This window comes from Epinephelus lanceolatus, chromosome 3 (assembly GCF_041903045.1).
Source record: "Epinephelus lanceolatus isolate andai-2023 chromosome 3, ASM4190304v1, whole genome shotgun sequence".
NCBI classification, from domain to species: Eukaryota; Metazoa; Chordata; class Actinopteri; order Perciformes; family Serranidae; genus Epinephelus; species Epinephelus lanceolatus.
The window spans coordinates 21384907-21456316 of NC_135736.1; the positions used below are offsets into that span (position 1 = coordinate 21384907).

Below are 71410 nucleotides of genomic sequence, written 5' to 3' on the forward strand. Positions count from 1 at the left end.
GCATCCTGTGCCAAGCTGCTGAGGTGAAGGGACCTGCTGATGGTGAGGAACTTCTTACCAGTCATTACCCGTCTAGGAAATGGTAATTCATACAGTTTCCCCACTCGCCAGTAGTCAGCAAATCCAGAGCATTTTACCACACTCATGTAGACGACTAAAGACATGAATGAATACATGTCCTTCAGTGTCAGGTCAGTCCACGGTATGGCGGGGGGTGCATGACTGGAGCAAAACTCATTGGTGTTATTAACGATTGTCTGTAAAATAGAATCAGTGAAGAAGAGTTGGAAGAGCTGCAGGGGTGTGTAGGTGGCTGGAATTGTGAACTGTGGTCCTGGTGACCGGGCGGGTCTGAAGGTGGGCTGCCGGGGTGTGATGTCTGGATCATTCATATCATTCCACCTCCATCCTCCCAACGGGTCAGCAGCCTCACTGCAGGAAACATGTGGGGAAAGGTAATCAATACAATGTGTACTGATGATTCAGTACACATTGTATTGAATGTGTACTGATGATTCAAACTGAAGCTTATTTATGTAGAAATAGAAAAGTAAAACAAATAATAGCACAAAATACTTACTTGTCGGGGAAGTCTTCTCCCTCTACAGTTACATCCACGCTCCAGCTGTCCGATATTTCGTCCTCAGATTCATCCTCGCTTTTAGGCACAATACTTTGGTCAATCATTCCTTGAAGCGTATTTATTATATTATCAAGCCGCCTCGCCATTATTCACCCCAGACGTCCCTAAAAATGTAAAAACGCCACACGTTTTACCTTTAACCCACGGACGCAGACTACACCAGAAGTGGGTATGTTGCTTGCTTGCTTCTTCTTCGTTTAATTCACTGGCGGGGCGGGCTCCTTCTACTTCCGCCTCCGCTTCTTCTTCGTCTGATGTTTAATGGCAGTTGGCAGCTTTTAGGCGCATTACTGCCACCTTCTGGTTGGAGTCCTGACAGGAACGCCTACATTACAGCCTCCTGAGACCTGAACTTTTTTGGTGTGCATTTTAAAATTTTCCTAGCTATCTGAGATTAGTAGGAGCTGAAAAATGTTTAAAAAAAAAAGAATATTGTCAACAATAATAAATAAATAAAGTCACAATATTCTCAAACAAGACAACAGTTAAGTCCCAATGTCCTTCAACGAGCTTCTGTGAAACTTCTGAGAAACTTCTTTTTTTGTCCCCTTGATGGTGCTGTGTGATTATTTTCAGTTCAGAGCAAAAATGAACATAGGAGTATTTTTAGATTAAGTTAATAAATAAAAATATTTTGGTATGTTGAAACCACAAAACTGATTGATATCAGTGGGTTAACTGTGAGAGTTGGGGGGAAAATCGACATAGCATAGTAGCATAGTATAGGATATTTTGAGTGGCAATATTGTACTGATACACAAATGCGAAGTATCAAATTTTGTTATTATTAGAAAAATTATTAATACAGCAAATACAAATTAAATAATTGCGTTTTCAGTCCACTGGTGACATTTTGCCACAAGGAAAAAAGATTGAAGTGAGAAGAACAAACTGTATCTTCTTTGATAAAACAAAGTTTTCCTTTGTGGATATAATTTGCAGTCAAGAAAAGGTAATAAATTTGCTATATATTGTCTTTAGTTTTTAAAGAATCTCTTAGCCAACAGCCATTTATTTAGGCTTTTACGAGTTGTCTCTTCTTTCAGTCTGTGGCTTCTGCTGTTGTTTCTCAAAGCCGCTCCCTTGTCGCTCCACTAATACTGAAACTATCTTCTTCCTCTCTAAAGGGCCACATAACCTCCTGCCCTGCTTACGCTTACCTGTGGCTGCGTCCTTCCTTTCTCCAGCCAGCAGGTGGCAGCCTTCACTGCAGAGGCACAGCACATTGCTTCATTAGTGCTGAAGTATGAAGCTTTTTTTAATAACTCTCCCACTGCGTGTTACATGATAACTTACAAGTTCAGCGTTTGAACAGGATTAAGAACATTTCTGTGTGTTTGCACTTCAGGTTAATGCCTGAGCGAGGTGAAAAGCTGAAAAATGGATCGACTTAGTAAAGATCTGAAGACTGGCTAAGCAGGCTAAAGCCACCAAGTAGGCTACAGAGAAGTGATGAAGCTGGCTCGCCTAGTTCTCAGTGGTCTGCGGGTACCTGAACACATCGTGTTCATTTTAATGACTGGCATTAATACAAGAACACTACACAAACACAACTGCCTGAAAGTGGTTTAGCAGAGGTGGTAAATTTGAAACTTGAGACTATCTTTGACCCAGAGCTTCACCAGCAGCTCTGTTTGTGTGTTGAGTCATTCCTCACACATCCTCTGTGGTGTGTGACTGATATTATGCATCAACATTTCCTGATCACAAACACTCAGAGGGCTTCTTCTGCACAGCAACATCCTTCAAAATAAGCAAATATAATGTGTAACCCAGCTGAGCTGCATCTGTGAAAATATTTTTTTTCTTTAAAGGGGAACTCCAACGTTTTTACACACCACACAGTCATTTTATAGATCTTGTGAAGGACTATGAAGGCATATGTGAAAAAAAGTTGCATAAAGCCTGTTGTGCATGGATGCATTACTCAATGGGCCTTCAAGGCACAGGTCTGAGGCCCAAAGTGTCAGGGGCGCCTGTGGCCTTTACCTGCAAAATATCACTCACTTTATCATGTAGCAGCCAGGAGGAGACTGAAACTGATCTCAAAGAGGTGCAGAAGAACTGCAAAGAGACACAAAATTACTACAAAAAGGGGCAAAACAACCACAAAAAGACACATAGTTATCTCAAAGGGACATAAATAACCTCAAAGCGACATAAGATGGCTACAAAGAGACACCAAACAACCACAAGGACACACAAAATTACCACAAAAAAAATACTTAACAGCTACAAAGAGATGCAAAAAAGACCAACCAAAAAAAGACAAAACCACAACCAAATGTGTGTCTGTGTGCTCCTATGTGGGAGAAATGGTGGGGCCTTTTGCTTACTGATGCCTAGGGGTCCAATGTCTCTTGTTTTTGTGGCTCCAGAGGGAGCTGTGAGACTCTGACAAACTGACGTCACTGTGATGTCACCTCAGTCAGTGTTGGCTGGGTGAAGACTACAAGTTTGAAAATGAAAAACAATCTGGGGCTGTGTGATCAGAGAGAAGTGAGTTTAAGAGATCTGTGTAGCCCGCTCCTCCTCCTCCTCTTCTCTGCTTGAAGCTAGCATCTTAAGGCTACATTAGCTGCTACCAGCATAGCAAACAGGGACCTCTGAAATGAACTTGTTGGTGGCTGAGTTGCATTGTGGGTAATGTAGTTGCCAGGTTGTGACAACAAAAAAGAATGCATGGAATGAAAAAGACAAGGTTTCTGGTTCTACTGCATAGCATCTGCATAGATTTTGATCCTTTTAATGTGAGTGTTACAGAAGTGCAATGCGTAATTGCAGAAGTCGTTTTTTTTGTCAATAAATTCAAGGATTTAAACATTAGGTTTTTATTTCTGGCAGGCTTTGTGAAAGCATTTGCAAATAAGACAAGGAAGATCCATAATTTTGGTAATGGGTTAGCTTGTATGAAAAAAATGTTAATTGACTTCATATTCTGTGGGGAAAAAAAACAAATTGTGTTAATGGTTTGGTCCACAACAGACTGACGTTGTGCTAATTGTGTTTTGAGTTTTGAAAACGTGACTACAGATTGGATAAAAGGATGTCAGCCATTGTAAAAAAAAACTGCAATATGAACATCCTTCATTGTAACACAAAATAAGGTAAAGCTTAATAGGTGTAAGGATCCAAAGTCAAATCGCACTACAAAAAAAAATCCAGCCTTTCAGTCTGCAGACTCCACTCTGAGTTAACAAATCAAAGATCAACATGCTGTTTTTTCTGAGCCTTATCTTTGCTTAGCTCTTGTTTTGCCTACCTCAACAGCACCACCTGCACTGTAATATTTTAAGATCATTTTTTACTCCAAGAGGAACTGATAGTGTCTCTCAGTCTTTTTTTTTACAGCTTACTTGCAATTTTCATTTCTGCAATTGTATTTGTCAAAGTCCACCTCAGCAGATGAAATCATTTTTGCTGTAATAATCAAAAGCAACTCAGTCATCCTTGCAGGACTGTTACAATTGCACGTCTCCCTTTTTATTTCTGCCCATGACATGACTAAGCTAAGTTCTAAAATAGCACATGTATAATGATAGTAATGACTAAAGCCTCAGAAATCCTACAGTGACTCATTCAGCACAGTAACTCTGCAGATAGTCAGAGATGGAATATGGAAAGAGGAAGTAGATTCTGATTGTTCTTTACAGAGGTTACTGTCTGTTCTATCGCTGTGTGGTTTGATTGCATTACTTCACTGACCCGTGATCATCTGTTCTCCTCTGACATGCAGCAGGGGCCCGTTGCAGCTGAGATGATGGTGTGGTTGGGGCCTGCAGAGATCAGCCATTGATTCCAGAAACTTCTGCTGCTTTCAGAGTCAATTTAAAGACTGGACAACGTGTCTAATCATAGATTGATGCGAACGTGATGAAGACAAGCTGCTGTTTAAGACATGTATGTCGACAGTTACATACAACCACCTGCTGATTCTGCCAAAGCTAACTGGGACACATTTAACATGATCTGCACCCCACTGATAATCAGTTAAACAATACTTATTATAACTATTTTAATAAAAGAGATAAAGACAGATTTTTCCTATATGATCTGTTTGTGTTCATCAGTACTGTTAGAATTTACAGGACCAGGTGACACATGCAGCAAGGATGGGAAGTACCACGGTATTTTTATGCAAATGTTGTTGTGCTTTCTCCTGCAAATCATTTTAACGGACTACAACAGACAGATGTGTTGGGTATTCACCAGAAAAACCTTTTCAAGAAGGCACAAATACCAGATATGTCAGTCACACTTACAGAGGGACTCACAAAATCCAAGTAGAAGCAGATGTATTTGAAAAGTCTTAAATCATTTTGCTAAGTAATAGCTATTTTTAATCACAACACACACACACATACACACACACACACCTAAAACATTATGGACATAATTTCCACATCTTGTAACTTGTTTACATTAATTTGATGTTCTCAACTTTAAATAGTTCATCCATCCATTTTCATCTGCTTATCTGGGGCTGAGTTGTGAAGGCAGCAGGCCAAGCAAAGCACCCCAGGTGTTCCTCTCCCCAGCAACACTTTCCAGCTCCTCCTGATGGACCCTGAGGCTTTCCCAGGCCAGATGAGATATGTAATCCCTCCAGCATGTTCTGAGTCTGCCCAGGGGCCTCCTACCAGTGGGACGTGCCCGGAACACCTCTAACGGGAGGCGTCCAGGAGGCATCCTGATCAGATGCCTGAACCACCTCAGCTGACCGTTTTCGACACGAATGAGCAGCGGCTCTACTCTGAGCTCCCTCCGGATGTCATAGCTCCTCACCCTATCTCTAAGGCTGAGCCCAGCCACCCCACTGAGGAAACTCATTTCGGCCGCTTGTGTCTGCGATCTCATTCTTTCGGTCACTACCCAGAGTTTGTGACCATAGGTGAGGGTTGGGACGTAGATGGACCAGTAAATTGAAAGCTTTGCTTTCTGGCTCAGCTCCCTCTTCACCACGACAGTCTGGTGCATCGCCTACATCACTGCAGAAGCCGCACCAAACCACCGATCCATCTCACGCTTCATTCTACCCTCACTCATGAACAAGACCCTGAGATACTTGAACTCCCTCGCTTGAGGCAGTAAGTCTCTCCCAACCTCGAGGGGGCAATCCACCGTTTTGTGGCAGAGAACCATGGCCTCAGATTTGGAGGTGCTGACTCTCATCCCGACGGCTTCACACTTGGCTGCAAACTGCCCCAGAGCATGCTGGAGGTCAGGGTGTGATGAAGCCAACAGAACCACATCATCAGTGATTCAATCATTATTTTGACTTAAGTGATTGGTTGAGCCAAGTTGCAACAAGACCCTGAATGTATCCAGACTATTATAATGTTTGTGCCTGTGTGCTAAGGCATTAGGTTCATTAGTAATGTGGTTTAAATCTCTGGGAAATACCCTCTATCTCAGTCATATTTCACTCCTGATGCTGTTTTGAAAAGTTTTAATTGTTACCAGTGTGAATATAAGAGGAAAAAGCTGAATACACTTTATTTTCAATCCTCTGCTGTGTCTTTATCCTGACCCACAGAGCTCTCTTCAAACACTGGGCAACTCCAGACCAAAAGGTCTTTGTCATACCAGGCTTGTCTCCTGACATGATGCAGCTCATCACTGAGTTTGCATACACTGACCATCTGTCTGTGACGGAGGGCAATGTGCAGGAGCTGCTGCTTGCAGCCGATCAGCTCAACGTTTTGGACATTGAGCAAACTTGCTGCAACTTCCTGGGAGAGCGGCTCTGCCCAGAGAACTGCATCGGCATCTTTCAGTTCACCTTCATCTGCTTCCACTCTGACCTGCAGTGCAAGACCTACCGCTACATCATTGAACACTTTGAGGTGGTTGTTTTCCTTCGTTGGATCGCCCATGTACGCCCATGTACCTGAAGAGCGAAACAGACACATCGCTGTACTCCTGTCAAAGGTATGATAACTTTCTATCACTACATCTAATTTCAATGTAGACCTCAAATGTTTTTGGAAACATATTTTAGTGTACTCTTTAGCTGTAAAATGAGAAAGTTGGTCTGGCTGGTGGGCGGTGCTTGGTGATCCAGTCAACGGTATCCAACATGGTGACTGGGTCACAAACGTTCTCATTTTACAGCTAAACAGTACACTGAAATATGTTGCCATAGATTACATCTGGACACACACGGCCTCTCTGTCTCGTTTCTGCAACCCCTCGTCCGTCCTCGCCTGCCTAATGCCATCCTGTTGGCCATTGGAGGCTGGAGCAGCAGCAATGTAACCAGTGGCATTGAGGCTTATGATATCCGCGCTGACTACTGGATGTACGTGACAAACAATCACGAGCGTGGCTATCATGGTACTGTCTTCCTCAATGGGGATGTCTACTGTGTTGGTGGCTTTTGAGCAGTGTAAGCAGGTTTAGCCTGAGCTCAAACACCTGGCATGAGGTGGCAGCCATGTACTAACGCCGCTTTGGTGTGAGTATCACTGTGCTGAATGGGTGTATCTATGCCATGGGAGGTTGTGATGAGCATACAAACCTTTACACTGCAGAGTGCTACACGCCCGAGACTAACCAATGGAGTCTTAATGCACCCATGCACAAGCACAGGAGCTGTGCTGGCTGCACAACACTCCACAACAAGGTGGGTGAAGTGAAAGAGATGCTGGGAGTGATAGAAAGTATTATGATATAATGGAACATTTTTTAACATTTGATTTTATATCTCAATTTTACAGACTCAAAGCCTGTAAGGCAATAATGCTTCAAGCTACAGTAGGCAACTTTTTTTTTTTTAGCAAATATGACAAAAAGTTATTTATTTTTATAACTGTCACTATATCCTGACAGCAGTGCATGAGGCAGATAATCTATGTAAAAAAATCACGCTCCGTAGTATTCCTAACGGCATTTGCAAGAGTCATGAAAGCAATCAATTAAAGCTGAGGAGTCTCTAACGCAGCTGTCAATGACTCCATAAACTGTGGTCAAACTAGGCAGTATTGATCAAATATAAAACAGGATTCTGTGACTGAATTGCCTATTTCTCACCTCAAATATTAATATAATTTGTTTGTTGTAATAATTTGAAACATATTTTAGTGTACTGTTTAGCTGTAAAATGAGAAAGTTTGCTCATGCCTGTGGGTGCATGCTTTGTGTTGGTTCGACTGCTTTAAACATGGTAGCGGGTCACTTACTTTCTCATTTTACAGCTAAACAGTACACTAAAATATGTTTCAAATATGTTTCACGAGCAGTGGTTGACATGACTGACAGCTGCTCCCTCTGAAAATGGCATGTCACAAGCTAGACTTCGTAAAGCCTGAAAACAGAGCCAAGCAGAGGGGTAGACGTCTTGTGTTCTTTATGACTACCTGAATTTGATATACTCAAAGTTTATTGAGGGTTTTTGCACAATGATGCCAAAATTAAACTGCCTACCTGTGCTTTATTGCCAAAGTATTAGATAAAAGTCGAGATCAAAAATTAGTTCTTGACTTTTTGCAGTTGCTTTGAAGTGAGTGGAATAATTGGCCAGAGGGTACTGTCAGACAAAAGGTCCTCAGCATCCTATATCTGAAGCTTTTACAATGTTGTGTACCTAGAGGTGTTATGAGATGTGTGTGGCATTACATACTGTAGTTCATTTGTGTGAGGATGGTTTAAAAAAAGCTGCACTTAAACACACCAAAGATTATAGCTAACGGCCAACTCGCATGTACTGTACGTTGTGTGCCTGCATGAGAGGAAATAATTCTCCATAGCACCTCCACACTGTCCAGCCACTGCCAGTAGTCTGTATTCATCATTCAAAAAACGAAACTGGAAGACCTACAGGATAGATTTAAGACACTAGTTAGCCAGTTAGCGCTTAGCAACACAACCTGATGTTGAAAGAACAAAGGATATTTACCATGCATGCATGTAACACAAACAGTTACTGTACAAGCTGAAAAGCTCAAGGGCTAAAAAAATAATCTTACCTGATATAACAAGTCTGTTTTGACCTTGCATCCCCTAGACTTTAGCCATTTGTTTGTCTTTGTCACTCCCGTTTCTCTTTTCATGCACTGAGCTGAACTGCCAATCACAGTGATTTCATTCACTGTCTGGCTCTTCGGTCTTTGTTGCCAATTCAACATGCTGAATCAGCCAAAAAAAGGCAGACAACGGTCAGCTAGTGCCATCGTTGCGGTACACACTGCACAAACTAGAGACAGACCCTCCCTGACAGCATGACACTGACTAACAGCCGACCGTCAAATTGGTGTGTCAGGGCCTTTAAGATGGCCATCCCCAAGCAATAGATCCAATACCCCCAATCCAATTTGGATTTTTGAGGCCAGAAAATATTGATATTTTAAAGTCAAACAATCTGAAAACAACAAAAGTATACATATATATATATGTAACATTCATTTTTAGAATCAACATTTAGTGTTAACACTTATCAATTCATAGGCAATATGGTAACACTGGACGATTAATGTTTCGTCTCAGTTTATTTGTCTGTTGGACAGTTAGATGATTCACTAGATGCTGGATCTCAGCAGTAGTCCACTAATTATCTTGCAGCAGTGTAGAAATATTTCTGTGTTATTTATTACCAGTTGAAGCCAAGAAAAGTGTTAAATCACTAAAGGCCTTCTGGTTCTCCCCAGATTAACATTTGTGGTGGTTTCAATGGGAACGAGTTCCTGCAAACAGCTGAATGTTACAGCCCAGAGACCAACCAGTGGACACTGATCAGCCTCATGAGCTGCCAGCGCAGTGCAGTTGGCGTCATTGCATATGGACCATGTCTTCGCAGTAACACGAATCTCTGCTGATACTTTCATAACACGCAAACTGTTCAAAGATTTGCTCAGTAGCTAGATTCACACACTCAAAGACACTTTGAGGACGGGTGTTCTTTCTTGCAAAGATGTCGACAGACTGGTTGTATCATCATTTCAAACATTTGACCCTTTATTTTACTTTTCCTCCCAAAGGTTGGTGGCTTTGATGGGTCCCCCTGTCTGCGAAGTGCTGAGGCATACAACCCCCAGACCAACACCTGGCATGAAGTGTCGCCCATGTTGCTTCCCAAGAGGGCATTCGGCATTGCAATGCTTGATGAACTGCTCTTTGTTGTTGGGGGATACAATGGCTACTCCGACTCCTATAATGTCCAGTGCTATGACGGAACAACTGATGAGTGGCATGTGGCCTGTGACATGAACTTTGCCCACTCTGATATTATCTGCTGTGTGGTGTTCGGACTCAGCAACATGGCTGACTATGTTGTCCCTCGTGACTTTCTGCCGTGTTTAAATTTGGAAGATGAGAGTTCTGACTCTGCTGAGTCGTTAGACTCTGTCTGACACACCTGAGCAGTGCTCTTTACTAACATCCACCCTGGTGAGACTTTAACAGAAACAATGAAATAAATTTCTTTGTGCATCAAAATGTTGTTACTCCAGAGATTTCAAACTTTTTTCAGTTTGTGTCAGAATTTTTTTTCTATGTGAGAAGGGTGCTGTGTCTACTCTGCAGACACAGTTACCAAACTACATGACTCTGACCCTGACCTTTGAGACCCTGTCCAGCTACTAGATGGTAGAGGGAACGTAGTGCTGGGGGAATGTAGACTACATATACATATATATATATATAAATATTTTATTTAACCTTCCTGACATTGCTGGCAAGGTAAGTCTGTGATAAAGTTGAAGGGGGGCACGAAGGAGGGAAGGGAAAACTGTTCTGACTAGTTCTGTGTTATTATCTTGTTGCTTAAATTTGAAAATAAAAAGAAATTTAAAAAAAAAAGATTCTTGATTTTAAGAATAAAGTCATAATCTTACGAGAATAAAGACGTAATTTTGAGAAAAAAGTCCTAATATTACCAGAATTAAGTCCCTGACAAACTGCTGCAGTGACCTTAATCTGCAACTTTTATTCCTGAAATTTAAGAGTTTAATCACATAATATTATGCCTTTTTCTTGGAAAATTACAATATTCTTGTAATATAATTACTTTTCCTCAAAATGACTTTATTCTCTCAAAATGACTTTATTCTCTAATCTAATTTTTGTCTTCGATGTGGCATTAATCGTAGAAAATTATCTGTAGTTACAGCCCTAATTTTAATCACCTTTATCAGGATCTCCAGACAGTCAGACCTAAGCTGCAGCTTGTTCTATTAGTCCCTGATTTTTTTTAGCTAGCTTTCATCAGCTAAGTCCTAATGAAAAAAGGGAGTAGTTTCTCACCCTCTCTTTTTATAGACAATACAGAAACAAAATGTGTCTGTATGTCTGATATTAGCTGTAACATCATTTCAATATTATGTTATAGTAGTCATTAGGGGAGACGGGGGTTGGTTGTCACAGTGCTTGTTACAGCCACACTAGAGGGCGCTGTGACATTATGTTGATGTCAAATGGTTGGCCTGACATCACTTATCAAAAACTCGAAGGTAATAGATTTGGATCGATGTTTAGCTAGCAAGCTACAGCCATGCAGCAGCTAGCTCAAAATGTTTGTCAAGAGGTCAGTTGGGGTTGGTTGTCACTCGTGTGACAGTTCAGAGAGACAGTCAGTATGGCAAACCAACACATTCTCACTCCGACCTCTTCACATATTGATGTTTGGTCATGGACTTTCCACGTCATGTCTTTCATTTAACATTTACATACAGTCTCTTTCAAAATGACTGTGCACACAGACAACACCTACTGAACACCTATTGCCAGGTACACATTACACGATATCAGCCTGCTTATAGCCCGACGCAATGTTGTACAGTGTTGGCTTGGATCGCGATCGTATGCGATAATCCATCATTTTATCTTGTGTAGTATGTCATAGTACTGTAGATGGCAACCGGTGCCCCATCTGGGATGCCTCATGACGTCCCAACAAAAAGTCTAGCATGTTTGGTTTTCTTTTGCGAATCACGATTGCTCCCGTCACAGCCGTCACTTTGACCAGTAGGAGCACAAAGATTTAAAAAAAATTATGGTGTGAAACAGCAGAGGCACTTCGTCAACCCAGTGAGTACTGCCATTAGCATCAGGCTAGCAAACAATGTTATTTCTTAAAAATGGAGAATATAAAGTAAGAAAATTAAAAAATAGTGGCAGAGCTTTTATTCACCACAACTGCAGAGGCTACTAGCTTCATTTGAAACATTACATTATAAACAGGCCATTATTTATTATTCCCTCTTTATTTTTATATTTTTACTTTTTATCTGGTCCAGTTTGCCTTGATAAAGCTAATGCATTGCAGTGTCATTTCCAACGCAACACTTCCTGTGTCTGTTTCAAATTAAAAGCCCCATATAACTTTGGTTGAGAGAATCCCTTCATTTTCTAAACAGGCTTTTATTGTGAAACATTTGCAGGAGCTTGTTGTGGAGGATTCAGTAGCTTGCATGTTTGCATGCAATACTTCAAATGTAACACAGACGCAATTTTTACGTTACCACAATAACATTTCGGCTGGCACATGAACAGCCACAGTGACTGAAATAATAGTGATAATAATAAAAATAGGACAGGAATAACCCGATGACATCACACAGGTTGTGCAAGACGACCAGGGATGATTGGTGTAGTCTGTCATGTCTGTCGGCCAAGTCACAGCACGATTTTATGACTCCACTATTGTGTTATGTGACTGAAGCCCTTTTTAATAGGAATTGTGCAAATTTACATCAAAGCTCAATCAGTCTTCGTTCAGCATTGGCAGTAAAAAAACAAAATCTGGGAGTGCAGCGAAATGCCGCCTGCCTACTTTTAATTATACAGAATGTGCCTTTTTCGGGGCAATGGGGGGCGTGAGCAAGTAACAAAACGTGTAGCTCAGCGTGTGACACCAGTGGGTTGCACATGCAGCATCATCAACAGCTCCTCCCACAAGTCATCAACAGCCCCACCCATGACAGAAGGGCGCCTTGTTCTTTTTAAACCAAAAAGGTTCTGCCAATATGTTTACCCCTACATGGCGGAAAATTGGGCACTTAGGATCAACTCGCCAATCCGGCTCTGTGTGTCTAAACGCTCGCAGCCTGCCAGCAAAATGTCCCAACATTCGCCGAAAATGTGGCAGTGTAAAATGGGCTATAGTGACTGTTGGAACAGACAAAAATGCTGTGTAGTGTAAATCAGGCATAAAGTTTCATTTAATGTAAGAATGGCTGTTGAAAGAAGTTTTGATGATGAGCAATTCACACAAGAGTAAAAAATGTGACAACCGACCCCAGTCTCCCCTACTGTTTATTGCCCCCTTAAATGGAGCAAAGACCCCTTAAATAAGTACTAGTGGGACAGTTTGCCTCCCTCCTGGACAGCCTTGGTGTAAACACTGAAGACATGCAGAGATTACTGAGTCACTGACTGGCACAGAGAGGCAAAAAACAGAGTGGAGGACTCAAAGAAACAGGGAAGGGCAAAAATGGGAATATAAAAAGAAAGAGAAACATGGGAGGTTCAGTGAGAATATAAATTGGTGCTGTGACATGACTTTCTGTCTTGTGTTGGATGTACCACAACCGTATGACTGGGCGTGAGAGTCACATGCCACTACAGACAGGCGGCGGCAGTTTGACACCTCCGCTTCCCCCAGAAAGACGCACACAAGTCGGCTCCTCAACACCTCCGGACCTGCAGGAGACGGACGGCAATGGCGACCGGTGACAGCCAGGCAACTTTTGACTCATGGCTCAGTGAGTAAACAGGGAATAAACAAGAGTTATGTTGTTGCTGTAGCTCCTTGTGTTTGCTTATTTTAACAACGCTAGCTTACCTACCTCATGATGACATTTAGTGCACCAACTGACGCTGCTTTGTTTGCTAACGTAACACTAACGGTCGCCTCGTGTCGTCATTTGGACTTAATTACCTTAATAACCCGTTATATTTGCGTTTAAATTCTGAATGTGTCGATTTATCATAACTTTTATTAAATAACTTTGGTGTTTTGCACAAAGTTGCAACAGGAAGTTGTTGGTTTGATCGTGCGCGTGCTCGGGGAGCGCTCGAGCAGTTTGTTGTGTGCTGTGCGCGCGCACCGCGATGTTTTTTTTTTATAGTTTCCTCAGTTGCTGGATGAAGTTTTAAGATAATTTGTTTAAGTAAAAATAGCAACAGTGACAAGTCAAAGACCTGCAAATTAAAATATATAGACAAATAAGTATAAACATTTAAAATGTACCTACATTAAAAAAAATGTATTTATGTTTATTTTACGTAGAAAGGGACAGTGCACATTAATTAACATGATCACTTAAGTCACGTAAATGTGACAGATTAAGCCATACAGGCTAATTTTTGACCTGCAGTCCTTGGCTGGCTAATGGTATATGTCTATGTAAGAAAAGATGGCAAGAAGAAAAGAAATGATGGCATGTCCATAGAAGGGCAACTAAGCTCAGAGCAAGCATATATCCATAGACAAAAGCACAAAGCAAGGCACATAAGCAAAAACAGCAAGACATAAACACCATTAATAAAACAATGACATAACCATATGAATTAAAACATTAAGAATGTACAATACAAAAGTGCAACATAAAACACAACATAGACCAAAGAACAAAAGCACACAGCAAAGCGCATAAGCCCCAACATAAAGTAAGAAAACAAAGACATAACCACTGTTTCTGTACAACTATTCTGTTATACTTTAAATACTGGTATTTTAAGTTTCAGTTTGACATCATCCAACATTTTGGTAGGTTTCCCTCAGATGAGTTTAACTTTCATATTCCTTGCATGGATAAAAAAAAACATCATCCTGTTTGCCTTATTTTTACAGATAATGTCAAATGCTTGTTTTCAAGGTGGCTCACCATTACAGATACACGATTATTACTCCAAAACAGCAGCCTTTAATGATAATATCATCATCAGTGCAGCATTAGAATTTTCAGTGAATGTATAACTCCATTCAGCAGATAGTGGAGAAAAGTCTAAAGGTACCCAAAAAAGATTATATTTTAGGATGTTAAAGTGGCACTGAAAGTATACTTCTTTAGAGCTGAGGTGATAAGACGATTAGTCGATTAGTAGGCAGAAAATTAATCAATAACAGTATTAGTAATCAATTAACATTTAAGTCATTAAGTAAGAGAGCAAAACATTTTAGTCTTTGGAAATAGTGAGACAAAACAAGCAATTTGAAAAGGTCTTGGAAATTATGAGAGGGATTTTCCACATTTTATAGAATAAACAATTACACAAAATTGCATACACTTAGCGCTGCAGCTTTAGATTCTTTTAGTAATCAAGTATTCTACCTTTTATTCTGGCGATTAATCAAGTAATCAGATAAGAAATACTGAATTTATTTATTAGCTTTATTTAAGGGTATTAGTAATATATAAAAGAGAACATGATTTCCTTTTTTGAAACACTTTTATTTGCTTTCATTGCAAATCATTTGTCTGCAGCGTGCACTTTAAAAGGTTGCAACAGATAAAAAGATGCATCTGCAGCTTGAAAAAAAAAAGAAGAAAAAAAACGGACTTCTGACGAACATTTCACAAGCTTAGATTTTTCTAACTAACTGGCATATTACATCCTGGGTATTTAAGAGAAAAAACATTTTTTGAAGTTCAAGAAGCATAAAATTATCTTAATCTTCTTGGTTTTTAAAGGAGAGTTTTCTGAAGTGCAAAAAAATAAAAGAAAAATACAAAAAATAATTTGAAATATAATTTTAAAAAAGTATACATCAACCTAAAACAGAGGTATATTAATAAATAATGCCTTTAATTTGTGCAACTTCACGTTCAGAACTAAGGTATCAAGTCTCAGGCACTGCATACAGTACACAGTATTTGATTGTACAGTAATTACTCTCCACATCCTACAAGTATGCCTAATACAACATAGGTATTGTTTCCTTGTCCCTGTGTAGGTCTGTCTTCCATTTTCACCTCTGTATTAAATTGTATCATTTCTTTGCATGTATTTTATTTAACTGTGGCACAGTATGAACATATTCTTTTGATTTTTAACCCTCTCCTCTGGTGTAATTGTTCCAGACCAAGCCACAGACCCAAACAATCAGGAGGACAGATGGGACTGCATTCAAGGCTTCTACCAGCTCGTCAATCAGGAGACTGATGGGTAAACAGAAAACTGTCTTTTTCTTAATTTAACCTAAGTGATGTGCTTGCACACAGTCCTGCATGGCTTTGCAAATCATTCTTTAGGCTCTGAACCTGAGCTGAAGTTTTCAGACGAGGTCAGTTGCTTCCAGAAGTTCCTTTAATGCAATCGTGGTGTTTGTGAAAGAGTTGCTTCACATCCATGTTGCGATCACCTTCTCAGTAACATCATCTTGTAAGAGGAAGGAGGAACTTTGCAGCACCTTTTTCCCTTTTGACCCTTTTCTTATTTTCTAAACTAATGTGTTATAATGTCTGAATGTAGTGGAATGTAAACTAAAAGCAAACACGGATAGAAAAGTAAAAGTTTTCAGGTTTTTATCCTTGTCTGTCAGCTTTACTGAAGCATGGCGATGGGTGGAAGCTATGTGAACAGTGCGTCTTTTGAATGTTGGCACAACATGTTATAAGGTCATGGTGTAATCAGGCATTTTAATGTGATTTAAATCGTAATTTTCTGCTTTCAGTCCACAGGTAGCTGTTCGCCTTCTTGCCCATAAAATTCAGTCACCACAGGAGAAAGAGGCTCTGCAGGCTCTCACTGTAAGCAATCACGTTCTTCATCTCTAAATATGACACACAGCTGATTTTATTTGTTGTACAATAGTAATATTTATCTGTGAAGTTCCCACAAGCATGCTTTTTATTTAAAAAGGAGTTTTTATCCTTTAACTAGTCAGTTGTTCTTCATTAAGTATTTTCTGTCTAGTTTGGTATGTATGTAGACATACAGTGTACATCTGTTTTTTATTTAATGCAATTTATTTGGGGTTTTACTCTGCATTTATCATTTTAACTCTACAGGTACAGACAGATGTCTTTGTTTAACCCTGGGTAGGGCTGTCCTCGTTTAAGAATTTTCCTAGTTGACCAATAGTCGTCATTTAGGGCCATTAGTCGACTAGTCGCCTGCATGTTTATGATATTAATTTAATTGTTAAATTATATATTTTGGGCGGGGCAACACAATGGTTTGAGTTCAAGGTGTGAGAAAGAATAGTATCAGTAACATTGAACAGAGAAACACAAAACTGTGCTAATGAATCTTCATTAATATAGGCCTATATTTTATCTACAAGTGCACGTCACACACTGAGTGAGCCGCCTGTTAATGACGCTGTTGGCAAAGCAGTAATGATTGTGCTAAGTGGCTAATGGGCATGTAGCTACTTACATGTTTCAGACGATACGTCATGTTTGTTGTCGACAAATGATAGGCAAATGTTTGCCTGCAGAGTTTACATATCAGCTTGGGTTCGTCCTTCACCTTCTCAAAATGATCCCACACTTTGGATTTCCTGCCTGACATGTTATTAACTAGCCTGTGTAATAACCGCAGGTACCAGTCCTGTAAATTAACGTGACTTCCGTCTGACTGCTGAGCATGACCACTTCCTGTATCTGTCCTTTCAAATCAAATTCCCACACGGTCCAGTTATATAGGTTTTGATTCATTTTGACAAGGCGCAGTTCCTAATAGAGTTCACTTTTTTTTCCCTGCGACCAATGAAATCTTGCTGACTAATGACTTTTCTGGTCGACTAATGTTTGGTCAATTATTAGGGGACAGCTCTAACCCTGGGAGAGGGCGCTCCTGTGAAGAATATCTGTGACTAACTTTCATCACATGGCCATGACATGACAGTGACACAAGGGATTTAGTCTGTTTTTTGAATCTGCTGTGACAGCACACGCTGCACGAGCTGCAGTCTTTCACTATAAAATGTAATTTAGCAAAGGTCATCAAGGTTCATGTGACTCATGTCATGTGACATTTAAAGGTCATAACCGCAAAACAGACCGTGACAAATCTGTTCTCTCTCCCTTTTCTATTGTGCAAGAGGAGGATACTTTGTTGTTTTCTTTCAGTTTCACTTGTAAAAGCTTCTGTTGGTGATGATTCATTCTGACTTGGTGCTTCCCAGGTTCTCGAGGCATGTATGAACAACTGTGGGAAGAGGTTTCACAAAGAGGCCGCCAAGTTTCGCTTTCTCAATGAGCTTATCAAACTCCTAACACCAAAGGTAACCAGAGAGAGACAGGTCTCCTTAGCTTCCTTTAGGCTCTCTCACTGTAATGTCACTGCTAGGCAACAGCTTGGGTCCATGTTTACTTCCTGTCAGCTGATTCACATACACTGCAAATCATTCCAACGGGAAATACAAAGGGATCCATTGAGAATGTTCTGGTGCATGTACCGACCCCATTTCATTGTTTCATTGCCATCATATTGTCATTACAACAATACTATAGTTAACTTTATAACAATACTTTTTTCTGACATTATGATAACAGGACTTTATTTAACTTTAATATAACAGGGCTTTATTAATTATTACAACAGTACTATAACTTTATTATGTAACAGTAGCTACTTATGTAGCTGTATTGCAACTGTAGTTTATTCAGTAGTTTAGTATTTCAGTAGTTTACAGTATTTCAAGGAGATTCTAAAAATATCAAAATATACAGTACAGGCCAAAAGTTTGGACACACCTTCTCATTCAATGCGTTTTCTTTATTTTCATGACTATTTACATTGTAGATTCTCACTGAAGGCATCAAAACTATGAATGAACACATGTGGAGTTATGTACTTAACAAAAAAAGGTGAAATAACTGAAAACATGTTTTATATTCTAGTTTCTTCAAAATAGCCACCCTTTGCTCTGATTACTGCTTTGCACACTCTTGGCATTCTCTCCATGAGCTTCAAGAGGTAGTCACCTGAAATGGTTTTCCAACAGTCTTGAAGGAGTTCCCAGAGGTGTTTAGCACTTGTTGGCCCCTTTGCCTTCACTCTGCGGTCCAGCTCACCCCAAACCATCTCGATTGGGTTCAGGTCCAGTGACTGTGGAGGCCAGGTCATCTGCCGCAGCACTCCATCACTCTCCTTCTTGGTCAAATAGCCCTTACACAGCCTGGAGGTGTGTTTGGGGTCATTGTCCTGTTGAAAAATAAATGATCGTCCAACTAAACGCAAACCGGATGGGATGGCATGTCGCTGCAGGATGCTGTGGTAGCCATGCTGGTTCAGTGTGCCTTCAATTTTGAATAAATCCCCAACAGTGTCACCAGCAAAACACCCCCACAACATCACACCTCCTCCTCCATGCTTCACAGTGGGAACCAGGCATGTGGAATCCATCCGTTCACCTTTTCTGCGTCTCACAAAGACACGGCGGTTGGAACCAAAGATCTCAAATTTGGACTCATCAGACCAAAGCACAGATTTCCACTGGTCTAATGTCCATTCCTTGTGTTTCTTGGCCCAAACAAATCTCTTCTGCTTGTTGCCTCTCCTTAGCAGTGGTTTCCTAGCAGCTATTTGACCATGAAGGCCTGATTGGCGCAGTCTCCTCTTAACAGTTGTTCTAGAGATGGGTCTGCTGCTAGAACTCTGTGTGGCATTCATCTGGTCTCTGATCTGAGCTGCTGTTAACTTGCGATTTCTGAGGCTGGTGACTCGGATGAACTTATCCTCAGAAGCAGAGGTGACTCTTGGTCTTCCTTTCCTGGGTCGGTCCTCATGTGTGCCAGTTTCATTGTAGCGCTTGATGGTTTTTGCGACTCCACTTGGGGACACATTTAAAGTTTTTGCAATTTTCCGGACTGACTGACCTTCATTTCTTAAAGTAATGATGGCCACTTGTTTTTCTTTAGTTAGCTGATTGGTTCTTGCCATAATATGAATTTTAACAGTTGTCCAATAGGGCTGTTGGCTGTGTATTAACCTGACTTCTGCACAACACAACTGATGGTCCCAACCCCATTGATAAAGCAAGAAATTCCACTAATTAACCCTGATAAGGCACACCTGTGAAGTGGAAACCATTTCAGGTGACTACCTCTTGAAGCTCATGGAGAGAATGCCAAGAGTGTGCAAAGCAGTAATCAGAGCAAAGGGTGGCTATTTTGAAGAAACTAGAATATAAAACATGTTTTCAGTTATTTCACCTTTTTTTTTAAGTACATAACTCCACATGTGTTCATTCATAGTTTTGATGCCTTCAGTGAGAATCTACAATGTAAATAGTCATGAAAATAAAGAAAACGCATTGAATGAGAAGGTGTGTCCAAACTTTTGGCCTGGACTGTATATCGTGTACTGCAATACAACCATTATTTATAGGCCATATCACCCAGCCCTAATTCAGATGAGCTCTTGAATAAAAACAGTTTTGAGAACTATTTTAAAAGCCAATAGGAATATAGAAAACAGGTGTTAAGAAAATGAACAAGGCAGCAACCACAATAGCAAAGCTACAGCTCCAAACACCAATTTTAATCAAAATGATTTGTTAAAGAACCAAAACAAATCCTGCAGGCTATCGATCAAACTAAACAATAGTACGTTTACAAATATTCTAAGATAAACTACATAGATATGTGTCATATAAAAACCTATACAGGGCTTAACCAACTAGATACAAATATAATAGATAGATAATGGAACCAAACAGGTAAACATCGAACAATAGGAACATGCTGTAAACGTCAAAAGATGGATGATTATGCTACAACAGCAAATTACAAGACCTGTTAGGCCTATCAAAAACATATGATTAATGATTTTATTAAAAGAGTTACAATAAATATGAACTAAATACAGGAGAGGGGCCGATATCGTCTAAGAATCTGACAGAGAAAACTAGAATTATCCAAGTAAATAGAATCAATATGACATCAAGTGTGGTAGTATTTGAATTTTACAAATAAACTTAATAGAACGAAACTTAATTTACCTAGTGCACAGTCTGATATGAGAACAAGGAAGTTATTTAAATCTGTTGTAACCTCAGAGCTAAAAGAATAATAGACTAAAAGTTGCTTTCTGAAGAACGACTCTGATGTGACTGACCTGGTTAATCTTTTCTGAGCAGTACTTTGGCGCGTGGACTCCACAGAAGGTCAAAGACAGAGTGACGGAGGTCCTCTACGGCTGGACTCTTTGGCTTAAAGAGGAACCCAAGATTCAGGAGGCCTACAGCATGCTCAAGAAACAAGGTCTGAATGCAACATGCACTCTTAAAAGTCCTACGTAGCCGGAGTAAAACTTTAATAACTCACATTTACAGATATTATGTAAGTATAATGTACTGCAATTGTAATGTGATGCGTAGTATTATTTCCTCTCAAAAATAAAACAACCTCACCCTTCATTTTGTTCTTTCAGGTATTGTGAAGAAAGACCCTAAACTACCAGACACAATCATAATGGCACCTCCAGCACAAAGAACCACAGATTCTGTTTTTGACCAGGAGGACAAGGCCAAGGTGAGTGTGTGTTTGTATTTCATATCTGCTAATGTAACATTAACTTTGATCCTGCTAAAAATGTGTTTCCGTATCATCAGCTGTTAGCCAGACTACTGAAAAGCGGCCGTCCTGAAGACCTAGAGACTGCCAACAGGCTCATTAAAAGCACCATCAAAGAGGTGAGGAGTGCTGCTGGTGGGGATGGTCATCTTTGCATGTGTGCATTTGTAATCGTATGAGCTTGAGATTATTTTTTTTTATGTTTGTGTGTGTGTGTGTGTGTGTGTGTTTGTGTTTCAGGAGCAAGAGAAGGCAGAGAAATTGTCAAAGCGTGAATCTACTCTGCAGGAGGTGGAGAGCAGCACCAAACAGCTCAGAGAGCTGCTGGACCAGCACACGATCACTGGAACCTCGCTACAGCCGAGTGATGACGAGAAGGTACGTTGGACATGATACAGACAGACAGACAATCAACCAGCTGTCCAGGACTGACTACTAAAAGCTAGATGGTTTTTGGGATCCCTGTGGACGTCCTGTGATTGTTGGTCCTCTATCGCCCTCTACTGGCTAATGTGTTTCTCTCAGCGTCCAACTTCTCTGTGACAATATAAAACCAGCAGGTCAAAAGTCGCAATTAGAACCTGCTTTACATTGAAATGTAGTATATGCTGTTATATTTAATCTAAATGTCTTAAAATCTTCCACTGTGTCACATAATTTAGCCTAGATTTGACCTTCAGTAGGTGTCTTTCTATGTACACACATGGATTTCAACTGCAACTGCATATTTACTGGTTGGTGAAGGCATACAACTGTGAGGCGATTCTAGTTTATCTAGATTATTCAACAGTAGACTATTGCTGGTCACACTTAGGGTAAAATCATTTTTAATAGAAATATTACTGAGTAGACAGTCAGGATGGCCGAGCGGTCTAAGGCGCTGCGTTCAGGTCGCAGTCTCCCCTGGAGGCGTGGGTTCGAATCCCACTTCTGACAGTTGCTGTTTTTCACTGGAGGCAGAGCTTGTAAGACGATAGTGGGGAAGTAAAGTGAGCGTTTATGTCACTTCAAACTAGTGATGGGATTTCTCGTTCACTTGTGAGGGCCGGTTCTTTGGCTCTCGTTCACTTTGAAGAGCTGGTTCAAAGATGCAGTTCGTTTATCCTTTTTTTGGGGGGGGGTTATTGCTGTGTGTATGTGTGGAGGGCGGGTGTTAGTGGGTTCAACGAAGAATCGCATTGCTGATTTATCACATCACATGATCTGGATATTGTAACGTGGACCCAGAATAGACCCTGCACATATAAAGTTTGGTGTAGCCATAGCAACGCCCTTTATAAACAACAAGCCTGCAAATACAAGCAAGTGCTGATAGTGGGTTAGCTTCCTACCTTTCATTTCTAACCGAGGGGGGTCATCAACACAACGTGAATTAGGAACTGGCTCGTTCACTCTAAAGAGCCAGTTCACTCGTTCACTTCAAAGAGCTGGTTCAAAGACTCGGCTCGTTCGCGAACGTCACATCACTACTTCAAACCAAAATGTTCCTTGTACTGGAGCAGCAGCCTCCACGGTGCTCCTGATAACCTCCCCATCAGTGCTGTTGTTATATGCCCTCATGTTTAGTGATATGATGCCAGAAACAACATTACAGTCAATGCGGAGGTCTCATAGTGTAATGGTTAGCACTCTGGACTCTGAATCCAGTATGACAGCTGTTTTGTCAGTGAATCTTGTGAGTTGTAATGGAGCCAAACTGTGTGCTGTTACCTTTGTTTAATGTTGCTGTTGTCGGAAAAATCGCTAGTTGCTAGGCTAACTTAGACAATGTAAAATGCAGTAGGCTTAATAATAATAATAATAATAATAATAATAATAAAACATTTTATTTGTAACGCACTATATTTAACGAAAAATCTCAAAGTGCTACAACAGCAAGAAAAGAAAAAATAAGTTAAAACGAGTTAAAAGCAGTTATCAAAGTAACACGAGCAAAAATTACAGATTAAAAGATTTTTTAAAAAGGTATGTTTTAAGGCCCTTTTTAAAACAATCAGTTGACTGTGGAACCCTCAGGTGTTCTGGGAGGGTGTTCCACAGTCGAGGAGCAGAAGGCTCGATCTCCCAGTGCGCGGCTCTTAGTCCTTGGGGGGAGAAGTCTGTGGCTGTTGGTGGAGCGGAGTGAGCGTGCTGAGGTCTGGGGGGTGAGGAGTTCTTTGAGGTACTGGGGGGCGTTGCCATGGATGCACTGGAATTAGCTTGTGCTAATAACGTTAGCATGTTGTATTTGTGGGGTAAATGTGTCTAGATAAAGACAAGTGTTTGTCTGTGAATGCTGCGAGTTACAGTGAAGCTGATTTATGTACTTGTTTTTCAAATTGTCTCTATTAAGCCATGTTTAATGTGTGTTTAGTGTGTGTTTTGAATCAACAAAACTTTATAGCACTTCACAGAAACCTCCGCTGCCCACTAGTGTTGTGGAGATGTAACTGCAGAGTGACTCTCAGACATACCACCTAATTATGAAGAGAAAACTCTTTTTTAACTATAGTTTTAACTAGATGGTGAATTAGACAACAAATAAAATCTAAAACTTGGGAGTGATACACTCGAGTTTAATCTCGTATCTGTCTTCACTCGAGTATGAAGGGGGGGTCGGACGGTAAAAGACTTATGCGAAGGCTGCACTCGTGTATCCTTGCTTCCCTCTCCTCTGAAAGCCTCCTCTCTCCTCGACTCCTCCAAGCCAGGTAATGAATTGAGTCGTCCTTCAAGATGGCTGATGTCAATCAGTTTCTAGGTCGAGTGATCGAGGATAGAGGACGGAGGAGGGATATTGGGATGAACCCTTTGATTCCCTTTTAGTGCAGCTGTTCTCGTTCTCATAAAGAGAACATCACTGCTAAACATAGAGAGAGATTGTGTTTAGTGGGTGCTGTCTGCATCATGAGTACTTTTTCAACATATGTTCACAAAACCAGAGCTCAAAGTTTAAGACATGAAAGTGATGTTTGGTCCCAACAAACCTCCAGATATTTTCTCAGAGGAGGAGGACGTCTTTGTGTGGAGGTATAATGCAACATTTTATCCATTCCCGCTGCAGGCCCTGTTCGAGCGCTGCGATCGGCTGAGGCCCAGCTTGTTCCGCCTGGCCAGTGACACGATGGACGACGACGCAGCTCTGGCACAGATCCTGGCAGCTAACGACGAGCTTACATTTGTAGTAAACACCTACAAAGACCGGGTGGGGAAGACAGAGTGTAACGGTGGAAGAGAGAGAAGCAGGAGTGAGGAAGAAATGGAGGGTCAAAACAACGGTAGGCTTTATTTTGTACACTTTAGCATCCCTGTGGGAAACACCTTGACCTTGTGTTTGGCTCTGCTCTGCTCTGCTTGTGTTTGATCCTGTTTTTACTTGCTCCTCCAGCTCCAAAAAGTCCCAGAGAGATTAAAAGCTACCACCTCATCGACCTGTCAGCACTGGACTCTCCACAGACACAGAGAAAAGCCGATTCACCACTGTTCTTTGAATCCTCTCTCCTGGAAAGTACCTTCCACTCAGTGGCTGAGCAGGACTTAAATGAATTAGGTAGGCCTTCTTTGGTACCTATTTTCTAGTTTGCTCTCTGTGAGAGTGATGAACATGTTTCCTAATGATGCTCTGTCCTGTGATTACAGAGTTTGATAACCTGGTCTCAAAACAGACTCAAGAGACGTCGAGGTCGTATTATGAAGATCTGCTGCAGGTGAGGCTTGGATATGAAGTCAAAGATAAAGGTTTAAAGGTGATTTTATTTGGAAGATTGTTTAACACACACTATTCTCTTGTTAGCTTAATGGAGAGTTTCAGACAAGGAACGCTGAGCAGAATGGAGGGAGAGACTTTGTGTTGAGAGCCCGTGGATGTGGGGGCAGCAGCACTACATCTAATGGGACTAACATCTGGTAAGGATGGAGAAAAGAAAGAAAACACTGTAAACAGTGCTTTGAATGTGGCATATAGGACTGTAACTGACTCCGAACTTAGTCAGTCGAATCAGATTTGGATTTTCAACATAAAGATTCGACTATTTGGTTCTTTTTCTTCATATAGACTACAAAGCAACACTTTGTTGACCAGCTAGTTTTTTGAACAGGGTTTTACAGGATGGTCAGGGTGACAGAGACGTTCACATTATACAGAAACAAGCCAAGTTAACCCCCCTAGGTAATGCACGCTAACTATGCTAAGGACAGATCAGAAATGTGCAACGTTTTTTGCAGATTCTAAATATAAGCCAGGAACTGTATCGTATGAAGCTGCCGTGAGCTGTAAATTCACCACTTCTTAGCAGAAGGCAGAAGATAAGGTTATCACAGAGCCTCATGTCTTCTAGATACCTGCCTCCATCTCACCCAGACTCACTCTGGGTCTGGGTCCACAACTGCTTGGAGATAGTGATAGATAGTGATCATACTCTGGGTGTAAATGCTTACAAATACATTATTTACCATGAAATAAATCGTTAAGATAAATAAATTTGAAAACAGAAGGACTGCCCAAAGAACATTTAAAAGAAAATCAGTCTGTGACGGAGCCACACTGGTAATATCAGCCTGCTGTTGTGTGTTGGTGGATATGCAAAAAGAAATTGCAGCACAGTAAACTGTAACGAAATTGCCAGCTGTTTTCTGTATCTATGACACATTTTTGTTCAGTTTAGTTTAGTTTTTTGTTGATGTTTATTTAAAATTGTTGCATTTTCAAAAGGTTTACTGTTAAAGATTTACTGCTATCTTAAGTTTATTGTTTAACTGTAGAAACTCATATGTATCCTTATCATTTTACTTTTGTTTGTGTTGTGCGCTTATGTAAAAAAAAAAAAAAGAAGCATGTATTTGTTATAGTTTTATTCCTGAAGTTATTTTTAAGTGTTGCTTTCAGCCTTAAAAATCCATCATCAGCGAGGCTCAATGTGTTGTTGCATTATGGGAACACACAAGACATTTTTGCAATATATTCAACAGATTTTGTATAAAACATTTTATTGCGCATTATGACTGTATGGAGATGTTCTCTGGCTTCATTTACTGCTCTTATTATTTCTAAAATTACTGATTTTCTTTGATAAGGTCGCTCCCTCACAATCAGCGCTTCACAGAGTCAGGATCACTGTCCGAAGCACACAAACAGCTCGGTGATGTGTCGGGATCTCCAGTTAAACTAGAGGAGAGCTCGTGTCCCCCGCAACTACTGAAGAACATCTTTGTTCCAGTGGAGACCATCAAATCCAGTATGTTTATGTGGAGAAACAGCTCGTTAACTTTCTGTTTCATAGTACTGTACTACTCTCGCCTACTGGATATCCTGCCTTAATGTCTGTTGTTGTCTAATTTGTGGAAGGTAACCTTGAGCCGATCACTTTATACGATCAGGGCGGCGTCCACGTTTCCCTCCATTTTGCAAAAGATTCTCCGCCGGGTCATCCAGGCATCGCTGTGGTCGTCATCTCCACAGTTAACACATCTGCCCTTGGTGTGAAAGACTTCCTGTTTCAAGCTGCTGTTCCAAAGGTAAAAAACTCTGAAAACATTATCCGAATCTCTTGTCGAAATAATATACATGGGTTTTAAAATAAAGTGTGAGTGAGTGTCACGTCTACCAGACAGTGGTAGAGATTTAACTCATTCTCATGCTGCACTGTCGATGTGTGACTGACCTGTTTTCCATTAATGAGTTAAATATTTAGTTAATAGTCAGTTTATTACCTCTCCTGCAGACCATGTCAGTGAAACTTCAGCCTGCCTCGGGGACACACCTACCTCCTTACAACCCTCTCCTGCCTCCACCTGCCATCTCCCAGGTCATCCTGTTGGCTAACCCTCAGAAAGTGAGTTTGTCGATTTACATTCATCAGTCACATTTCAACTTCACACAGCTATAACTTCCACCTCAAATTGTGGCACATAAAACTGAAGAACTTCAGCACTTGTATATAGGAATTATTACAAGTGCTGAAGTTCTTCAGTGTGTTTTTGTTTATTTATTTGGCATTATTGTGGTGCAGTGTTGTTTTACTGTCATTGATTTAGTGTAGAGTTGTACTGATACCAGTATCGGAAATGCCTCTGATACTGCCTAAAACGCGGTATCGGATATTGGCGAGTACAGCCTATGACCAATCTGATACCACGTAATGCCTCACGTCATTACGCAGGCAAATGAAACGGAAAAGGAGCGGAGTTTAAAAAGCATTCTACTGTAGCCTTTAAAATGTCTTTTTTACCAAATTGTGTGGCTGCACTTTAACCCGTGTCTTGATCTGTGTCAACACTGGATAATAATAATTAATAAAAAGTTTTATGGCATTCATTCTACTATTATGTATTTATTTCTTAATATTTTACATTTTTAGGAGTTGAGACATACAACAATTCATATCCCATCCATTTTTATTTTACGCGCTGGAATCAGATCGGTACTCGGTATTGGCAGATACCTAAGGTTCAGGGATCGGAATCAGTATCTGGAAGGAAAAAGTGGTATCGGTACATCTCTAGTTTAGTGTCAGTGGTGGAAGAAGTACTCAGATCTTTTACTTGTAATTACATATTTCTACAGTGTGGGTCTCATCCTTATATAAAACCTGAATAAGATGCTATAAGTTGACTATTTCGGCATATTTACGTGTTTTACTTCCTGGTCTTTACACATTAATTAATAGAATTTAACTGTAATGTTATGTAGTCGAGAATATTCTTACAGTATGTATGATCTGAAAGATGCAGATTAACAGTTTGTTCTGAATTGGATGTTAAAATACTTTACAAAATAGTGTTAACTGCCAAGTAAATGGACTTTGACCTTTGCATAAATTACTGATACAATGTGCGTCTGACATCCTTCTTTCTTTCCCTCAGCGAAACATGCGTTTACGCTTCAAGTTGACACTGACACACGGGGACCGACAGCTGAATGAGAACGGAGAGATTGACAACTTCCCTGACTGGACGTCTTTGATCGGCCACTAAAAAAACTTCAGAGACTTGGACTAAAAAACAAAAAGCTCTGGACCTGGAATCTAGAATCTGAAAGCTGAGCGAGCAAAGTGAAGAAAAACTGCGACCACGTCTGCAGTCGATCCTCGTGGTAAACAAACACAACAAATATCCAGTCTGTGTTTTCAGAAAAGTTTTATGAATAAAACACCAATAGCAACTGTGATGCATCAATGACAAAATAATATCAGAAAGATTTATTTCACTCTAAAAGGGTGAGTAAGACTCTTATTTCTCACATAAAAATGTTTTGGGTGGGTTCGGTACATCCCTGATTGTACCTGTTCAGGTATTCACTGTTCTGCTGTTTGTGCCGCTGCTGCTGTCGTTAAAGCCCAGTGTGATAATACAGTGTGTTTACTGTGTATGCTGACAAGTAGCTGGTGTCTACGTATGAAAAGTGCTATTTATTTGCTGTTGTGCATTTGTGATGTTCAAAGTTCCCAAACAGCCTTAAGATGTAAAATGCTGTGCTTTTGTTTTGTATTTATTTTAAGAATGGGTTGAGAATGTGTGAGAGACCTTCATAGATTTGTATATGTGGGCGATTTGCTGCACTTGCTTTTTTGCTTTAGGTTGTAAAAGTAAAGACTTAAAGATTTAAAAACCGAAAACAGGAACAGATGAAGAACAGATCTTCGAGTGTTATCAAGTGATAATATTGCTGGTGCTGCAGTTGCAAAGACAACTGAATTGTGTTCTTTCCTCAGAGCATAGCAACTACCAGTTTCCACGCCACTTCCAAACCACTTCGGTTGTTCCACTGTACGTTGTCTCCTCCACTGTGATTAGTCACTCCGAGGGACTTAAATTTCTACTCTTAAGTTACTGGGGATAGCTGCTGATAGCTACTAGGGGAAACAAAGGCACTGTCCTCTTCCTGTTTTCACAATGGCTGATGCATTTTTTTTGTGCCATAAATCGAGCCCTCATTTTCCTGGGACAGAACTGCATAGCGAAGCTGAGGTTTATAGGGAACCAATCTAAACGCAGATGGTGTCATTACCCTACAGCCATTACACTGTGACTTGTCTGTGTTAACTTTATGCTCAAGCAAGTCAAGAAATTTCTCAACCTGACAGCATGTGGCAGTGGCAGCATAAAGAAATGTGCTACAAGTACATGAAACAAGCAAAGAAAGACAAGCTGCGACTTCAGCACAGTATGAATTTGTGTAGGACAGAAAAACCTGATGAATTACATCAACTACACAATAAAGATGTATAAAAATAATGTTAGTTTTAACACTGTGAAGACACCGGCTTCACCTATGCCTTTTAGTGTTTAATCATTAGATTCAGTTTGCCAAATAATTTCCTGTTTGAAGGTTTACATGTCATTATGTACTGGGAGGAAGTGGGGGCTCTTATTGTGAAGAAACAGGAAGTGTTGTTGCGCACAAAGCATGTTTTGAACACGACAATTGCCGATGAAGTAAGTGTTGAAAAACTTCAACAGGTTGTCTTTGTTGATTGTGTTTTTTCACAATAAGAGCCCCTACTTCCTCCCAGTGCACGATGCCAACACTCAAACAGGAAGTTACATGACCACTTGAGTCTAATGCAACCTGTCTGGAAATATTTTAAGCATATTAACATATACATGATGTCTGTTTTGTCAAAGTGGTAAAGCTCATTTCTTTGTCTGCTTGTGTTTTCTAAGTTTCAGTGTCTTGATCTCTCTCAGCCGCTGTAGTTTTCAGACTGTCGTTAACTCTTTCTTACTCACTGTGAAGTTCATATGAACAGTGTTCTCTGATCAGCTGTTTTATAGGGTGAAGCTTTATAACTTGAGCCCAGAGCAACAGATTTACAAAAGTTCAAAACAGGCTGCATAGTCAGTTTGTCAGAATATTTTTGGATGACTTAAGGTCAGTGTGAATGTTTCTTTGAATGCTTGTCTATTGTCTGTCAGTCCAACTGTGTGCTGCTCTGCTGCATGTCATCAATAAATACTGTGTGTAACAGTGTACAACAAAGCTCAAATTCTGTCTCACCAAATCAGGGAAAAAGGTCTTTATGTCAGTATGATCACCCTGAAATCTGATTGTACATCATTATATTATTACAGTTCCATCTGAGGTGACACTGTTACAGTCTGACATGTTGTTTAAGTGCTGAATAAAAGAGAGAAACTCTTCAGACACAACCAAGATTCCTGAGATATTTACTATACATACATATATATATATATATATATATATATATATATATGTAGTTAAAAGTGTCCATCAAAACTTTCCTAAAGCCAACATGAGTTATTTAAATTGCTTGTTTAGCAAATATTCACATGAACTTGGCCTGACTACATAGTCCAACAGCTAATGATGTGTTAATATGTTAGATAAACCTTGTTGCTGATCGCCTGCTCTGACAAGGTAAAGTGAAAGTTAGCTTCTTCTTCTGGCCTCTCCTCTGGTTTCACCATATGTGACACATAAAACCCTGACTGTCTGAATCCGTGATTTTGAGACTTTTAATGGTACCCTGCACTTCCAAGGTGAAATTGCTCAGCCATGGCGTTGACCGCTTACTTTACTCATGATGCATATTAAAAAAACAAAAAAAAAAACACCATATGGACATGTTAAAGTGATACTTTGCTGATTTTCAACCAGCTCTGTGTCACTGCAGTGTGTGCACTGTGTGCAGATGAATGGGGTTTGTCTTCCCCCACGTGCCCACAATGCCAGGCCTGTGCTGTGAGCAAAAATGAGGCATGTCAGCCAGATGACATGGCGTGTTCCACATAATCCAGTGGATTTTGGCTGATGGGTAAGCGGGGAGATCTGTGAGCTGGTACAAGGAGCACCTTAACACCATTTATCTGCACACACTGCCTGCTCTGCGCTGACACAGAGCTGGGAAGTTGGCAAATTTCCCTTTAACAAGGTTAAAAACTCACTGTCATTGGTGGAGGGCCCTCAAACATATTGAGTTTTATATCACAGAAGCCAAAAATACAATTTAAAATTTATAGCTGGAACCTCAGAATTTTTTCTATCATTTAAGAAAACTACTTTAACAATTACTTGATTATCAGGTCTAGTTTTTTTTTTTTTATTGGTTTGTAATTTACTAATCAAGTTTTGGAAGTTTCCTTGAGATGCTATGTATTTTGGTACTAACCAAAGAAAAATAGGAGTTTTCTTGAATTAAGTGCTCCAATATTGATACTTTATACTACTGTACACTCACCTGTAGACATATTTCACATATCTGCATGTCCAATCTCTGGTCCCTAGACTGGGTATGAAATTACGTGTCTTTCTCCAGTAGTGCTGCAACTGATGACTATTTTAAGTATCGATTAATTTATCAATATTTTTAATAAATCCATCCCTGACTGAGTCTATACAACATCCAAACTGACAGTTCTGCTCTGGTTATCAAAGTTGTTGCCAATTAATTTTCTGTCGTTTGATGAATCAACTAATTATTATTATATTATAAATATTATAAATATCAAAACATGTAGAAACTGATTAGAAAATGACAGACCCATAAAATGGAGTTTTAACAAAAGTATTACCTCTCTTGGTGGATGAATCCTGTCCAGTGTTACTCAGGAGAGAAAGACGTGAGACACCTGCAACTCACAACACCGATCCTTCAACTTCATTGATCATATTTATTATATGACATCAGCAGATTAAAATACATGTTTATTATGTACATATATGTAACAGGGGTGTTAGATAAAGTGCCAAATACCATTTTTACAAAAAACAAAGAAAGAAAAAAAGGGATTTGTGGAAGACCATCACACCCGTTACCCTGGTCCCACAGTTCATTGCTTCACGGTCGAGTCAGCCACCTTGTTTGGAGGAAGGCTGAACTGCTCAGTGCTGGTCGTGTATCAGTTTGGCACGATTCACCCGGGATTCAAACTCACAGTCTGGGAGTGGTGAAACTGTCGTGATGGGATGAATACTGGGTGTTTTTTTTTGTTTTGTTTTGTTTTTTTGTTAACATGAACTGACATCGACACGTACAACAGGTCAGCCCCTTGAGCTGGACTGCAGATGTTTCCACCTTTGACAAAACGGTCCAGATACTATTCAGGAATCCAGCATCGTTGCTTTAAGGTTAGCATGTGAGGAGGTTAAACTGTTCCAGAGCCCGAAGGTGTTCTCAGCATCCTGTTCACAAGCGGGAAGTTTTTGTAGTAAATATAAGACAACAGACACTTTCCAGACTTATTTTTTTCTCTTTTCTGACAAACAGAGGAAGTTGACATTCTTTTAACAGTTGTTGGTCAGTGTGTGTGTGTGTGTGTGTATATCGTCCTCATAAACGAGACAGAGATGATGAGTAGTAGTCCATGAGATCGGGAGAACAGGCACACACTTATTTGCATGTACGCATTTCAGTTTTTGTTTTTTTTAAGATTTTCAGGAGCTACAAAAGGTTGATAAAACAGGTTCACCCCTTTTCTTATCCCCCGTTTTATTCCCTACGGCAGTGATGGATGTACAGATACTCAGTGATGAAGACGTGAAGTCGTTCTATCACTATCAGTTGATCAGGACGCTGCAACAATCTGGCTGTTCGGGAAGGCGTATGCTTCGGCAGAGGTTTTGTATTTGTGTCCATTGCTGTCCGTCTGCGAGCTGTGGAGTTTGAGACGTCTGTAGTTGAGTCAGAGCATGTTAACCCTGGAGAGAAGTGCATCTTCGGCTCTTCATCCTCCTCCGTGACAGTCTTACTGCTAACTGCTGAAGCCTCTCTGGCTCCATTTACGTACCTCTGTATCTCTCTGAGACCTTTCCTCGCTGACCCTGTTTATGTTTTTACACCCAACTAACTTTCCTCTTCTTCCTCTACCTCTTCTTCTCCAACTTCATCCTCAACTGGCACCTCCTCCTCTGCCTCTGCTTCTGCCAACTCTCCATTCTCCTCTTCCCCATTGACATCTTCTGTTCCTTCAACCTCCTCTTCAGCTTTGTCCTCCGTTTCTGCCTCCTCTGTCTCGCCCTCCTCTTCCGCTACATTTTCTTCCACCTCTCCTGCCTCCTCTTCTTCTTTCTCTTCCTCCTCTTTTCCCTCTACTTCTGCCTCTTCATTTTCCACTTCCTCTTCCCCCTCACCTCCTCCTTCTCCTTCTAATTCCCCTTCTGTCTCTTCCTTTTCCAAATTTTCCTCGCTTTCTCCTTCCTCCGTCTTCGCCTCCACGTTTTCTGCACCATCATCCGCTTCCTCTTTCTGTTCTCCTTCTTCCTGAGTCTCTCCCTCCTCTTCTTTAGTCTCCTCGTCCTCCGCTGCATCTGTCTGCCCTCCTCCGTCGTCTTCTTCTGCCTGATCCTTTCCATGTTCCTCCACCTCCTCTGTGTTCTCCTCCACCTCCTCTGTGTTCTCCTTCACCTCCTCTTCTTCTTCTACCTCTTTTCCTCCAGTCCCTTCCTCCTCCTCCTCCTCCTCATCCTCACCTTGGACTCCATTGTGTTCACTGTTGTGATTCTCCTCATCTTCTTTCACAGTCTCTCCTTCGCCCTGTGTTCGGTGTGCATCGTCGTCGTCGTCGTCGTCGTCATCGTCGTCGTCGTGGATATCTTTCCGGCCACTCCTCCCACCGTTGTTCCTCAGGTGTATGTGGTTGTGGTTGTTGTGCTCCAGGTCCTCCAGGGTGAGTTCGAACTGGAAGCGGTCATGCTGCAGGTGTCTGTCCGGGGGAGGTGAGGGAGACTGGGGCATGGTGTTCAGGTACCACTCCCTGTTCTCCTCCAGCGTGTCCAACAGCTCCTGGGCGTCTGGATGCACAAGGTCAGCCCACGTCTCCCACAGCGGGTGGACGATGTAGTCGATGAAACCCACCTGGAAAAGAAACAGAGTCAGACCTGAGGCCAAGATGATAGTTTTGGAAAATACACTAATTCACTGTCTTGCTGAGAGTTAGATGAGAAGGTTGATGCGCTTCTCATTGACATGAGAGTGGTATCAATCTTCTGATTTTTGGCAAGAAAGCAAAAAAGCATCTTTTCAAGAACAAACTATTCCTTCAAAGAAAAGAGAAATACAACCAGAAAATGTCACTGTTAAACATCATGGACATCAAAAAGAGGCATATGACTGAAGCCACTGCCAGCTGGATATCATACACACATCCAAAATATCATAACAAAAGATTTAATGACTATCAGTGTTTATCTTAAGTTATTCCAGGCTTCATTACGCTGCCAGATTTATCAAAAGAACCCAAGTTTGTCTCTTCCTGCCACAATGCAACACAAAGTAGAAACATGGACTTTTAGCCATGATAACAGCGTGGCTCTACGGATGGTTTGGCACTTTGTCAGTCAGCCGACCTCTTTGGTCCAGACTGAAATTTCTCAATAACTAGTGGATTTACGGCCATGAAATTTAGTACAGATATTCATGTCCCTCTGAGAGTGAACTGTAATGATTTGGTGATCCTTTAACTTATATTGTGGCGCCAACAATAAGTCAAATATTTATTTGTCCAATATTTTGTTTTATGACTAGTTAAGCTTAAACAAATGATTAAGAACACTTTTTATATATTCATATGTGAAATATGATTAATTTACAGTGATGAGAGAGATGGAGCGTTACCTGACTCTTCTCCACTGAGGCAGTGTGTTTGTCACACATGGCACTGATCTCCATCCCTCTCTCTCGCTCCTTGTCACCCTGTCGGAAGAACTCCTCCATGATCCTCTCTGTCCACTGTCTGTATAACGGCAGCGGCTTGGTGGGGTTGCTCAGGTCTGCGCAGTGCACCATGTTCCTCAGCACCTACACACCGTATGTCATACAGTATAAATATATTCACACAGTACAATAGATGTGTGCAGATTTTACACAAGCCATTCTTTCACTAGTGGTCTGTGTGAGTAGACGAGTTACCTGTATCCTTTCTGTGTAGTGGTCCAGCAGCAGCACACCAGAGCTGGTTACCTTCTTGGTCTCTACCATTGTCTTCAGGTCAGCCAGTAGGGTCATGTGTTTGGACATGTCCGTTGCCAACACCTGCAGACAGAGACAGGAAGACAAAAGTGAAGAGAAGCACAACGATTCAACCTCACCTCTGTCCTCTGTCAAATAAAACCAGACCAAAACCAAAGATAGTGTGGAAAAACAGGCTGTAAGTGATGTGATGATTGTAAGACTGGATCTAGGATGTTAGTTTAAAAGAGGAACTACCAGACAAGGAGCAATTTTTAAAGGTCTCATGTTTAGTGTTTAGTGACATCTAGCGGTGAGGTTACAGATTGTAAACAATTAAAACTTCTCCTGTGTGCAAAGTGTGTAGAAGAACTACTGTGGCTGATGGGAAAATGTGAACGGCTCTATCTAGAGCCAGTGTTTGGTTGTCTGTTCTGGGCTACTGTAGAACAACTTGGCAGACTCTGTGGAAGAGGCCCTGCTCCGTAACATATCACAGCAGTTCTTAGCTTTCAAGTGACTATGAAAATGAATATTATATTCCATTTTTGCCAAAACAGCCCCCTACATTCTACACACTGGACGTTAAGGGTACTGAAACACCAAGGCACCTTAATAGTGAAGAGGGAGCTGAGCCGGAAGGTGAAGCTTTCGATTTACTGGTCCATCTACGTCCCAACTCTCACCTATGGTCATGAGCTCTGGGTAGTGACTGAAATAATGAGGTTGCGGATACAAACGGCCAGAATGAGTTTCCTCCGTGGGGTGGCTGGGCTCAGCCAGAGATAGTATAAGGAGCTCGGACATCCGGAGGGAGCTCAGAGTAGAGCCACTGCTCCTTCGCATCCAAACGGGTCAGTTGAGGTGATTCGGGCATCTGATCAGGATGCCTCCTGGGCGCCTCCTGCTGGATGTGTTTCGAGCATGTCCCACCGGTAGGAGGCCCCGGAACAAACTGGAGGGATTATACATCTCATCAGGGTCCCCCAGGACGAGCTGGAAAGCGTTGCTGGGGAGAGGGATGTCTGGAGCGCTTTGCTTGACCTGCTGCCCCCGTGACCGGCCCCAGATAAGCGGATGAAAATGGATGGATGGATGGATGGACAAGTGCATAACATATGTGCTTGTTGACTATTGGCTGTAGTCTTTGCGCTGTGTTCAGATGCACCTTTTTGAATGAGACACAAGAAATGTGAAGCAACGCAACACCACCTTCGTTGCCACTAGTTCTTTGATGTCAGTTTGGTGTGTCTGGGCCTTAAAACATGAAATAGTATTTTTTATATTGCAGTTTTGGAGGAAATCCAGTTCTTAAATGGACTGAGAATCCAAAAGGCATTTAATTAAAAAGCTGCTAACCAGATTAAATTAAATTAAATAAATTGGATTTTGCTTCAACTTAAATTTACCTAATTGAGATTAAAAAGTTACAGACAAACAGTATAAAAAGATGAAAAATAATATATTGTTATGAACAAGATCAGAGCTAAACAAATTGAACCTGTACCGTCTAAAATAAAAAAACTGCTAGTAACAATCAAAAACAAGAATTCTAGAAAACCTCACATCACAACATAAAGTGGCACCTTGAATACAACATGAGCGCTGTCTCAAACCATAAATAGCAAATAAATAAGACAATTCTGAAACTATAATGATAAATGAGATTCTCAGAATTGGCAGCTAAAAGAAAGGAGCAGCCAACCCTAAGTAACCAAAACAGAAGAAGTTATTTTTCTATAATTTAACTAGTACAGTGTGAGATATGGTAGAAAATCTCCTGACCATATCGATGACAAGCTTGCGAAGGCTCTGGCGCTGTCGCTTGGTGAGGTTCTGGAAGATGTCACAGTTTTCCTGGTGCAGAAGCTTGAAGCCCACAGCGAGGTGGTGGTTCTCCAAAACTGACTCATCATTATACATGAGGGCCAGCTCTGAGTCTGAGCACAGTGGAGAGGGGTGGAGGAGGAAGAGGAGGAGGAGGAGGAGGAGGAGGAGGAGGTGTGGACACAGTTTGTGCAAATATCTTTTATTAGACATATTTGTCTGTGTGTGTGTGTGTGTGGGTGTGGGTGTGTCTGTGCACTTACTGGTGTTGATGAGGAACTGATTGGAAACTCCAGGATGGTCGACATCGTGGATAGCTGCAGCGAACAGAGCAGCGAGGATCTCCAGGTCAGTGAAGACGGCCTGAAAGGGACAAGAAGGTTTCCATCTATTATTTTAAGTTTTTATCCAAAGAAAATCTGTGTATTTGTCTGTTTATTTAGAATGTTAAGAATATGTATGGGTAAAAACATTATTTTAAAAACATAATTTCCAATACAATCACTCTGTAGTTGAAACATGTTTTTGCTTTCTTAGAAGGACTTTCATACAGAATCAGCAGCTCATTAGGATTGAAATTATGGTGGTCAGCTTTTCCTTTTCACTGCAATCCAACAACTTTTGGGTCCATGGTGACATTGAATCCAGGTGAAAATCTGTTTAAACTCATCTCATTCTTTGGAGAAAAAAAATCTCTGAAAATGTTGAGTCTTAAAAAAGGCTTAGGAAAAAAGGTTGAATTGAAGGTTTGTGCATGAACTAAAAGTTCTGTGTTTATGAACAGAGTCATTGAATGTCAGTCAGTTAATTATTACACTTTGACCTTGGAGTCCACCCTGCACTCAAACTCTCTCTGTCACTACAACCTGACATTGGCTGAGGGGACATACAGTAACATAACGTAATGTACAGTTTGATATAATCATTTTTCACAAAGTCAAATGCTGTCGTTACAGTGTCACAAATGAATGACCTCAACCTCAGGTAAAGGAGTTGAGTTTTGACAATATACAATAATGTGTTGTTATAGATATTATAATATAACACATATAATGTATTATATTAATCTTCTGGATTGTTATCATCTCTGTGCATTGCACACATTCTGTGTGCTTTAACCTGTTTCACAGTCAGTGGTTGGTACTTTGCACATTCCTGCACTAAACTGCTCAGTTCTTTCATTTTAAAACAGATATACTGCACATCTTTTTACAGTATTTTTATTATACATTTTTGTATTATATGTTTATGTTTGTTTTCTTTTGCAGCAGTTTTTATTTTTATTTATTATGATTATTATTTTATTATTAATTATTTTTCTTATTTGGCAATAAGTCCCTGAACAGAAGCCACCGGTGATGCACAGATTGACATAGTAAAAATGTTGTGGTGAATTACAACATTACACTTTGTAAACAGATATAAAGGGTCTGAGCATTTATATATGTTGTTTAAATTAACAAATAAAAGTTGTCATGTTATCTTTAACATTTATTGTTGTGCCATTTGTGAGGCTATGGTAAGTCTTTTTAGGTTTGTTTATAAAGGTGTATTGTGCTGCTGCCTTTAATTGTGTTATGAGAATGTCTCCATGACTGACCCGAGCAGAAAAGGAAGCCAAATCTGTCCGCTTCCAAAAACAAACCAACCAGTATGTGTGCATGTGTGTGTGTGTCAGTGTGTGAGTGTCAACATACATCAAGAGCAGGTGTGGACAGGAGGACATGTGTGGACTGGGTGACATCTGCAGCATGGAGGCTGTTGTGGTACGCTACGTTTCCATGGTAATGGTCCTCCAGGGTCATCACATAAGTGACAAAGGTGTCGACCGGGATACGAAACGTCTTCAACAGCTCCCGCTCCTGAGGAGGAAGGACAGGAGCTACAACTTCACACACCAGCAAAACACTTCATCCCCCATAAAGCACACGCTCACACTTCTGTTGTTTACCTGGAAGATGGCGTACATGATGCAGCTGAGAGGTCTGTTGTTGGAGAATTCTGCTACTCTGAATATGTTAAAACTCCACTTATCCAGATCCTCCAGCTCCTGTTCAAACACACACAGACAAACATGATGTGATTTTTTTAAGCCATCAGGGTGCTCAGGCGGTGTCATGACACCATTTACATGTGCAGTAGGATCTAACATAGGGCTAGACAATAAACTTAACTTAAATTACCACCACCATGGATTGCTTACTGAATTTAATTTACCCAAAATTACAGATTGAACTGTGCAACATCAACCAGTGACATCCATCTATAAATAAACCAGCTCGCCAGTAATTACTTCAGAGCTGAAATGATTAGTCAACTATTGAGAGAGTATAAGAATAAAAGATCACTGGTTCCAGCTTCTTGATTTATTTTGTTACAGGTATTTTTTAATATTTTCTGACATTTAATAAACCAAACGACTAATCAATTAATCAAGAAAATAACAACTGTCAGAGAACTCAACAGTGAAAACAGCTTTGCAAAACTGGTGGCATGGCTGTTGACTCTCTTGTACATAGCATTGTTAAATCTGATTTATGTACTGCTAAATGAAGATGCAGGACCAGAGACAGTTTCCATCCTGCTTTGGCCTCTCCAAACATTTGCTGCTACAGACTGTATGGAAGTAGACAACGAGGCGTCAAGCACAAAAAAACCTCTTTCAAATCTTTCTTTCATCTTCATGTGATGTAGACATAAACCAATCTTTCAATACTATGAGACCATCAACCTGAAAGAAAGTGCAGGGCACACACACATACTGTACTATCTCCATACTATTGGAAGGGAAAAATAAGCCAATATTTATATAAAACTATGTACAAGAAAATATTGTAATCTGTGAAAATCCTGAAAGCTGATATTTTATTTTCTTGTGTGCACAAGATAATAAAATATTCTCATTGTTCACAGTCCAAGTCTGAACAGAATTGATTTGTGCAACTTGTTTTGGAGTGAGTCAGAGGAAAGAAAAGACAGACAACAAGACCTTGGCAAGCTCATCCTCGTGGTCCGTGTTGACACCGAAGCGAGGCATGGAAGTGCTGGAGAGGCTGGAGCTGTGAGACAGTTTCCTCACTCCGCTGATGTGACTCATAGGTTTGTCTTTCAGGGTAGGAGATGGAATTTCCACCTCGTTCTGCTTGTCTACAGATTGATGGACAAACACAAACACACAGAGGTGGATTTGCTGGTTTTATTTGGCAAAGGTTATAAATGTGATGTGGACAGGAGTCAGACTCAGCTCCCACTCACCCATGAAGGTGCTGGAGATGTATTCAGACACCTGGTTACCGGAGCGACTCATCTCTGACAGGTGGGACAGCTCTCTGTTCAGCATCCTCTTAAACTGTGGCAGAATGGGAGCAAAGCAGAGAAACGAGTCAATGAGGTGCTGGTTCTCTAAATTTTAAAGTGGAGTGCGGGACTTTTACATATAAATAAACATCTGTTACATTCAAGCCCTCGCCAAACGAGTTGATACAAGGCTGTTTAAGCCTAACACCGCCTGGGAAAGCTCTCTTTGTTTTGAATTATACTGGCATTTTGGTGTGTGGTGAGTTTACTGTACTGGCACATCAGAAGTGACGCATTTTACATCACCGAGCCAGAGCTAAAGGGGACCAGAAGCAGGGAGAGACTATAGCAACAGAGCAGCTGCTTGGAGTATAGAGGAAACTATGGGATGCTATGAGAAAACGTGTCCAAGAACAGTTCCTGCAGTGCTCCAAATAAAAAAGAAACTCAACGTTCATAGGAAAAACTTAAGTCAAGACCTCCAAGCAAATGTCATAAGTTCGAGTTGACAGTGTTTATGTAATTAGTCACACTGCCAGAGGGGGAGACAAAAGTCTGCAGGTTTAAAGATGGCTAAATGGTAATATTCAAAACAGTGCTCTCTGAATTGAATGAATGAATTTGGTGGATGTAAGTAAGTCCCAAGGTTTAAGATTGCAGTAACATGACTGTGACATAGCATCAAAGGTTTTGCATGTCCCTGTTCAACATGCATGCATTAGTTGTTGGCTACAGTACAGTTCAGCATAGAGACCTACACCAATATAAAGCACAGAAAAACGATACCTCAGAGTTTGTTTGTTTACAGTTGAACAACAGAATTTACTATTGTAAATGACAGTAACAAAAAACATAAGATCACAATACATCGTCAGAGACATAAACTATAAATATGCAGCAAAATATTTTAAACTTACATGCTACGTGCTAAAAATACATAAAAATGTGGCATGCAAAAAAATTCTATTTGCAACACACTGTATGCTGATAGTGATATATTAATTAGCCTGCTGATGAGTTGGTTTGAATAGTTGGTCCAGTGATGTTCACATACCTTGTTGGAGGCCATTTCACTGACAGAGCGGTGTGTCTGAATGGTCTCCAGCTGGTCCAAGCACCAGTCCAGCTCCTCCAGTGTGTCCAGGGCGAGTTGCTGGTATTGCTGTTCTGATAGTGACGCCCTGGGACTGACGCACACACCACCCAGAGGAGACCTCCTGAGGACACAATGGTTAGTTTGATCTACCAGATACTGCAGTCAGCCACAACAAGTTAGCAACAGCCTCCTCACCATGTCCATCTTTTTATATTGTTTGTTTTTTAAAGACATTTATAGTTATTTATTACCAATCCCAAGTGTAGTTTTTAAGATTATTGCCACAGAACAGTGTTTTCTATTCTCTTCCTTTCTACTGTCAGTGTCTGTTGATCTGGGTGGCGAGCTGCTGCATACATTTTCCCTTAAAGCTACAGTTGGCTGCTTTTATGAAAATAACTTTTTTGTCATATTTGCTGAAACTGTCGCCATATTCTTAGTACATGAGACAGATAATCTCATGACCCAGCTGCCATGTTCACAAACAGTCACACACATGTATATATGGGCAAATACACATTTCACGCATTCATACGCATTCATACACATAGATTTATACATCAGTCACAGGTGTCTGTAGCCAATCTACGTTGTAATTTGCTCTAACTAAGAATCACTTATGAAACATCCCACAGTTTTAGCGTTTTCACATATGTCAGAAATGGTTGCCATGTCCTGTAAAATTACCTGTAGAGCCACCCAGTGTACACTCTAGTTTCTCCAAGTGTAGAAAACTCATAAGATCACCAGCCCACTGGGCATGTGTGGGAAACGCCTCCTGCTTCCTCTTAGTAGGTATAAGGCGTCTAGCAGTTAAGAAGGCAGAGGCAATAGAATTTGAATAGTGTCTCGGAAGAGGTATGTTCTCTGGAACTACTCTGAAAAATTTCAATCAGTGGTGAGGGGGTAAATCTGACTCCAAGAACCACAGTAAATGTATTCAATATCGATGTCCAATAATTATCAAGATTTGGACAAGTCTGGAAAGTATGAATGAGGGATCCTGTTACTGTTCTGCACCTGCTGCGTAAGGGATCTGTCCCTGTGATAGTTTTGGGTTGGATGGCTTTGACAACCCGTGCTCAAGTAATATACGCCTATTGTACCAGATTTTACAAGCTACCTCACAATGTTACTGTGGTCACAAAATGTGTCTCTGAGATGAGATGAGATGCATCCTTAAACTGACAAGTAGCAGTATTGTAAGGTCTTATATACAGTAGTAAAGGACATTGTTTTACTTTGTTTGTAAAGTGCGAATTACCTCTTTGACCGTTACACACATGACAACATACTATCACAATGTGCATAGGAGGAACACTTCAGGAGAATGAGTAGGTACTGACTTGATTGGCGGTGTGGAGACGTTGGCAAGAATGGTAAAATTGCTCCGTACCGATCGCAGACTCGCCAGTACCTAAATAAATACACATACCACAAGATATATAGAATAATATAAGAGAGATATATCCTAATGTCCTAATGTCCATGTCCTAATGGGAGGTTTAAGACAGGGATGAAGTGTTGAAGCTTCCAATGACAAATGCAAACATTTGTCAACAGGTCAAAATGATGTAAAATTGCTGAGAAACTATTACTGGGACTGGAGGCATTATGAAACATTTAACATAATGTATAGTATAATGATTAATAATTTACAGGAGAATAACATCTATTATGTGAGACTCACTTGGGCAAAAGGTGTGACAATGAAGTCCTCTCCTGTGTGCCTGAGAGAGACAGAGTTACAAGAATGAGAGAAAGCAATATTTCCCCTGAAAACATTTCACATACATGCTCTCTCCCCCTCTCACTCATTCTCTTTGTCTTTCGTCATGAGTCTCACCCTTCACTGGCGAGGGAGGAGTTACGTGAGACCGTCTTGGGCGACATGTCGTAGTCGGAGTCTGAACGGTAGAGGAAGGACTCTCTTCTCTGGCTCTGGAGAAAGGAGGTGTGTAGGGTGAGACTTGGACTCTGTGAACCCAGCGGAGTATGACCTGGTGATACGCCATTTTCTGCTTCATAACTTCAGCACGAGGGAAGGAGAAAAGGTTTGATGGTCAGAGAGGACAGAAATTTAAACATCCTGCAAGTTTCCAGCAAGGTGGAAAAATTTGTGTGTGTACCTGTCAGAGTCTGCTTGTGTGATGGAGATGCGTGGCGGGATGCGGAGGGGAAGAGTTGTTGGACGCGATACACTGCTCAGGACCTCAGGTGAACGAGTGCGGTCTCGAGGGCGGAGCCAGCAGGGTACCTGAGGAGTTAGAAGGAAGGGTTTGTAGATGATACGAGTCACCAGTTGCTTTGCAGGAGTAAAGCACAATTTGTTCACTCAGTCTGTGATATGTTAAAGGCTGGGAAAACAAGGAACTGCCTCAAGGTCCCAGACACGCAGGGGCCCCAGAAAACCCAGATTCACTGTCAGCTGGTCTGATGTAACTTGATTAATCGCAAATTTCTGACGTTTCAATAGAACTTTTAAATAAAACTTTCTGTAAATAAAACAATTTTGCTGACGATTTTAAATGTATGCAGTGAAATATTTGATTTATTTGTATATATTTTTCCTGTCATTTCACACATGCATGGGGTTTCTGTTGATTTAAGTGCAGTAGGAAATTCAAGTCCATTAATTATCACGATTTTATCTGGTTATTTGGGTGCAGCAGAAACAAGCTGTAAACACACTTGAATCACTGACATAATATCCCCTTTAAGTAGATGTGGAAAACTTATTAGCAAATAGTTGGCCATTTATACATCTAGCAGACACGAAGGAACATTGTCATTCAATTGGAGTTGTGTTGTGTCCACCTGGTGAAATCCAATATTTACTCATTTAGCTGTGTTTTGCTGCTCACCAGCTCCTGAAAAAAAGAAATGACCCTTTAGGTGCTCAATGCTCCACTGTGTTTTCCAGATAGCTGCTAACTTTGTCTGCTGTTTTGTCACTGGGCAGCCAGTTAACAATGGAAGTATCAGGGCATTACTATTAGTATATCATAGTATCTATAGTATTTCCCTTAGAACAGCTGCATGCTGCCTCTAAAGAGCAAACAGCTGCAGGCTGTAAAACAAAAACAATGAGCTAAGGGGATGAGAGATAATTCTGTTTCCCTTTCACCTTACACACAGCCATCATTTATCTATTGTTAATATAAAAATATTGATTATTGCAGCTTTAATATATCATCGTGAACATCAAGTGTGCATTAGTGATGCTTTTCAAGCACAGATGGATTTAAAAAGTCTACAATTTAATACCTCATAATGACGGAGTAATGCCCAAGCAAGTCTTTACATTGTACCCAAATTGATTAAAGCCAGAAAAATAAACCGAACATTGTAAGACAATGTTGTGGTTTGTAAAATGATTAGCTTGTAAATATAATTTGTCGTAAAATGGGCAAAAACATGCCAAATCAAATGGTATGGCCCTTTTATGTTATGTTCATGTGAGTGGGGGATTAATAGGGGCCCATTGCTCGTTTTTACCCCAGGGCCCTGAGCAGGTCAATGCGCCCTTCCTTCCTTTCAATACCTGGAGACTAGACGAAAGTCTTCTGCTCCTCCCTCTGCGTAGCTCAGCCCCCAACGTAGCCCCAGACGTATAAGACCGGCTGTAGCGAGATGACTCCGCCTTCTCCCCAGCACCTGTTATATCTGTGTTGTTACCCTGTGAGACAGGAGGGAGAGCAGGTGAGGGAACCAGAGACACTGGGCAAAAGAGACACGTTTAAAAAAAACACACACATTGTTTTCCTTGTAAATAAAAATATGTACTGTGTAAACATTCAAAGTAAATAAAATGAAAGAACTTGGTCCATGCAGAACATTTACCAAACCATGTTGATTTTCTATATTCAAATTCTGACCAGTGAAGAAACCACATAAAAACACAGGCTGTAAATTATCAATCTATGTGTGTTTGCATGCGTGTGTGACAGTGTGTGTGTTTGGCTACATGTGTGCATGTGTGTGTGTGTGTCTGGGATAAGGCCTCTACAGACTGAGCTCTTAGAGGCTGATCTGCACTGCAGTACCGTAGCAACAAAACACTGGGGGAATGGTAGCAGTTGCTAGGCAACAGTGCCGTGTTGCTTCCATGCTGCGCTTGATGTCGTCCAGACCCAGATGTGGAAGGATGCTCACATCCACACACACACACACACACACACACACACACACACACACATACAGTACACACAAACATACACAAATATATGGACACCTGCCTCTCAGCATAATCAATAAAAGAGCACTTGAATAATGCATGGTATTATGTCCTTCAGCCAAAATGTTATCTTTAAAAGAAATAGCTCATTTACATAGAGCGCTCATTTAGCTGAGGCTCATTTACATACAGGACTATGACTGACTGAGTGGTTTACACTGTGTGAGTGGAGGCTGGAGAGGACAAACTGTCCACTCTGACTCCTGCGTGCATCCACAGACCTTGACAACAAGAACAAAGGGAGCCTTGGATGTGTGAAAGTCACGAGGTTTGTGTGTCATGGTAAGCATTCAAGAAACACACACACACACACACACACACACACACAAGCACAGTCCAGTGTGACACACTGCTCTGCCTTATATGCACTCACATGGAAACAAGTGACAGAGTTAGTTGATTTTCTCGAGTATATCCCGAGTTGTTTATATTCTCACCTCTTCTCCAGTCACAGACAGCACGCTGCGGCTCTTCTTCATCCTGATTGGCTCGTTCTGGGCCCCAGGGCGGAGCGTTCCGGAACCCAGGCAGCAGAGCAGGTGGAGAGCCAGGACCGGAGAGGTCAAAGGTCACTGCAAGGTCAAACCGGGGTCAGACCGGGTCACAACCGGCCCCCATTGGAGCTGACTCAGCCAGCCAACCGCCTCGCTCACACTCTGTCCACACCTCAGTCTTCAGAGGGCTGAAACTGGGCGTCCAACCTGCCGTTAGATGCTAAAGGTGCATTTAAGTGCCCCTCAGAGGCTCCAGGTTCAGTCTGAGGTGGATGACCTTTGTTTTGATCTGTTGGTTTTTTTCAACAAGCCAAAGGTGGAAGACAAAAAAAAATCCAAATTCTCACTCCATTTTAGTGTAAGCTACGAGTTTCTGGGAAAAAATAAGTCCGTCTGCATGTTGTCTTGCTCTGGCCAGACAGGCCAACTGGATATCCGGATCAGAGTTCATGATGTCACTGCTGAGGAAAACCTTTTCCCAAGTTTTCTAAAATGTTCATCCAACTTGAAGTATCGTTTGCATGACATCTCCCAGTGGTAAACCTGATCCCACATGAATGCAACTATCAATAATCCAGATACAGCTTGTGGGAGACTTTGCACCAACTCTCTCCTGTCTCAGATCAGTTTCCCATTGTCTGACTGGTCAGTCGGATCCAAATCCTGCATTGGGAGAAGTGTTGAATATGATTGGCCCATCTGATAAGTCCAGATGTCAAAATTCCAAGCTTGATATGTCGAGATCCATCCTTGAATCTGTCCCGGTGTGTCCTCTTCCGTAAAGATTCCCCCTGTGAGAAACAGAGATGAAGAGTTCATCATCCTTCTTTTATAACTCTCTGTCCTGTTTTCATTCAATGAATTAATCTGATGCATCATATATATATATATATATATATATATATATATATATATACACATAAAAATCCTGTTCCCCATATACATACTGTACTATTTTAGTAAGATCGGGGATATTTTTGGGGAAAATGCCTATTGTTTTCCACATGCATGAACAAAACACCAAAGAAATGCTCATAAAAATTACAATTTGTTAAGTAATAATCCAAATGATTGGTCGGGCAGCCCTAACAAAATATTTTGGGCAATGCAGGAGCTGTACCTACAGTGTGGCTAATTCTGAGCAGATACTGCAACACCAAAGCTCTGTGATGTTATATAATTACTCTGAGCAGTCCGAGATGACCTAATTCCATTGCATAGGACAGATTCGGCATATCAGAGTGTTTCTGATTGAGCTGGTACACAGACAGATAGCGGTGGAGACGACTTTTACCAGGGGTCATCAAGAACACACCCACTCAATGAAAGCACTCTCACACCAGGGTCTGCACTGACTGAGAGTGGGGGGAAAATAGGCTGGAGAAATCAACAAATGCATGGTGACACAGTGACATATATATGGACAGACAATGAGAAATCTGAGCACATACATTCACACACCATGGCTGCCACCAGTGCCACCTCCACGACAGATAAAGCAGCTTATAAAACCAAGCAGCAATGCATCAATATGCAGCTCAACTACCAGCCTGCTCTTCTGTTACAAAACACCCAAATATATATATATTAAACACACACACACACACACACACACACACACACTGAAACCATGCATACATGAGGACAGCCCTGCCATCGTGCCTGTCTGCACACGCACTGCAAGAGATATGTGCCAGACACATGTACACACACATTCACACACACTGTCAAGCCGCAGCATGTAAGAATAAAAACACACTCACCTTGATCGCCTCAAGATCAATGGCAAGATGGGCTGGGCCTCGTCTTGCTTTCACTCGCCTCCTTCCCCTTGTCTCTTCCCCGCTCCCTCTGTCTCTCCGCAGACTAGCAGCAGTGTGTCACCACGGCGAGAGAAAAAACACTTGGCGTCTTCATGAATATCAGCGGCTTCACCAGCCTCCCTCCCTCGCTGCCTCTCCCCTGCCACAGTGGTCTCCCCCAGCCACCCCCCCACCAACACCACCACCACCACCACAGCCTCCGTGGAGAAGCCCATCTCCCCTCCCCTCCCTCCTCCTGCACAGTGTGTCCATTAATCCCATACAACAGCCTCCGCTCCTCCTCTCTCCATCGGTACCCCTGCCTTTTTTTATTCCCTGGCAATGCCTTTTTTTTTCTCTTAATAGCAGCCACACGCCGATTCTCTGCTTCCATACCCAGGCGTCATTTCCCTCCATTATAGCCACCCACACACATGCACACAGCAGGGTTTTATTGGAACACATCGCTCATATTAACAAAGAAAAATCCCTGTAAAGTATGCATGCATCCTGTTACTCTCCATTTGTCCTTCCATGTCCTTAAACAGTCATTCGAGGACATGTAACACATTTATCCATTTTAAACCCCAAAACAGGAATCATGCTTCTTTTGTTTGCTTCATCTTGGACACTCTGAAATAAATGTGTACATGGACACTGAGCTTCCCAAAGCTAGAGAGCAGAGAGCAACAAGGTTTTTGTGTTTAAGCAACCTTTAATGAATTTACCCCATCGATGACAAACAAGAGGCTGCAGATGGTTGTTTTTTATCAAGTGATTCCTTGTTTAGTCTTAAAAGTGTCAGAAAATACTTTTAAAAAGTCCATCATAAGTTCCCAGAGCCCAAAAATTGCCCCAAACCCAAAGATACTCAGATTACTATAAGACAAGTAAAGGCAGCAAATCCTCACATTTGAGAAACCATGAGGTTTGACATTTTTGCTTGAGAAAGGACTTAAAATAACAAGAATAAAAATAATACTAACTATATTTGTAGAGCACTTTTCGAGCTGAAAGCACAGTGCTTTCCATGGTGATACTAATAAAACATACGCATACACATACGCCTACACCAACATATACACTTAAACACATACACTGATCAGCCAAAACATTAAAACCACTGACAGGAGACGTGAACAACATTGATCATCTTGTTACAGTGCAGTGTTCTGTTGGCAAATCTTGGGTTCTGACATTCACGTGGATGCCACTTGACAAGCGCCACCCATCTAAACACCAGTGCAGACCAGGCACTCCCCCTTTATGTCAGCGGCACTCCCCAGTAGCAGTGGCCCCCCAGCAGGACAATGCACCATGCCACACCACAAGAACTGCTCAGGAGTGGCCCAGGAAAATGACAGAGACCTCAAGGCATTGACCTGGCCTCCAAATTCCCCAAATCCCAGTCTGATCAAACATCTGTGGGACGTGCTGTTACCCCACCTCACAACCCACAGGACCCAAAAGATCTGAAGCCAACGCCCTGCTGCCAGACACTATAGACAACTACAGACAACTTCCAGAGGTCCTGTGTTCAAGCCTTGACAGGTCAGAGCCAAGTCAGGTCCAAGGAGGCCCCACCATGGATTGGGGTACCTCTGGGGTACCAGCACATCCCTCAAATGTTCAATCAGACTTTCAGGTAGGGCCAATCTGTAAAAGTATGTTTTCAGATGAGATTCAAAGACATGAACAGAGTCAGTCAGTGGGAGGCTGTTCCAAAGCCGAGGAGCAAGAACTGAAAAGGCTCAATCACCCTTTGTCTTTAACCTGGCCTCTGGAACAGTTAGAGGACCCAGACTAGCAGAACTGAGGGGCCTGTCTGGACAGTATGGTGTAAGAAGCTCAGTTACATACTCCGATGCCAGATCATTGAGAGCCTTGTATGTAATTCAAAGTACTTTAAAATGGATTCTGAAAGAGACTGGGAGGCCAACATAGGTGTAATATGAGGATCATCAAAAGTCTTATACATTAATTATCAAAGATAGCTGTAGATTAGTTTTCAGTCCATCAACTCAGTTTCATCTCAGTCTTTTCAGACACAGTGATAGTAGACGGAATGTCTAAACAGCCTCTGATGATCACAGTTAACATTAAGAAACTAAACCTGTGCTGACTTCAGCCTGCTCAATGCATTTTCAAAATGATTACAGCAATGACAGGACCCGACTGTGACAATAACAACCACACATTGATATAAACATAGAAATAAACACACCCAAGCAGTTTTGCATGAAGCTGTGACGCTATTCTGTTTCTCTCCCATCGGCTTTTACAGGCATTATCTAGATTTGATTTATTCCCTGGGCCTGCGCTGATTGTTTTCTATTTACAAAAGTGACTGCACAAAGAAGCTTTGCCTCAAAAAATCCTGCACAGACCACTAAATCAAACCTACCAATTAATTATGAAGGAGAGAGGGGGAGAGGGAGGGAGGGACACAGCAATTAATTATGCAAGTGAGAGAAAAAGAGAGAGATGGAGGGAGAAGTATGGCAGCAAATGAGTCAGGATACACAGACACTAGTGGAAAAGTTATTACATCAAACACAGTTTGTGATCAACACAAAGTTTGGACTAGTTCTCAACACAACTTAAGAACAATCTCACAACTTCAAACAAAACGTTCTGCTTGTAAAACACATTGACAATACACACAAACTATGACATATCAAGAAAACAGGAACCAAAAAACTATTGGACCTCCGCTTAGCTGGACAGACTTATTATGATATTCCATGAATCATTTCAGTCATTCTTCATGCAGAATTGTCAAACATTTCCTTGTTCCAGCTGCTTGGACACTTTGCTGCGTCTCTCTGTTTTATATCACTGCACATCTTGGGGATATTTTATAGACAAAAAGCTTAATAAATTAATCAAAAACATGTAATCTGCAGATTAATCCGTGATGATGAGTTGGGCTTTGTGATTGTTATAAAATACAATTGAAAAGAATCTTGAGAGGTTTACTCTGAGATGTCTGGAGTGCCCAACCCATACTGGATTTTTGATGTTGATACCAATATTGATATTTGAGAGTTACAAAACCCTGATAATGATAAATCAGCTGGTATCATCATCATCATCAATATCAAAAGCTGGGTTTTATCACAGTAGCTGGTTGTGGTGGAGCTCATAGTGATTTATTAACTAATGATTATTTTTTATAATGGATTAATCCGCTGATTATTTTCTTCATTAATTGATTGATTGTAAAAAAGAAATTGAGAACTGGGGGGCCAGGTAGCTCAGTGGGCAGAGCTGGTATATCCTTGACACAGTGGCAGCAGGTTCGCTTCTAGCCTGTGGCCATTTGCTACATGTCATCCTCCCTCCCTGCCTTTCACACTTAACACTGTCCTATCAAATAAAGGCAAAAGCCCAAAAAATAATCTTAAAATAAAGGTAAGAATATTAAGAAATGCTGTCACAATTACCCAGAGCACAAAGTTACGCCTTCATTTTGTCCCATCAACGGTCAAAACCTTAACATTATTACAATTATATTAGTTATTACAAGTATTAAAATGAAAAGAAGCAAAACTTCACATTTGAGCAGCTGGAACTTTTAAACGTTTTCACAGTAAAATTTACTTCATTACAATCAAAATAGTTAACTAAACTAAGTCATCAACTAATTGATTGATCGACTAATTGTTTTAGCTGGACGTGTATAAATTGCTGAATAGTTTTTTTAAAACAATCTTTTTTATTGAGTTTTTAAACAACAAACTTGAACAGTAACATTTCAACAAAGAAAAAAGTATGATATCCCCAACCCTGGTGAGAAGAAAATAAATAAATAAAATACTACTACTACTAATAGTACATAAATAAATAAAATAAGTAATAACATAAAATTATAATGACAGCAGTGCATAATTTGCAAAAAGCTTCAAATTATTCAAACTCAACTGTTGGCTAGTTTAATCTATAACAAATCATCATATTCTAAAAGTATGTTTTGTATGCAAAAATCTTAAAGTAACTAAAGCTGTCAGATCAATGAAGTGGGGCAAAAACTTCAACATTTCCCTTTGAGCTGTCGGGGAGTAGAAGTATAAAGTTGCATGAGATGGAAAGAGTCAAGTGAAGTAGAAGTACCTAAAATGTCTATTTTAGAACAGTACCTGAGTAAATGTACTTAGTTACATTCCACCACAATGACACCTGACAGTCTCAATAACAAACCTCACCTTCACCTAACCCATGTTCCAAACATTAGCTGCTGCGGTTATATTCAGAATTCACTGCACTGGGCAAAAACTAGAGTCTAACAAAACTGTCATGAATAACTGATATCAGCTGACTTTGACTACAAGATACTCAGTGGTCTTAAAATTCACAGAACTTGTAAGTGGGTTAACTCGATAGATTTGTGTTTACCATATAGGCTTCTAGATAGTGGGTGTCTCTCCCCAAACTGACTTGAGATGGCGCTGTTGACCACAGTACAACAACACATGACCGTTCAATATGTAAATGGTAGGTGCCTGTGATGGCATACTAAACTTTATTTATTTATTTTTTAAAATAAAATATGACATTTGGATGACTTTTTAAATGTATCAGAGTTTCACGAGTCAGAGGTATAAGCCAGTGTCTCAGAGCTTCACATCCAGTCTGTTGCTGTGTTGCTCTTAAAAAAACTAGACGGCTCGGTGGCTGTTTTCTCAAGTGATCTTTCAAGCTGCTGTCTTCACTAACAAAGGATATGAAGAGAGGGAAAACCTATTCACAATTAAGGAACTAAGGACGCAGCAGCCAACTCTAACGTGTAAAACAATGTGTACGGGTAACTGTTCAAAATTAAACCTAACAGAATATCAATTTTTAGGTGTTAAGATGCCATCATCAGACACAGATACATAAAAATTAGGAGTGGCAAGGTAAGATGGTAAGATTGGTGATCGGTATCAAATCAGATGATTCTCACATTAATTCAGGGTTAAGTATCAATTTAAAATCAGATTGAGACCTGCATAAAAGTTACCTTATTCTGTAGTTATTCTGTTTGTGGTTGCACAAAGCAGCTTGTTTTAACACTGCTAATCCAGTACTCCAGTTTCTATTAATTACATGACAGTTTAGTACATATGCTTATTAAATACGTACATATGTATATTATGTTGGATGTATGACATTTCTTTTACACTGTTGGACTGTCAATCATTGTCAGCTAACAAGGAATGTTCTTCTCTCTCTCTCTTATTAATCTTCCTCATCCTCATCCTCTTCGTACTCTTCCTTTTCATCATCATCATCCTCTCCTGATTGAGGGACCCACAGTCCAGAGTCAATACACCTCCTAAGGTGGTACTTTCCTTCCTGTAGAGAGAAACACAGAGACACCTACTGAAGACACAGAACGAATAAAACAAACAGATACATGTTTTTGTAAATTAAAGCCACTTTCTGGCCTTCTTTATGTTGTTTTATTGATAAGAAGTTGCTATTTTAGGGGGTTTCAAACACACTCACCTCAGGGTCAAGTTTGCTGATAGCTTCCTGCAGCATTTGAATGTTCTTCTCATCAAAGCTTTTTTGTATTTCCTACAATACAAAACAAAAATGTCTTACATGGACCAATGAACATATTGTACCAAACAGACAACTGATGTCTCAGCACTGAAACTGAGTGAGTTTAGTTGGGGAAATACTTTCATGGTCACATTTGAAAACTTAATGTAAACCCTGAAATCTATAACTTCATATTCATGTTTCAGTGCCCAGTACAATTCTACTGATTTTCGACTTAACTTCATTATCTAATAATAATTATCTTAACGTCACAAAGAGAGGCTGAAAGATTACATGTGTAATCTCAAGACAAGTAGATAATGCTATTTACCTTGCACACAGAGAGCTCATGCCTGACCAGCGGAGTCCATTCCACTGAGCTGTGTATTGACTTCTCTGATTATCCAAATGGCAACATGCTTCATATCAATAGACTGCGCAAACACAAGCCTCAAAGTCTACAAACAACGATTTGGAAATCTGTGGAAAGAATGCAGTCTCCCCGCTGACTACACGGCCGTCAGTGTAAAAAATGAAATAAAAATGAATGACAGCATAGCTCGTAGCCATAAAGCTAACTTGTATGGGCCGATCTGCAGTATTGACTTTTGGCTTGCAGCTTCAGCCGCTACAGCAAAACAAGGTGGTCACTGTCCCGGGGGATGTAGAGCAGGGAAACAGACACGTTTTGTTGCATTGTAAGGTTATATCAAATATCATTGGTGTAAATTCAGAGTGTACATCCAGGTGTAGAAAACTTCCTATTTTCTAAACAAGGCTTGTTAGATCTCACCAACCAGGATTTATTGATTGGGTTATTTTGAGACCCTTTATTTATTGAATTAGCTTATAATTATGCAGTTGTCTGAAAATATAGTGCTCTCTTGCCTGTTTGAGGAGATTTATTGTGATCTGCTGCACTGACACTCAAAACACGTAACAAGACTGCAGAAGTTAGCTGAAAAGTTGACTCTAACCTGCCAAATATAAAGCTGAATTACACCTGCTGTGGCTGTGAATAAATGTGTTCTAATGTCTGAAGAAAGTGAGTGTTTATAATGAACTGATTTCATTTCTATATTTGACTAAATTGATGAAATAAGACACATGTTAGTTTGCAAATTGTATTGACATTACAACTATTGACAACTGGGGTTAAAAGTAACCCTGATACATTCCTGTGCTGCAGAGGAAGAAGTCACCAAACTTCTCTTCAAAATCTGACAATCTAATGAAACCTGGCTCAGGACAAGAAGTAAATACTTTGTAAAACACTGTCTTCAATCCAACCTTTATCATTCTGTATATCAGCATTAAAACTAATGAACCTCGTTTCAGTTATTTCAAGAAGAGTCCATCCTCTGAAGACCTGTTTGACAACGCTCTTGTTCACAGCTAGTTTGTTGCCCTCTGTTAATAGTTCGTTATTCCACATGCAAACAAACATTGGCTGACTACTCTGACCTCTCTCTTCCCTGAAATACGCAGAACTCTGTGTATGCTTGCGTGTGTGTGTGAATGGTTCACCTTTGGCAGTGATGCATAAACCTCCACAGGGTCTAAACCACCTGGGCCTAGTCTCTTCTTCCTCTCTTCTTCCTCTAGTTCCTTCATAGTGCTCTCCATACGCATCTGCGCACAGCTGCGGATCCGCTCCTTCAGCAACTGCAACTCATGGTCAAACGCGTCTTGGTACGGCTTGTCTGCAGTCTGACATGGACACAAAACACTTAAATGGCCATACACCAACTCAAATAACTTTCTCTGTGGAAAGTGACTACATATACAAACAGGCAGAGAGCATGTTGGGTTTATTGACCTTGATCTTTGAAAAGAATTGTCTGAAGCAGCCTCTTGGGTCGACCTTAAGCGTCCGAGCCAAGTCCAGGATAAACTGCATGACGATGGCCTGGTGGGCCACTTGCTCCATGAGTGCGTGTTTCTACAATAACATGGAGAATTTACAAGGCTTGACCTAGCTAGATTTTTTGGTTACCTGGAACATGTATGCACACTTTTCTCACAACACTCACCTCATCTATCTCAAAGTCAATACAGATGACAACAAGGTAATTAGCCGTCTCTTCACACACCAGATGTGGGTTGTCTGACAGATACTTCTGACTGTCATCCCAGCGCCGCATCATACCTGGCGCACACACAAACAAGTCCAGCATAATGTTAATTCAAATTGAGCTCCAGGGATTGTGTTTTTAATGCAGGAAGTCAAATATGATCTGCATTTAAGTGATCATAAGAACGCTGTGGTGTGATGACTAAAAGCCTTATATACATGGGACTAGAATCACCTGGGGACCTTATGTGATTTAGAAATTTAATTAAAGGCAGAAAGTGTTTTTTTGTTTTGGTTTGTTTTTTACAAAACGAGGATGCTTCACACACATCTTTAACCCACCATCACAAAAGATCTACAATATAACTACAGCTTCAAAGTGGGCACCCAAGATAAGCGTCACCAATTCAGTATCTCATACTGAGATATGGCATTGAGTGTCAGCCAGAAATGATTATGATATCACTTTGAAGTTTACCTTTAACCTTTTCGATATAAAATGGTATCACTTTATCATTTTATCCTTGTAAACATTTGTGGGAAAGTATGCTTATGTCATAAATAGTGCATGAATTTATTTTTTTATTTAGTGTGTTTGAACAACAACATGAAAGAGTAGAGATGAAGAGAGGAATAGCGTGAGGGAGCAGGAAGGCAAAGACAACAAACACACTCAGTCACATCAAGACTAAAGCATACCAAAGTGTCTGATTTCCTTTGCGTACTTCTCCACAAAGGTCATGTGCTTCTTCAACTTCTCCTGCTCGGTTTCCTCCTTTGGAACAGGCTTGATGTTGAGTACACTCTAGCAAACAAGATAAATAGATAAATCAGGATACAGATGAGTCACACTAAATCTTGCAAATCTTGTGACCCTGATGTGATGCCTTACCTTGCTGAAACCTTCTTTGCTGATAGTGTCAACATTCCAGGCTTGTTTCTTTCCCTCTCGCTGGTGTTCTTCGATCATTTTCTCGAACGATTTTACATCTTTCTTCAGTTTTCTCACCTCGGCCTGGACTTTCTTTAGCTCAGCCTCTCTTTCCTCATCCTGCTCTCCATCTGTCCTTTTTTCTTCCAACTCTTTAAGGCGTCCCTGGGCTTCCTCTAATAGCGTCTTGCATTCTGATATGTTACACTCCAGATCTTCCCCTCTCTGCTGAAACTCAGCCATTCTCTCCAGCCGGGCCTGTAGTGGCAGGCCAGAGTGGATCAAAGTTAAGATAAATGAAAAAGAAACAAAAGACACAGATGGTTGGAGTTGAGGAGAGGGTAAATGGAATCAGGTGGAGAGAAGTGGCTAAAAGGTAAAGTTAGAAGAAAACTATAACACAGACATATAAAACAAAAATGTGCATGACTGACATAAAACAGTCTGAACATGCCTGAGATCTAATTAACAAGGAGCTATGACGAATCAGTGCCTAATGTGGGAGAAGGGTCTCAAATCTAAAATATCTTGGAAAATATTAGACGGAATTATTATGCCTGTTGCTTTCTCTGCAAATAAATATATTAAGGGCATGAATCAGAATGATTTCTCCAGCCTCATCTCAACTAAAACATACAATGGCAAAATTTGAGGTTCTGTCAGTATCAATGACACCAGTGTACCAGCCTATAACATTTCAAACACATAGGCCAGAGCTATTTTTGTAGCTTTCCCACATAAAGTAAGCTCTGATTCCTAACAAATATTAGATTAAAGATTAAAGAAATACTGGGAGTGATAAAAAACAAGGGAAACCGGGGAGATGCTTGAGACTACAAGTCACTTTCAACTAGCTAGTCATGTGACACCAACTAAGCTCATTATTTATACAGAACCAGAGCCATACAAACGGAGGTTGACCAATGCAATCGGGAGCCACGTTAGTTCTGTAATTACTCTAATTTCTAGCGACTTGGGATTTCACGCTGCACAATTTGATGTCTATTTTGGGCATTTGGGTTGAGACGCCCTAAGAGATTGCAAGATAAATGTGTGGGGTCTTGAGACAATTAGCAAAATAGGAGAAAAGAAAGAAAATGCATGTACTGTCTGTACTGTTTCTAGAGTCTAACTGATGCTTGACTTTTGACGCTCAATATCTCAGGGTTTAAAAAAAAAATTGTATGATACATCGGCAAATATTCATTTTTAACTAAAAACTTAAGGCTTGGTTGTTGTGATATGGATGCAGGAAGATTTTAATGTTGAAAAATGAACTTGTCAGTTGTCTGATTTACAAACTGATGGCAACACAGATCATTTTGATAATCTTAACTTATCTACATAATCTCAGCTTTATCCAGAGCTTTTTACTGCGTCTCAGACTGTATGTCTGAGAGATGTGATGGAAAGCTCTGGAAAAGGCCTAGACGAAGGCCTTGTGATGTGGCTGTAAGCTCTGGAAAGAAGCTAGTAAGTGGTTTTTCCAGGGTTGAGCGTGAACCTTTGCACTCTAACTCAAAACCAAATGGTAATAGGGTAGGGCTGCAACTAACGATTATTTTTATTGTTGACTAATCTGACGATTATTTCTGCGATTAGTCGACTAATCATTTTATTGAAAAATGTGTTAAAATGTTGAAAAATGTCAGTCTGTCTCTCCCAAACCCCAAAATTATGACATCTAATGTCTTGTTTCGTACTCATGCCAAAGGGTTTTAGTTAACTATCATGGGAGAGTGTGTAAAGCTGCCAATATTTGAACATAAGAAGCTGCAATAGGAGTATTTTGGGGTATTTTTATAGTACTTTTCTGGGAAAAATGACTCAAATTTAGACGACTACTAAAGTAGTCACCGATTAGTCATCGATTCCTACACATAAAGTTTGGACAATGTTGATAGCTGTTAGCAAACACTGTAATCACATAGATGTGGTCACATTTTTTTTCTGGTGTTTTCTTTGGCTTTCTCTTGATTTTACAACTATTAATTTATGGCTTACACACTTAATTTTGCCTGTTTTCATACAGCCTAATGCGTACAGTGTCTCTTCCTTCACCATCTTTTTTTACTTTTCTTCTCACTTTTAATTCCTTTGTCCTTGTTGTTTTTAAAAAGGTGCTAACGGCTACATAAAGTTTACTAGCTAGTTTTTAGCTAGCAGACCCTTTAGCGTCACACAATCTGACGGGTCACAGATTTCTGTGTAACACCTGTTGGTCACCTCGCCGTCTATATGGCTACCTCTGGTTATCATTTACTAAGTTAACTCACTTCTACTGGTCAAACTAACCAGGTATACGACTCCAAAGTTCACGGCTACCACAAGTTTCTCTGCTGACCCGGTGTCTCATTCTGAACAAGCTCGGTGTGTCCACGAACGGACTGGTAACGTCTTCATCATCCGACACATAGATGTGGTCCCAGGCGCTGTAGTCGATGCCCGCTCCGGTGCTCATATTCACGGCTCCTTCTGCCCCCCCTATCCTCGGGTTTTCCGTTTCAGCTACAGGAGAAGGAGACAGCGGATTCAACAGGGGCACTGTACTGACAAGACGGCAGCAAACAAGACGGACATTGACAGTTTATAATCCTCTTAACGGCACAGGCAGCCACAAGCCGTTTACAGATATCCCCTCTTTAGCGGCAGCTCCGCGCGCCCGGAATCCAATCAGTAGACGTCATCATGAAGCGTGCCAGTCGGGTTGTTCATATCGATCAATCAGCATCTATTAGCTGCAATTATAATGACAAAAACATTAATAATTTGCAGTAGTGGAATGTAACTAAGCACATTTATCGAGCACTGTGCCTAAGTAGGCTTGTACATTTGTTTTTGGATACTTGTAGGCCACTTTACTAATTCTATTTTCTGCTCTACTAACGTTACATTGCAGAGAAAAATGCTGCATGTTTACTCCACTATGTTATTTGATAGCTTTAGTGGGCCACTTATTATTTTACTGATTCAGATTATTGAAACAAAATATTTTTAATATTATGGTGTGCTACCCAATAGGCTGGGTATTTTAACCTGTAATACACCTTATATATAAAGGGTATATGAAGTTGCCTAGTTAAAAGTAATAAACACATGACCACACTAGTAAGTAGGGGAGAGCGGGGTACAAGCTAACACAGTTTAGTTTGGGCTGAATGTTATTAAAACTGTGTGAGATTTTTATTTTTTTATTTTTTTTATTCTAACAACATGCACATCTCTGCTACAAAGAAACAGTTGCTGTCTTTTTCCCTAGAGCTTACCTTTCTTCTACAATTGCACTAAGATGTGGTGGAAGTGAAATGTTTTAACATACCCCAAGGGTGGGGTGAACTGTAACAGGCAGAGGGTTAATTGTAACACTTGCTGGAAAAGTCTGTTTAACACAATTAATTCAATAAAATTCTATCTATATACTGTAGGTCTCCATCTACATCTGGGAAAGGATAGGTATCTATCCATCTGTGTCCAGTGGTTGGACTGATAGATGTACTGTACATGGAATGGGCAACCTTGATCCACATGTCAAAATGTAAGTATTGAATATTTTAATTTTGACAAGACTGTGACACTATGTCAATAAGGTAGCGTACACATTAAAAATACAAAGTATATCTCATTAAATCAAGGATGTGAAAATGTGCTATAGGAGGCTTAGTATTACCACTGTGTTACAACTAACCCCATGGGGTGGAAATTTCCCCTGCTGGGAGTTGGTTACATAGTTCAAAATGGTGCTGTGTTTAAGGCAATGAGACAGTTGTTAAGAAGATATATGATTGGATTCTGTGTAATCGAAAAACAAGTATGACAATGAAATGTACTTATGTCAGCTGAAAACACTCTTTGTTAGTGAACCCAGCTGAAGCACGTCCCATCTCTGTGGAATTTTGCGGGTCACTGTTTGGTGGTAGGTCAACTGGTTGAAGGCGTGAAAGGATCGACCCTGTGTAACCACATAAAAAGTCCATGTTACCATTTACCCTGTGTTGTGCCCCGCGCTCCCCTACAATCCAATAATGTAATAAACATTATTCTGAAATGGGCCATTCTGCATAACCTATTCTTACTTTTATTATTTTAAGATGCCTATATTTGTACTTATACCTGAGTAAGATTTTGATTGCAGGACTTTAACTTGTAACAGTATTTCTACACTGTAGTATTGCTACTGTTATCAAAGTGAAAGATCTGACTGCTTCTTCCACCACTGATAATATGATACTGTAGTAAGTCTTTCTTGAATTGACCAGGTGTACAGTGTCAATCTTTTTTATATCTTGTAAATGATATATATCCTACTACCTACTACATAAACACACCTTTCAATGTATTTTTTGTCTTTTGTCCTCCAGTGTGTAGGTGTGTGTTTTGTAGGGAAGATATTCTTGTTTGTGCTGTGTTTGTGTTTGTTTTGTCTGTTTTGTTCATAGTTTAACAAAAAGAGAATAGCAAAACATATTTGATATAATAATTATTTAACATCTTTTTTTTTTTTTTTTTAACAACATTTATTTTATTTATCTTGAACAGTGTGTGCCTGATCATCTGTAGGATGTAAAACAACATTTAGGGCTACATGTATATCTTTGAGAAATTTCAATCTAGGCAAGTATTCTCCACGCATGATTAATGTGTGGAGAATTCAGTTTTTACTGGGTATTTAAACACATTGTTATAATGTAACTGCTATAGTTCATTCAGCCCAATATTTGACTTTCTGGATCCAGTTTTCTGTGTGTTGAGGAGCTCTAGGAAGATTTTTATTGAGTGTATATTTTTCCAAAGTCTGCACTTGTGCAATTGCAAGCATGGACTTTTGCCAAAATAAACATTGAAGTGCCAGCAAGACTTTCAGGCCAGGATGCACAGGTGTTTCCTCTGGAAGTGTTTTAGTTTTATGGGCTTGTGATCATGCTGTAAACATACCCATAATATTCTGTGACAGCTTGCAAAAACTGTAAGCCGTGATTCCTTTTCAGTGATAGGGCTGTTACATACATGAATGAAGAGTACTAGGGCATGAAGGATGGGCCCTCTTTCTTGCCTCAGATTCATAAAATAAATTTAGGCCTATCAGGGTAATGCATGCCTATACAAGGAGGAAATCACGCTTAGTCCAAGAATGCTTAGAAAGTTTGTAACATACATGAGCACTGGCTGGATAAGAGAGCAGATAACATATTGTGGCATGTGTTTAATCCAACCCCGTCTGGTATTTGATGAGTTTGGAGTGAGAATGTGTTTCTTCATCAGTAATGACCTCCTCTTTCCTCTCCTCATCTCCTCCAAGTTTCCTGGTAGCAGAGTAGAGGTATGCCTAGTAATGGAGGGGAGGAAAACAGTGAAATATTTCTGGGATGTATTTACTCGCTCCATCCTGAACAGAATGTTTGTGGTGGACTTTCTCATGAAAGCCTCAGAGATCAAAAAGCCTGCAGAGTTCAGAAGGAGACAAGCTAACTCAGCGTTAAGGAATCATAAACAGGAAATATGTCTTCCAGTGTCATAAGCACTTTCAGGGTGTACTGTCCTTGCCATTTAGCCACACTGTAAGACTTAGTAAGCATGTCTGACAATCCTTCACGTATGAGGCAAGGTCGGATTCTTCCATTGGATAACTGGACTCTAAGGCCAATCTGTGATTGTAATACTTTATGTTCACTTATTTATGAAAGGAAAAGCAGATGAAGTAGTATTTTTAATGTACTTCTGCATCAATATTGTGGTGTTTTAACAGTACCTTTTTCCATATATTTGCAACTGCTTAAAAATGCAATAAAATGGGGCGCCCGGTGGCTCAGTGGGTAGAGCAGGCACCCCATGCACAAAGGCTACATATCCTTGCTGCAGCAGCTGTGGGCTCTATTCCAACCTGCAGCCCCCCCCTGCTGCGCGCCGCCCCCACACCCAACATCCATCCCATCAATCAAAGGCTAAAAAGCCCCCCAAAAACTATCTTAAAACAAAAAAAAGCAATAAAATATCAATAAAAGACACGTGGAAACATCTCATTGTTTGTACAAAGTGATAATTTAATTACATTTTCAAATAAATGTGGTCAAAGCATTTTCTTAAAGTGAGCAGTTCAGTTTTATACAGTTTTTGCTTGCATCTAGTTCTTTTTTTCCAGTGTCATTAAGCTAGCACAGCAATACAACAGATGCATACACCATACACACATGTACACAACAAATATACACACACATACACGCACACAGAAAGTGTGTGTGCTTTAAATATAAACAGCACATCTCTGAATACAATGCATACACCATACACAAAGATATACACTACAAATACATGCACACAGAAACTTGCACCATCAGTAGCTGGGCGGGAATGAGGTCAGGCTCAAAGTTTCAGTGGTTTAAACACACAGCTGTGAAGTCCTGTGCAAGCATTTTCACATAATAATATTGAGCTTTATATATACACAGCACATCTCTGAATGAAGTTATTAGGTCATTTGCAGTAAGACTGCCAAAATACAACAGAGAGAAACCAAAAACAACACCTTCACCTTGTTTCAGACCAGTGTGGCCCAATAAGCACCACATAACATAAATTTAGTTTCTCATTTCCCTTGGCAAATGACAAAATATAAAATTGGTTCATTTTTTTTTAAATTTGATTGTTGTAATTTATCATTTAACTTTTTTATTATTCAAATTAAATACTTATTTATTTATTTATATACTACTTCCACTTCTCAGTCATACATCAATTTACATTATTAGCTTGTATACATTTAATATAAATTCATATTCTAATATCAAACAATTGGTATAGAATGTAAACTTTTGTCTGCCAGCATTCTACTTCAATAATCAACTATGTTTCTGTATAAAACTGCAGCTGGACTAAAACATTTGTGTATTTCAGGACAACGCACATTAATCAACATTTCTGTAAATGTGCCAGAGCTGGCAAACTAGTTAATGTTGAACTGCAGTCCTTTGTCTGACGTTCTAAAAACCAATGAAGTGACAGTTTATAGGAATGCAAACAGAGTAAGGCACTGAAATGACGACAACAGCAACAATATCAGCACTTCTATATTTACTGCTAAACCTGTTGAACCAGAGGCTCTCTACCAAACTCAAGGTTGTGCATCCGTTCAAGGATAAGTCTGGTGATAGTCTCTATTTTCATTATTCAGTTCCCATGAAAAGACGAAACAAACAATGAGCTGATCCTACTCGAGGCTGGATTACCAACCAGGTAAAACAGGCAACTGCCTCAGGACACCTCACAAGTCTGTGTGGAAATGATTTTGTAACAATCTGACGAGTTACAAATTTGTTTCATAAAATGTACCACAAAAGCACGATTATAAATCTAAAGTAGATCCTAGGGTGGCGTTTACACGACCCTGTCTACCAAACTTTTAGCCACCACTGCAAAACTATTAAAAACCTATCATGTGTCAAATGGTTGCACCAATGTTCCTTCATTACAGTCAACAGGTGCACTGTGGTTTGTGTTGAGTCCAACCCATGTACAACATCCTGCTGTCTTTAATACTCACTAGTGCGCCAAATATATATAAATCCACAGCTGAAAATAGTCCCCAACAAATCCAGTTTGAACTTCCCTTTGAGCAATGTTGCTACACGCTCAACCCCGAGCTAATGAACCTGGGGCTGGGTGCTACACACAGGGAAGGAAAGCAGGAATGCACTGAGAGATGGACAACACGTCATTAGTCTTTTTGTGGGAACAAGAAAAATCTATATTGATAAGGTAAAAAGTCCTGTCTCTTAAAAAAAGAAGATGTGACCCATAATATTGTATTTGCTTCACACATACAGAGGATTTGGTCTTGTAACTCTAGACAAAGTGAAATATTCACAATTTTGTTGTAAGGAACTGAGCTACATACATGTTGCAGTGCAACACTGTGTAAGACTTTAACACTGCACTTTAAATGTATGTAGATTTACTGAATAGCTGCTTTCAATTATGACAAAATATTTTTCATAAAAATAAACCCCATACATTAATGGGAATCCCCTCTCGGCATATTGGATAGTTGCTTGTAATCACTGTCAAATGATGCTTCTATAAAGTTATGAAGTTATGTCTCTGTAAGCTACTACTACATGATCTACTGTATGTTTTTGTACAAAACCAGTATTTGTATATAAAGCTTCTGTAAACACAGCAGATAAAAGAGAGATGGTGACTTGTTCCATTCAGTAGTGAGGTTAAGTTAAAGTTAAAGTTAAAACTTGAATTCAACTCATTTTTATGATATAATTTGGGGTACTGTATATCATTAGATAGTGTCAGTGGAGAGATAACAGGAAATGAGGGAGCGAGAGATGCAACAAAGGTCCATACACATTTTATGTCCTCCCGCAGACTTACTCTGCACAGGGCACGGTGGAGTGTCGTGCGTGCAAACGGAAAACGTCCTTCAGGTTGTACTGTCCCACTCGGCTGGGTTTGTAGCAATAGAAGTAAACAAGAAGGCTCAAGACGGTCATGACAAGAACAAAAACTCCAATTATCACGGCTGTAATGATTCCCATGTTGACTGCAGAGAGTTGGGTAAGGGGAAAAAGAAAAAAGGAACAGATATTATTAGACGTCAGACCAAAACCAAATACAAAAACAGCCACAATGAACTTCCTTCCTGTGTCACGTGTTACAATCATGCTATGAGAAAGAAACACTGAAAGCAATGGTGCATTGCACTCACTTTCCAGTAATAGTCACAACCCTGAAGACTGGACAATACTTAAAAACTTACCTTGGACATCAACATTAAACTTCACAGTGACAGTCCCCCTGCTGTTACTGACGGTACAGGTGTACAACCCTTCATCCGCAAAAGTTACAGAGCTGATAGTGAGAACGCTGCTATTGGAGGGGGAGGGGCTATCTAATGGGAGCTTCCAGGTGTATGAGGGGCTGGGTTTCCCCACAGCTGAGCAGTTCAGTTGTAGAGGGTTTCCTTCTGTGATGGTGATCTCATCTGGAGGTAATGATTCTATTTGAGGCTTATCTGTGTGTTGAGAAAGAAACACAATACGTCATCACAGTAGCATGGGGAATTTTTGGAAATCTTAAACAGATGGTCCACTGATGACTACAGCACATTGTAAAAGAGAAGTGGTGGAAAGCACCCAATTTCTTTCATTACAGTATTGTCCCTTACAGGCTGATGTACTTCACTTTCAGTTTCTGCTACTATGTGCTTCTACTTCAAAACATAACTGAAAGTATTTAAAATTTTAATTGACTACCTTTATTTACAGGAACAGTGGTAGTTATAATAATTATAAAAGTTCCTTTACAGACTGATGTCTTAAAACATATTAATATATTAGATACTGCAACAACTGAACTGTATTGTTATGAGACTCACTGTGCTCAGATAAGCTAAGACTCCCTGAGGTGGATTTAGGCACACTGGTGCTTTGAGCTGAATGTACCATGAGTGCTAACATGCTAACTCATTTCCGGCTTTCAGGACTTCTGCACTACACTATTATCACCTTTTAAGCTGATAACACAACACGACATTAACACTCATTTGTAATCATGTGTTTGGTCAACTGACACTCCTTTTGGCTCTGTTTTTGGTCTTTACCATAGACTATATATAAAGACGGACGACATGAAAGCTCCCCAAAAGTGAAGCTAACTTGGCCCCTCTATATTAGTGGATAGGACATGGGCCAAACTTAAAAACTCAGTTCTTAATCATGCACTGTGTGTTCAAGTGTTCGTTTTGGTGATAGTCTGGTTAGTTTGGTATGGTTATAACGAGTAATTTGATGTTTAAAAAATGGAGACTAAAGTCGTGATTGACAGCTATATGTGCTAATCAGTATGCTTGCAATAGGTCAGACTTGTTTGGGCAGGTGATAGCTACTGTGCAGATGCTGGTTCCAAATTATGTCACCAGCACAAGATGGCAGGGGATGTATTCGGGGTATTTTGGCTTCATTTTTGTACAATGAGGATAGGTGGAGATGCTAATCCGTCTTCATATACACATTATGGTCTTCACCAACTCATGACAAAAATATCAAAAATAATGCTCACCAGTTGGTCACCAATTTTATCTGTCTGCTGTTTTGTACTGAGCAGTGGGTTTTAACAGCTTTTTCACTCGAAACACGCAGATGAAAGTGATGAGACCGAGTCAAAACTTGTGGGCCGTAAGACTAAAACAATGAGCTAAGCTATCGAGGTCCGTAGAGATGAGGAGGTCTGCAGAGTCAAGTGGGCTCATCACTATGCGTGACCCCTTTCACCTCCAAGCAGTCATGTGATCCATTGCTATTTTAAACATATTGATTAGCTTTGAGTAAAAGGTCAAAATACTTCTTCCGTTACTGCAAAAGACGCCAACATGATAACCAAGGGTGTTATGGTGTGTTGACTTTTTTCTGTGTTGTCGTACTCACAGTGCACAGTGACTGGGATTTTTTGTGACTTCACCACTGGAGGGGGCTGTGGTCCTGCAGGTCCCAGTTCCAGCTTTGCTTCACACCAGTACTGGGCTCCATCATCTTCTTTACTGGGGGTGATGTCTAAAGTGAAGGTCTCAGTCACTGGTTTCTTCTCTGTGATGTTTTCAGAATGAAGTTGACCCAGTGTTGTTTGTCCTTTATAAAAAGTCACAGTGAGGTTTTCAATAGGAGCGATTTCCTCCACTGTACACTGCAGAGTGTACTGGTGACCCTCAAACACTGGCCCAGTGTGATTATCAAAGCTGATGGACACATTGTCTGGAGGCTCTGTGGAGACAAACAGAGAGACAGACACACATTCAGTAACAAGATGAGAGAATATAAACCACCTAAACGTACACACGTTGTTAATTATAAATAATTAAATTAAATCATCACCAGCAAGTTTTTTGTTTACTTACTGTAGACAGTCACAGGCAGGGTGGTACAACACTGGGCTTGAGGAATGGTATAGTAGCACAAGGGTGATGCGTCCCACTCAGTCAGCCTGTCGACCGTCCATGTAATCATGGTCCCGCTTGTTTCTGTCTTTCCTGAATTGCTTTCAATTTTAAAAATGTGGCCTATGCAGTCATGCTGACATGCAGAGCAGCTGGCAGAGGTCGAGTCGCCAAACTTGACAACCAGTATGGAGGGAGTGAACTCAGGTTTATCTGCACAGTTCTCATCTGTAACACAGACATTAAAGGTTGAGGTTTTAGACAATCCATCATTAAAACATCTAAAACTGTCATTTCACACACCGTGTCTTTCAAAGAAACCAAAAGTTTTTTTTTGTTTGTTAATTCAATATATGTAATTAATAGAACAGCAGTCAATCTCCTCTGTTCTCCTTAGTTACTGAAGCTGCATCTTGCCAGGCAACCAAACAGTCTGTATACAAAACACTTATTTTGGCTCAGACACTCAGGGCAGCGTAGTTGGGGGAAAAGTGGAGCTGATTACCCAGGGCCCAAGTGGTCAAAAAGCCTGGAGGGTAAGATTTTGTTTTGTTTGCAATTTTCATTTCTTTATTTCTGTATTATTTAATTTTATATAATAATTAGTACCACAACTAAATTAATATTGGCTCAATTAAGTGATTCAAAAGACTGAACTCTGTATAAAAGAAATAGGGGGATTTCTCTAAGTCTACCCTTGTACTAGGATTTGTCACTGAATGTAGCTAAAATAAAGGGCACCAACATACATCTTTCCCCAAGAAAGGGAAAAAGAAAAGAAAGAAAGAAATAAAGGAAAAGAAAGCAAACTGACTTAAAAAAATAATTCAAAAGATGCGTATATCTGCCCCTCTACATTTCAACTCAATCACTGAATAAATAAATAAGGTTAAAGGGGAACACCACCAAAGTTAAGAATTCCAACGTTACTGCTATGGCCAAGGAAAGTTCAAACAAGAGGTCCCAAACTTGTGATGTCATTAGGTGTAAAGTCTGAAGTTGCATCATAGACAATGAACGGGAGCCTGAATTTGTTGACCCACATGTTTTGTTTTCTTTTTTATACCTAAATGAGTGTTACTCTGTTGTACTGTTCTCAGTTCTAAAACAGAAACTGTACCCAAACATGCAGAACACTCCCCTGGCTGCTCTCAGCGTCATCTATAACATCTTTCACCATGGAGCAGCTCCAGCCTTTACACCCTATGACATCACAAATTTGACTTTTAGCACTCTAGGTTTTGTATTTTTAAGAGAGCTGTCCATGTTTATTAATATAATATTGTACTGTCTTAGACCACATAACATGTATAAATTTCCAAAACGGGCGTAGTTCCCCTTTAAGGTATGTGGCTATTCTCCTGTGATATCAACAGCTCAACTTGTTTTTTAAGACACTGAATGCCACATAATAACTTTTAAAGCTGTCAGTAAGGATAAGTGGTGAAAAAGCTACACTAATGAAAGTGAGGCCATTCCAAATCAAAATAGCTTTACTGGTATGGCCATGAATATGTAGGCTACAGTACTACTGCCACAGCTTGTGTGTACATGTGTGACATTATCCACTACACAACAGAGGTTCTAACACTGTGGTTCCCAACTGGACCAGCCATGAGGTCTAGATTTCTCCTTAGTCATCAGTTCGAGGTCCCACAGTTTAATTCATTCAGCGTCATACATGTGTTTGGCCACGTGGTTGAGCTAGTATGCTGTCTCTGTCATGTAGCTCTCCGCTTTTTACTCAGTGTACAGCAGAAAAAAGCACTTCAAAATAGAAATTCACTGTACTTGAAAATAAAGTGTGCTCTTTTTTTTTTTTTTTTTTACAAACTTGACACATGTGGTCCATTTAGAATGGGCCACTTTTGGACCACGACCCACCTGTTGAGAACCACTGCTCTAAAACATGCTTTTTTACAAATTACAACTATATTATAATACTATACATGTAGGCTACATAGTAAGCCATTGTTAAAGAATGTAACACATTTTGGCCAAGAAATCATTAAAAAATAAAAATAAATAATAAATCTGAAGCATACAATGGGATGAATAACTGCCAACTTCTACTACAAGTGCTAAAAACACTAAACACAACATTTAAAAATCATCATCATCAATCATTAGGCAGGAGAATGAAGCGCTTTCTAGGGCGGACAGTAAAATCCCAGACAGCAACAAAGGCGGTAAACTTACCACAGCCAGTAACGGACATACTCAGGTCACGCAGAATATTCAAAGACAAAACCACAAAGATGCGATAGCTTAACATTGTCTCCGGTGGGTCTTGTAAACGAACGAGATGCACGGTAATACAAACGGTCGAGTCCAAAGATGGCCAGAGAGACTGCGACTCAAAATTGAAAGTAACAAACACTTAAAAAAATCAGAGTCCACTCCCCCTTTTCCCTGGAAGAGGCTCAGAGCAGTGAGGGAGACATTCCCGACATTACCGATGGTTTCCAGTCACCCTATTAGAGACTCATAAACGAAATCGAAACTGGTGAGCGATCAGGGAGGATTTCCGAGGCATTTTGGGGGAAATTCCGGTACTGTGTCAATAGAGCACTGATCCCCACTGTGACTCTGAGTTCACCTCGGTTATTCAGCCTGTGAGCAGCCAGCTGAGTTAAAGTCCCCTAACACATTTACACAAACACATTAAGGCTGCACACAAGCAGCAGAGCTTTACTATTTTTTTTTTTTTTTTTTTTTTTTTTAGTGGTGTTGCCTACTGGAAGGAATTTGTTCCGGAATCAGACTTCCCTTATCTCCTTCCTGAAAGCCCTCCGTCCCTCTGGTAGGGAAAAAGTCATGCTCAAGAGTCTCAGCTGAACAGATTGCAGCAGCAGTATTGGTAACCTTAACCCTCTCCCACATATATTCATCTCCTCTTCCTCCCTCCATACTCAATTATTTCCTCCTTTTTTCCCTCCTTTCTGGTGTCTCAAGTTATTTTTATGTGTTTCCACCAATCTTCTGACCCCACACCCTCCCCCACTACAGTTTGCAGCCAGCCAGAGGGAGGCAGGACTTCATATCAGAGGGCCAGATATTTTAATGGCACTTGTTTTGGAGTGTTAGGAAAAGAGCAGCAGAGCCACACAGCTGCCATGGTGGAAGGAGTATTCAGATCAGTAAAACAAGCCAACTCTGATCTTTGTTGGCTCAGCAAGCTAAAGATACTTTTTATCATATGGTATGGACTTGTCCTAAGATTCAAACCTTCTGGGGTGATGTTACACAATCCCTTTTTCCCCTGGGAAAAATGATCGGCTCCACTGTTCACTGTGACCCAACAGTGTGTCTTTTGAATCCTACTGTAAAAGGATGCTGGTCAAACACAAATTGTAACCACTGGATGCATGACAGCTGAAAGACTTATAGCAACAAACTGGAAGGACGCAGCCCAGCTGAAACAGGGACTGTGGTTTCAGAGGTGGCAGCTTCTCACCTTTCTGGTATCTACTTTTCCAAGAATCTTGACACCGACTCCAGAAGCAACATGAATGGATCAATATTTCTTTCTATTTTGTCTAACTTATCCAGTAGATCCACAACTCACTGAGACACACACAAACCCTAACCCACTCTTTTTCATTTCTTTTCTTATCAGGTTTAAGCACTTTTGCAGACATATCAATAAAAGTTCAAGTAAAAAAAAAAAAAGTAAAAATAGACAAGGTAAGGCAGCTTTGTTTGTATAGCACATTTCATACACCAGGGCAATTCAAAATGCTTTACAGATTTACAGTAAAAGAATAAAGAGAAAAAAAAGATGTAAAAGGTAAATTTAATTCTAAATGATTTACAATTTTTAAAAAAAATCACCATTAAAAATAGCAAAAGTGCAGACAAGAGGTGCAGAGATAAAACACTTATATAATAATAATAATAATAATAATAATAATAAATTGATTTTAATAAAGTTGCAGTCAATCAATAAAAGTTCTTGAATAATAAAATTTACAGTGCAGTGTAAGAAATGAGTAAATATTTCATTTAATAAAAGGCAGCGGAAAACAGATAAGTCTTCAACCTTAATTTAAAAGAAGTGAGAGTTGGTGCAGACTTGCAGTTTTCTGGGATTTTTTTCCAGATATGTGGAGCATAAAAACTAAACGTTGCTTCTCCATACCCCTGTTTCCACCGAGCAGTATGGTACGGTTCAGTTCAGTTCAGTTCGGTGCGCTTTT

At 40.3% G+C, this 71410-nt stretch overlaps 5 protein-coding genes and 1 non-coding gene across 7 annotated transcripts in view; 3 read left to right on the forward strand and 3 right to left on the reverse strand.

The window, feature by feature from the left end:
• The first annotated feature begins 6452 nt into the window (after positions 1-6452).
• On the forward strand, positions 6453-10096 carry LOC117254663 (uncharacterized). The gene is made up of 2 exons (XM_078166136.1): positions 6453-6574; positions 9619-10096. Exons 1-2 carry the CDS (start codon positions 6518-6520, stop codon positions 9988-9990), a joined length of 429 nt encoding a protein of 142 aa, XP_078022262.1. The 5' UTR covers positions 6453-6517; the 3' UTR covers positions 9991-10096.
• Positions 10097-13048: 2952 nt separating this feature from the next.
• Positions 13049-30228, forward strand: LOC117255480 (ADP-ribosylation factor-binding protein GGA2-like). Its single transcript, XM_033624440.2, has 16 exons — positions 13049-13341; positions 15664-15748; positions 16257-16332; positions 17715-17813; positions 20673-20796; positions 20966-21066; positions 21147-21227; positions 21349-21486; positions 24152-24365; positions 24476-24637; positions 24727-24794; positions 24881-24993; positions 26161-26321; positions 26432-26601; positions 26808-26918; positions 27949-30228. Exons 1-16 carry the CDS (start codon positions 13299-13301, stop codon positions 28057-28059), a joined length of 1857 nt encoding a protein of 618 aa, XP_033480331.2. The 5' UTR covers positions 13049-13298; the 3' UTR covers positions 28060-30228.
• On the forward strand, positions 21962-22044 carry trnal-cag (transfer RNA leucine (anticodon CAG)). The gene has a single exon. It is a non-coding gene; the product is annotated as a tRNA-Leu (tRNA).
• A 1474-nt stretch (positions 30229-31702) lies between the features above and the next one.
• LOC117255488 (3',5'-cyclic-AMP phosphodiesterase 4C-like) lies at positions 31703-47954 on the reverse strand. The gene is made up of 17 exons (XM_078166125.1): positions 47706-47954; positions 45886-46733; positions 44756-44890; positions 43341-43468; positions 43058-43240; positions 42902-42941; positions 42558-42628; positions 41170-41332; positions 40074-40167; positions 39808-39965; positions 38770-38868; positions 38516-38680; positions 37082-37181; positions 36777-36931; positions 34953-35075; positions 34659-34841; positions 31703-33899 (listed from the first exon to the last, which is right to left on the reverse strand). Exons 2-17 carry the CDS (start codon positions 45925-45927, stop codon positions 32889-32891), a joined length of 2850 nt encoding a protein of 949 aa, XP_078022251.1. The 5' UTR covers positions 45928-46733; positions 47706-47954; the 3' UTR covers positions 31703-32888.
• Positions 47955-51526: 3572 nt separating this feature from the next.
• Positions 51527-58955, reverse strand: LOC117255485 (hsp90 co-chaperone Cdc37). 2 transcript variants are annotated; one of them, XM_033624447.2, is made up of 8 exons: positions 58623-58955; positions 56240-56536; positions 56047-56152; positions 55307-55422; positions 55093-55215; positions 54801-54983; positions 53235-53306; positions 51527-53081 (listed from the first exon to the last, which is right to left on the reverse strand). In XM_033624447.2, exons 1-8 carry the CDS (start codon positions 58737-58739, stop codon positions 52965-52967), a joined length of 1131 nt encoding a protein of 376 aa, XP_033480338.1. In that variant the 5' UTR covers positions 58740-58955; the 3' UTR covers positions 51527-52964. The 2 variants fall into 2 exon arrangements, with proteins under 2 accessions (XP_033480338.1, XP_033480339.1); XM_033624448.2 differs by having other exon boundaries at positions 58574-58955.
• Positions 58956-62295: 3340 nt separating this feature from the next.
• Positions 62296-71410, reverse strand: part of LOC117254657 (vascular cell adhesion protein 1-like) — a 21714-nt gene continuing 12599 nt past the window's right edge. Inside the window, exons 6-11 of the mRNA XM_033623029.2 lie at positions 69811-69853; positions 69411-69590; positions 67173-67439; positions 66706-67038; positions 65040-65294; positions 62296-64823 (exon numbers count right to left, since the gene is read on the reverse strand). Of these exons, the coding sequence (XP_033478920.1) occupies positions 64651-64823; positions 65040-65294; positions 66706-67038; positions 67173-67439; positions 69411-69590; positions 69811-69853 (1251 nt within the window). The 3' untranslated portion in view covers positions 62296-64650. The remainder of the gene's footprint in view (positions 64824-65039; positions 65295-66705; positions 67039-67172; positions 67440-69410; positions 69591-69810; positions 69854-71410) is intronic.

Bases quoted from the DNA above. Each gene is read 5' to 3' on its own strand.
- LOC117254663 (XM_078166136.1), top strand. From the start codon at position 6,518: ATGTACGCCCATGTACCTGAAGAGCGAAACAGACACATCGCTGTACTC. The intron at 6,575-9,618 runs GTATGATAACTT...TTCCTCCCAAAG, and splicing joins TCGCTGTACTCCTGTCAAAG to GTTGGTGGCTTTGATGGGTC.
- LOC117255485 (XM_033624447.2), bottom strand. From the start codon at position 58,739: ATGAGCACCGGAGCGGGCATCGACTACAGCGCCTGGGACCACATCTAT. The intron at 55,423-56,046 runs GTATGCTTTAGT...TGTGTGCGCCAG, and splicing joins AAAGGAAATCAGACACTTTG to GTATGATGCGGCGCTGGGAT. The intron at 55,216-55,306 runs GTGAGTGTTGTG...ATGTTATTGTAG, and splicing joins TTGACTTTGAGATAGATGAG to AAACACGCACTCATGGAGCA.
- LOC117255488 (XM_078166125.1), bottom strand. From the start codon at position 45,927: ATGAAGAAGAGCCGCAGCGTGCTGTCTGTGACTGGAGAAGAG. The intron at 41,333-42,557 runs GTCAGTACCTAC...TTGTGTCCTCAG, and splicing joins GTCTCCACACCGCCAATCAA to GAGGTCTCCTCTGGGTGGTG. The intron at 35,076-36,776 runs GTCAGGAGATTT...CTCTGTCTGCAG, and splicing joins GCAAGCTTGTCATCGATATG to GTGTTGGCAACGGACATGTC.
- LOC117255480 (XM_033624440.2), top strand. From the start codon at position 13,299: ATGGCGACCGGTGACAGCCAGGCAACTTTTGACTCATGGCTCA. The intron at 20,797-20,965 runs GTCTGAATGCAA...TTGTTCTTTCAG, and splicing joins CAGCATGCTCAAGAAACAAG to GTATTGTGAAGAAAGACCCT. The intron at 24,994-26,160 runs GTAAGGATGGAG...TTCTTTGATAAG, and splicing joins TCTAATGGGACTAACATCTG to GTCGCTCCCTCACAATCAGC.